Below are 72089 nucleotides of genomic sequence, written 5' to 3'. Positions count from 1 at the left end.
TCGCCCACTCTCTCTCTCGCTCCCTCTCTCTTACCCCAACTCTCTCTCTCGACCAACCTCTCTCTCTCTCTCGCTCCCTCTCTCTCTATGTCGCCGACCGTCTCTCTCGCCCCTCCCTCTCTCTATCTCGCCCCCCTCTCTCGCATTATTCTCTCTTTCGCCCCTCCCCCTCTCTCTCTCGCCCACCCTCTTTCTCTCTCGCCCCCATCTCACTCTCTCTCGCCTCTCCCTCTCTCTACCTCGCCCCCTCTCTCTATCTCGTTCCCTCCCTCTCTCTCGCCCACTCTCTCTCGCCCCCACTCTCTCGCGCCCTCTCTCTCTCGACCCCCATCACGCGCCCTTCTCTCTCTCACCCCCTCTCTCTCACGCAACCCTCTCTCGCCTCCTCTCCCTCTCTCACCCCTCTCTCTCGTCCCCTTTTTCTCTCTCTTGACCCCCTCTCACTCTCTCGTCCCCCCTCTTTGTCTCGCACCACCTCGCTCTCTCGCCTACTCTCCCTCTCTCACCCCTCTCTCTCGCCCCCTTATTCTCTCTCTCGACCCCCTCTCACTCTCTCGTCCCCCCTCTCTGTCTCGCACTACCTCGCTCTCTCGCCCCCTTTATCTCTCCCCCCTCTCTCCCTCGTCCCTCTCACTCTCTCGCCCCCTTTCTCTCTTCCTCACCCGTTTCTCTCTCTCGCCCCTCTCTCGCCCGTCCCTCTCTCTATCTCGCCCCCCTCTATCGCTCGCACCCCTCTCTCTCGCTCCGCCCACTCTTTCTCGCACACTCTCTCTCTCTCGCACCCCCTCACTCTCTGTCTCGCCCCCTCTCTCTCTCGCTCCCTCTCTCCCCCTCTCTCACCCCACTATCTCTCGCCCTCTCTCTCTAATCCCCCCTTTCTCTCGCCCTTCTCTCTCTCTAGCCCATCCTCTCTCGGATCCCACTCTCTCGCCCCCTCACTCGCACTCTCGGCCCCTCTCTCAATCTCTCACCCCCTCTCCTCGTCCCCTTTCCCTCTCCCTCATCCATCTCACTCTCTTGCCGCCTTTCTCTCTCCCTCACCCCTTTTTCTCTCTCACCCCTCTCTCTCTCGTCCCTCTCTCTCTCGCCCATCCTCTCTCGACCCCCCCTCTCTCGCGCCCTCTCTCTTGCCCCCTCACTCTCTCGCCCCCTTTCTCACTCCCTCAACATTTTATCTCTCTCGCAAACTCTCCCTCTCAAACCCCTTCTCTCTCACCCCCATCCACTCGCATACTCTCTCTCGCCCCCTCTCTCTATCTCGCCCACCTTCTCTCTCTCTGGCACCCCCTCACTCTCTCTCTCATACACCCTCTCTCACCCGTCCCTCTCTCTATCTCGCCCCCTCAATCGCTCGCACCACTCTCTCTTGCCCCTCCCTCAAATCTCTCTCGCCCACCCTCGCTCTCTCGCACCCCCTCACTCTCTGTCTCGCCCCCTCTCCCTCTCGCTCCCTCTCTCTCTCCCCCTCTCTCCCCCTCTTTCTCTCTCCACTCTCTCTCGCCCTCTCCCTCTCTAATCCCCCTCTCTTTCGCCCCCCCTCTCTCTTGCCCCACTCTATTTCTCGCCCCACCCATCACTCTCTCTCTCGCCCCATCTCTCTCTCGCCCCTCTCACTCTCTCGCCCCCTTTCTCTCTCCCTCACCACTTTCTCTCTCTCGCCCCTCTCTCTCGTCCCTCTCGCTCTCTCGCCCATCTTCTCTCTCGACCCTCTCTCTCTCTCGCCCCCTCTCGCTTGGCCCCTCACTCACTCGCCCCCTTTCTCACTCACAACCTTTCTCTCTCGAAACCTCTCTCTCTCACCCACCCTCTCTCTCGCTCACTCTCGCGCTCTCGCACCCCCTCACTCTCTGTCTCGTCCCACTCTCTCTCTTGCTCCCTCTCAGCGCCTCTCTCTCACCCCACTTTCTCTCGCCCTCTCGCTCTCTAATCCCCCTCTCTCTAGACCCCTCTCTCTCTCACCCCACTCTCTTTCTCGCCAAACACATCACTGTCTCTCCCGCCCCACTCACTCTCTCGCCCTTTTTCTCTCTCCCTCACCCCTTTCTCTCTCTCGCACCTCTCCTTCTTGTCGCTCTCTCTGTCTCGCCCATCCTCTCTCTGACCCCTCTCTCTCGCCCCCTCACTCGTACTCTCGGCCCCTCTCTCAATCTCTCACCCCCTCTCTCTCGCCCCCTTTCCCTCTCCCTCGTCCATCTCACTCTCTCGCCCCCTGTCTCTCTCCCTCACCCCTTTTTTCTCTCTCACCCCTCTCTCTCTCGACCCTGTCTCTCTCTCTCGCCCATCCTCTCTCGACCCCCTCTCTCTCGCGCCCTCTCTCTTGCCCCCTCACTCCCTCGCCCCTTTCTCACTTCCTCAACATTTTATCTCTCTCGCAACCTCTCCCTCTCAAACACCCTCTCTCTCTCACCCCCCTCCTCTCGCCCACACTCTCTCGCCCCCTCTCTCTATCTCGCCAAGCCTCTCTCTCTCACTCTGGCACCCCCTCGCTCTCTCTCTCACACACGCTCTCTCTCGCCCGTCCCTCTCTCTATCTCGCCCCCCTAAATTGCTCGCACCCCTCTCTCTCGCCCTTCCCTCTCTCTCACCATCCTATCTCTCTCTCGCACCCCCTCACTCTCTGTCTCGCCCCATCTCTCTCTCGGTCCCTCTCGCTCCCCCTCTCTCCCACTCTTTCTCACCCCACTCTCTCTCGCCCTCTCTCTCTATTCCCCCTCTCTCTCGCCCCCTCTCTCTCTTGCCACACTCTCTTCCTCGCCCCACCCATCACTCTCTCTCTCGCCCCGTCTCTCTCTCGCCCCTCTCACTCTCTCGCCCCCTTTCTCTCTCCCTCACCCCTTTCTTTCTCTCGGCCCTCTCGCTCTCGTCCCTCTCTCGCTCTCTCGCCCATATTCTCTCTCTCTCTCTCGCCCCCTCTCGCTTGGACCCTCACTCTCTCGCCCCCTTTCTCACTCCAACAACCTTTCTCTCTCGCAACCTCTCTCTCGAACCCGCTCTCTCTCTCGACCCCCTCTCTCTCGCCCACTCTCTCTCGCCCACTCTCTCTATCTCGCCAACCCTCACTCTCTCTCGCACCCCCTCGCTCTCTCTCTCACCCACCCTCTCTCTCGCCCGTCCCTCTCTCTATCTCGCCCCTTCTATCGCTCGCATCCCTCTCTCTCGCCCCTCCCTCTCTCTCTCGCTCACTATATCTCTTGCACCCCCTCACTCTCTGTCTCGCCCCATCTCTCTCGCTCCCTCTCTCTCGCCCTCTCTCCCGCTCTTTCTCACCCACTCTCTCTCGCCCTCTCTCTCTCTAACCCCCCTCTCTCTCACCCTCCTCTTTCATGCCCCTCTCTCTACCTCGCCCACCCTCACTCTCTCTCGCACCCCCTCGCTCTCGCCCACTCTTTCACACCCCCCCTCTATCTCGCCCACCCTCTCTCTCTCTCCCACCACTCGCTCTCTCTCACACACACTCTCTCTCGCCCTTCCCACTCTCTATCTCTCCCCCCTCTTTCGCTCGAACCCCTCTCTCCCGCCCCTCCCTCTCTCTCTCGCACCCCCTCACTCTCTGTCTCGCCCCCTCTCTCTCACTCCCTCTCTCTGTCCCCATCTCTACCCCCTCTTTCTCACCTCACTCTCTCTCGCCCTCTCTCTCTCTAATCCCCCTCTCTCGTCCCCTCTCTCTCTCGCCCCACTCTCTTTCTCGCCCCACCAATCACACTCTCTCTCGTCCCGTCTCTCTCGCCCCTCTCTCTTTCTCGCCCCCTCTCTACCTCGCCGCCCCTCTCTCTTGCCCCCGCACTCTCTCTCTCGGCTACTCTCTCTCTGTATCACCACTCTCTCTCTCTCACTCCCGTTCTCACTCTCTCGCCCCTTTCTCTCTCCCTCACCCCTTTTTCTCTCTCGCCCCTCTCTCTCTTGCCCCCTCTCTATTGCTCCATCTCTGTCTCACACCACCTTCTCTTGCTCACGGTTTTCTCCCTTCCCCTCCTCTCGCCCACCCTCTCTCTCGCACCCCTCTCTCTCCCTCGCCAACCCTCTCACCCCTCACTCTCTATCTCGCCCCTCTCTCTCGCTCTCCCCCTCTTTCTCGCCCCTCCCTCTCTCTCTCGCCCCTCCCTCTCTCTATCTCACCACCTCTCTCTATCACGCCCCCCTCTCTCTCACGCCCCCTCTCGTCCCTCTCTCTCTTGCCCCCTCTCTCTCGCCCCCTCTCCCTCTCTCACCACTCTCTCTCTCTCGCCCCCTTTCTCTCTCTCGCCCTCTCTCTCTCAGTCTCTCGACCCCTCTCTCTGTCTCACACGCCCTCGCTCTTTCGCCCCCTCTCTCTCCCCTCTCTCTCTCACCCCACTCTCTCTCTAGCCCTCTATCTCTCTAATCCCCCCTCTCTCGCCCCCTCACTCTCTCTCTCGCCCCTCCCTCTCTTTCTCCCCACCCACCCCCTCTCTCCCTTCTCTCCCTCTCTCGCTCTTGCCCCTCACTCTCTCTCTCGCCCCCTCTCTCACCCCATCTCTCTCTCTCGCCCCCTTGCTCTCTCGCCCCCTCTCTCTCTCCTTCTCTCTCTCACCCCACTCTCTCTCTCACCCTCTCTCTCGCCCCCTCACTCTCTCTCTCGCCACCCTCTCTGTCTCTCGCCCCACTCTCTTTCTCTCGCCCCGCTCTCTCTCTATCGCCCCTTCTCTCTCCCCTTCTCTCTCTCGCCCCTTCTCTCTCTCGCACCCCTTGTCTGCTGCCACCACTCTCCCACACCCCCATCCCTCCCCCTCTCTTGCTTGCGCTCTCCCTCTTTCTCTGTCTTTTCCTCTCGGTCTCGCTCTCCCTCCCACCCTCTTTCTCTTACGCTCCCGTCTCTCCTTCTTGCCCTTGCCCCCCTCTCTCTTTCCCTCCCCATCACTTTTTCTCTCGCGCGCCCTCTCTCTCTGTCGCCCTTTCTCTCACTCGCCCACTCTCTCTCGCCCTCTCTGTCTCCCGCGCCTCTCTCTCTCGCCCTCTCTCTGTCGCCACCTCTCTCTCTCTCGCGCCCCACTGTCTCTCTCTCTTGACCCCATCTCTCTCTCTCTCTCGCAACCCCCTCTCTTTCTCGCCACGCTCTCTCTCTCTCGCACCTCTCTCTCTCGCCCCCCTCTCTCTCAACCCTCTCTCTCTCTCTCGCCACGTTTCTCTCTCTCTCACCCCTTTCTCTCTCTCGCTCCCCTCTCTCTCTCACCTCCTCTCTCTCTCTCTCATCCCCTCTCTCTCCTTCGCCCCCTCTCTCCCTCGCCCACTCACTCGCTCTCGCCCACGGTCTCTCGCCTCTCCCTCTCTGTCTCTCACCCACCCTCTCTCTCTCGCACCCCTCTGTCTCTCTCGCCCACCCTCTCTCTTGCCCCTTCCCCTGTCTATCTCGCCCCTCTCTCTCGCCCTTCCCCCTCTCTCTCTCGCCCCTATCTCTCTATCGCCCTCTCTCTCGCACGCCCCTCTCTCTCTCACCCCACTCTCTCTCATCCCCTCTCTCTCGCCCCCATACTCTCTCTCGCCCCTCTCTCTCTCGCCCCCTCGCCCCATCTTTCTCGCTCTCGCCCCCTCACTGTTTCTCTCGCCACCCTCTCTCTCTCGCCCCGCTCTCTCTCTCATCCTCATCTCTCTCTCTCGTCCCTTCTCTCTCTCTCCCGCTTTGTCTCTCTCTCACCCCTCTCTCTCTCACCCCTTTCTCTCTCTCGCCCCCTCGCCCCATCTTTCTCGCTCTCGCCCCCTCACTGTTTCTCTCGCCACCCTCTCTCTCTCGCCCCGCTCTCTCTCTCATCCTCATCTCTCTCTCTCGTCCCTTCTCTCTCTCTCCCGCTTTGTCTCTCTCTCACCCCTCTCTCTCTCACCCCTTTCTCTCTCTCGCCCCCTCCCTCTCTCTCACCCTCTCTCTCTCGTCCCCTCTCTCTCCTTCGCCCCCTCTCTCTCGCCCACTCACTCTCTCTCGCCCACTCTCTCTCGCCCCCCTCTCTCTCGCGCCCTCTCTCTCGCGCGCCCTCTCTCGCCCGTCCCTCTCTCTCTCTCGCCCACTCTCTCTCTCTCGCACCCCTCAGTCTCTCTCACCCACCCTTTCTCTATCTCGCCCCCTCTGTCTCGCACCCCCTCTCTCTCTCGTCCACCCTGTCTCTCTTTCGCACCTCTCTCTCTCTATCTCACCCCCCTCTCCTTCGCGCCCTCTCTCTCGCCCACTCACTCTCTCTCGCCCACTCTCTCTCACCCCCTCTCTCTCGTCCCCCTCTCTCTTGCCCCTCCCTCTCTCACTCGTCCAACCTCTCTCTCTCCTACACGTCAGTCTCTCTCGCCCACCCTCTCTCTCGCCCCTCCCTCTATCTATGTCGCCCCCTATGTCTCGCCCCTCCCTCTCTCTCGCCCCTCCCTCTCTCTATCTAGCCGCACTCTTTATCTCGCCCCCACTCTCTCTCGCCCACTCTCTCTCGCCCCCCCCTCTCTCTTTTCCCTCTCTCTCGCCCGCCCTCCCTCTCCCGTGCCATCTCTCTATCTCGCCTTCCACTCTCTTTCTCGCCCGGTCTTTCTCTCGCCCCCCCCCAACTTCTCCCACCACTCTCCCACCGCTCCCATCCTTTCCCCTCTCTTGCTCTCGCTCTGTCTCTTTCTCTGTCATTTCCTCTCGGGCTCGCTCTCCCTCTCATCCTCTCTCTCTCACGCACCTCTCTCTCCTTCTTGCCCTACCCTCCTCTCTCTCTCCCTCCCCCCATCACTCTATCGCTCTCTTCCCGTCTCTCTCTCTCTCTCATTCACTCTCCCTCACCTCTCTCCCATCTCGCCCTTCTCGGTCTATCAACCCTCCCTCTCTCTCTCTTGCACCCTCCCTCTCTTTCTTCCTCCCTCTCTCTTTCTGTCTGTACTCTCTCGCCACTTCTATCTCTCTCGCTCCCTCTATCTCTCCTCCCTCTCTTTTCATGCTCTTACTCATCCCTCCCTCTCTCTTCCTTCTCCCCTCTCTCGCTCACCTCCATTCCTTCTCTTTCTCTCTCTCATCACCTCTCCCTCTCTCGGTCTCTCTTTCTCTCGCACTTTCTCTTTTCTCTCAACTCTCTCGCCCCCTCTTTCTCTCTCAACCCCCACTCTCTATCTCTGACATGCTCTCTCTCGGTCCCTCTCGCTATCTCTCACCTGGTCTCTCTTTCTCTTGCCCCTTCTGTCTCTCTCGCTTTCCTTCTCTCTCGCCCCCGCTTTCTCCCTCTCGTACCCCCTCCATCTCTCACTCCTCTTTCTCTCCCCCTCCTTGCCCCTCCTTCTCTCTCTTGCCCTCACGCTCTCTCTGTCACCCCTCTCTCTCTCTCTTGCCTCCTTTATCTCACCCCTTCTATCACTGTCACACACTCCTCTCTCTCTCTCACCTCCCTCTCTCTTGAAAAACTTCTCTGTCTCACCCCCTCTCAGCACCTCCCTCTCTCTTGTTCCCTCTCTCTTTTGCTCTTCATCTCTCTCTGTTTCTCCATCTCTCTCACCCCCCTTGCCCCCTCTCTCGCCACCCACTCTCTCATCCCTCTCTCTCATACCCCCTCGCTCTCGCACCCTCTGTCTTTCTCGACTCTTTCTCTTCACCCTCTCTCTCGACCACCTCTCTCTCTCCCTCTTTCGACCCTCTCTGTCTCATTCCACTCTTTGACCCACTCTCTCTTGTCCCCAGCTCTCACCCAGTGTCTCTCTCTCACTCCTCAATGTCTCTCCCTCTGCCCTCTCTCTCTCCTGGCCTCTCTCTCTCGCCCCCTTTCTCTCTCTCCTTGCCCCTCTCTCTATCCTGGCCCTACGTTCTCCTGGCTCGTCTCTCTCTCGGTCTTTCGTGCTCTCTCTCTCGCGCTCTCTGGCACCCTCTCGTGCTCTCTCGCTCCCTATCGCTCCCTCACTCAGTCTCGTTCACTCCTTCAGTCTCGCTACCTCCCTCCGTCTGTCTCCCTCTTTCCCTCCGTCTCCTTCCCTCCATCACCCTCCATCCCTCCGTCTCGCTCCCTCCCTCCCTCGCTCCGACTCCCTTCCCTCTCACCGAATCCCCTCCCTCCGTCTCCCCTCTCTCGGTCTGTCCTCCCTCCCTCCCTCCGTCCACCACCCTCCCTTCCTCCCTCCGTCTCTGTCTCTCGCCCCTATCGCTCATTATCTTCTTCTGTCTCTCTCTCTCTTCCTTGCCCATCTCTCTCTCCGCCTTCTCTCACTCTCCATTCCCTTCCTCTGTGTCTCTGTCTCTCCCCACCACCCTCCGTTTCTCTTTGACTGAATCTATCTCCCCCCTCCATCTCTCCCTCTCTGTCTGATACAGTCTGTCTCTCTCTGGTTCTTTCCTTTCCCTCTGAGGTGGTGAGAAAGAGAGTGTGTGCAGAGAGAGAGGGAGAGAAATGAGGAGAAAGAGAAGGGGCGAGGAATAGGGGAGGCCAGGCTGCAGTGGGGGGGACAGAGGGAGTAAAAACCCAGCTCCTGACCTCAGGGCGCGGTCCCCTCCCCTACTCTTCCCTGAGGACCAGGTCTTGGGGCTGAGTCTGTCTCTGTCCAGCTCAGCCTCTCCAACACAAAGACACACAACAACATCGTTCACTCTGCTGCTCGGCACGTTTAATGAACATTTTTATTGTTTACAAATGGAAGTGCTGGATACAGTCAGTGGGATGTTGCCTTTTCTCATTGAAATGTTTCCCTGTTACCCCCCTGTGGGATAAGGATGGACAAAGCAGCGCTACTCTCAGTCTGTTACCATAGCGACAGGCTGCTACATCGCTGAACTGAAATGAGAAAATCCCGGATGGATTGATTAATGAGGGAATTTGATTGATGGATGGTTTTGGGTGAAGGGATATTTCAGCACATTCTTCAGCTGCTCCCTGAACTTAGTCTGGGTGACAGCATAAATTGCGGTGTTTGTGCAGCAACTGAGGAGCTGCAGCATGAAGCCCAATTCCTGCACAAAGTCATCGAGATACACAGACTGATAACCAATATCCCACATCCGTCTCCATATAGAATGCAGCATGAACGTTGACCATAACAGGATGAAATTCGCCGAGATCACAAACAGTAAAATGATGGATTTTTTTCGGTTTCTCATTTCTGTGTCAGACTGAGCGTCCCCATTGGTGTGAGCGCGGAGTCTCCTGCGGGCTCTGCTGGTCACTAAAATGTGTCTGACGGTGAGAACATTGAGCAGCAGAATCAGGAGAAATGGGACACACGGGGTTAGAATGTGGTGGAGGGACTCGATTGTGCCCCAGACACTGGACAATATAACAGCGAGTGTTACATCACAAAACCAGGGGAGGTTCACCAGCCAATACCGAGGCGTGAGCATAAAATACCAGGAAATGTTCTTTAAACAGCTCAGCACAGTCACTGCTCCCAGAACCACAGCCGCCGTTTTCTCACTGCAATATTTACTTTTCAGCTTCTGGCAACAAATGGCCACAAACCGATCAAAGGTGAAAGTGACGGTGAACCAGACAGAGCAGTCAGTGGTTGCATAAAGCAGGACGGCGTGGATATTACACACGGGGATGGAGTACACCAGGAAATTAAACTGTTCATGATAAACAATGGGAATGTGTCTCAGGATCAGGTCGAGGATAATGACCAGGAGATCCGCCGCTGCCATGGCCCCCAGGTAACGTCTGACACATGGAGACAATCCACAATCTTTATAAAGCAGGACGTAGATGGTCACTACGTTAACTGTGAGGAAGGAAAACAAACTCATTATCCATCAGCCTGGAGGCAAAGTGACCCGTTTGACTGGGGACCCAGTGAGATTTTCAAATGTGTCTCTGTATTCACAAATGTGTCCCTGTAAAATAATTGGAGCTGAATAACAACTGGGAAGGTCGGAATTACTGACAAAATTGTGACATAAACCACAAGAAACTCTCCCTCCACAAACACACAGAGACACATCCATAAGGACAGATGGTTTCTAGAACATTCCCACACACTGGATCACGCGAGAGCAGACACAGGTCACTCCTTCCCAGTTCCTAATATGGAGGGTGGAAACGTTCCTGTCCTGAAGGATTCTCTCCCAGTTTCCTGAAGACAAACGGCGTTTGGGAATCTCTGTCTTTTGGTCTAAATTGTGGTCGATCCTGTGTCGTGAAGAAATGTAAACACAGGGAAAACGCATTCACCCCTGTAACTGCCTGAGGGGCCTCCGGAAAAGTGCGTCCTTCTCCCTGGAACGGGATCTCTTCCATCGGGATTTTGTCGTTTGTTCAATTCACTGACGTCCGGCCGTTCACAAACAATGTCAGGGACAGAACGTTCCGGGGAATGTCAGTTATAGAATTTTTGGGATGGAACGTTCCGGGGAATGTCAGTTATAGAATGTTGGCGACAGAACCTTCCGGGGAACTCCTTGACCTGTCCATCACCTTTTCGTCCTATTCACTCCACCCTCCTCTCTGACCTGTCATCTCTGCCCTAGCCCTATCTACCGATCACATTCCCAGCTCCCTTCCCCCCAGCCTCAGCCCCAGCCCTTGTCCCCTCCCATTTATCTCTCAGCCCCCCGGCCCACAATCCTCATTCCTGAAAAAGGGATTATGCCCGAAACGTTCATTCCCCTCCTCCTCGGATGCTGCCTGACCTGCTCTGCTTTTCCAGCACCATACTCCCAGTCAGGAAACAGTCTGACACCGTCATACTCACGGCACCAGGCCTGATGGGTCATGTTTCATGTAACCCCATCAGCATCCCTGGGTATATCCTGTCCCATCAACAGGACAGACCCACCAGCAGTGGTGACACCCTTGGCTACAGTCAGGAAAGGAGTTACCCTGCAATTCCCCAACATTGATTCCAGAACCCAGGAAGGCTCATGGTAACAGTTCACAGATGGTCAAGGAAATCGCCTGAGGATGGATATCTCCTGCCCCTCACCTGCCCCTCGGTGATAACTCAGTTCCCCTTGATGTTGAAACAAATCAGAGGAAGCACTGAGGGTGATAAGGACAGAGACCGTCTTCCGGGTGTGGGACTTCAATGTCCATCACCAAGAGTGTCCCCATAGGTCCCCCCACTGACTGAGCAGGGAGAGACCTCACATAAACAGCAGCCAGAGTGGGGCAAGTGATGGGGGAACCAACAAGAGGGAAACATTCTTACCAATTCCCTTCTCCCAGATGGATCTGACCCTAACAGTATCTGAAGGAGCAGCCAGCACACAGTCCTGGTGGATGGAACGTCTCAGCCTCATATTGAAGACCCTGCCCCCTCTGTTATGTGGCACTCCCTCCTGTGAAGTAGGACATGCTTCTAAAGGAGAAAATCAGGACTGCAGATGCTGGAGATCAGAGCTGAAAATGTGTTGCTGGAAAAGCGCAACAGGTCAGGCAGCATCCAAGGAGCAGGAGAATCGACGTTTCGAGCATGAGCCCTTCTTCAGGAATGCTCATGTCCGAAATGTCGATTCACCTGCTCCTTGGATGCTGCTTGACCTGCTGCGCTTTTCCAGCAACACATTTTCAGCTCATGCTTCTAAAGGACCGAGCACATGGAAACTGGGCATCCATGAGGCACTGTGGGCTAGCAACAGCTGCAGCATCAATGGCCTTCCCTCCATCGTAAAGTCAGAAGTGGGCTGTTACTGATGGTTGCAAAACGTTCTGCACCATTTCCAACTACGCCTGTACTGAAGCAGGCTATTCAGCCCATCAAGAGTTTTATACACGACAACATCCACCTGGTCCGGGACCTGATCCATTTCTGTTGACGGGCTGCTCCGCCGAGCGCCTTCCTGCGTCTCGACTAGTTCGTCGCCTGGATCCATCTTTTATACGCCGCCGCAGAATGTCTGGTTAAAGTTAACGGGTCCCCGACGGCTCCCCTTCTCTTCGGGAGAGGAGTACGGCAAGGCTGCCCCATGTCCGGCCAGCTGCATTCCCTGTGCGTGTAGCCTTTCCTGCGTCTCTTGCGGAGGAGTTTGTCAGGACTCGTTCTGCGCGGCGCTGGCACGGGGTTGGTCCACTCGGCCTATGCCGACGATGTGCTCCTCAGTTTCAGAGACCCGGCTGACCTGGGGAGGATGTGCGAGTGCAAGGCCATGTACTCGGCAGCGTCTTCCGCCAGGATCTTCTGGGCCAAATGTTCCCGACTATGGTCGGTCCGTGGCGGGTGGACTCTCAGCCGGAGGAGTTGTGGGGGTTCAGCTGAAGTACACCCATCTCCTCCTGGGGGTCTATCTCAGGCCGGTTGAGGAATCCTGGCTGGCCAACTGGCAGGAGCTGGAGGCCAAAGTCTCAGCTCGCCTAGGCCGCTGGACAGGACTGCTCCGAGTGCTATCTTACAGGAATCGAGTGCTGGTCATAAACCAGCTAGTGCCCCCCATGGAACATGGTCGAATCGCGTCGCGCCTGCCCTCCGGCAGGATTAGCAGCTGTCGTCAGGGAGCCGTTGCTCAGGAATCCGCACGTCCGTACTCGCGGGTTCGAGTGGCTATCGGAGGGAGGGCCGTGGCAGCGAGGGTGACCAGGGTCGAGGACGTGGTGGGTGCCGGGGGCCTGGGCTGGACGCTGCCAAAGGACATAGTGAGCAATGCAGTGGGAGATGTCCAGTAAGTGGCCACTGCCACCCGACGCCTTAAATCGGCGGTGTTCGGACCCGACTTAGTGCACCAGTTGGAGGATGCTCAGGTGTGCGGTGGGATCTCGTCCTCGCTCACCACAGCCCGGACGGAATTTCACATTGGCCCCAAGGTCCCATACTTCCAGCGGGAGCCTGTCTCCCACAACCTGAGCCGCCTCTGGAATTTTAATTTTGTCCCTTTTAAGGACGTAAAAAGGCCGGTCCTGTATCGACTGCTGCTGGAACACCTCCCCTCCGTAATCCACTGACCGGAAACGCCTTGGCGTGCCCATTTGTCACCGGGCATGGGGATCCCCAGTGGAGTGTTCTTTACGTGGGAGTCCTCCTCCTTTCTCTCGGGGATCACCACAGATTGCGATGGACCACGGACTCCCAGCCCAACTGCTTGTTCTGTGGTGCTGTGGAGTCCGTGGACCACGTGTATATATTGGGTGTGGGCGTTTGCACTCCCTTTATGATTTTCTCAAAGACCTCCTCCTCTGCTTTTGGTTACACTTCAGTCCCACGCTCCTGATCTTAGGGCACCCGGTACGGAGGGGGGAGAACAGGTCTGAAGACCATCTCGTGGGTCTGCTCCTGGGCCTGGCCAAACTGGCCATAAACCGGTCCAGACAGCGAGCCGTGAAGGGGGTCGTTAGGGCCGACTGCCTGACCCTCTTCCGCGGTTACGTTAGGGCCCGGGTGTCTCTGGAGAAAGAGCACGCGGTGTCCACAAACACCCTGGAGTTGTTCAGGGAGAGGTGGGCGCCGCAGGGAGTGGAGTGCATTATTTCCCCCTCCAACTCTATTTTGATTTAATCCCTGCCCTCCCCTTCACTGTTTGATCACACAGCATTGCCCTTTGATGTGAAGGGCACTGCTTGTCACTGGCCACTTCGGTGTTTCTTTTCTTCCTGGTGGTGAAAACTGAATAAAGATTCGTGCGCCTTTTGTTTTTCACTGTGCCTCACACATGCACACACACACCATGGATGCTGGGGAAAAATAAGCACAAAAAAAAAATAAACTTAAATGTGAGACATCATGTTCACTAAAAAAAACAATAGTTTTAAACAGGCACAGAATGTGGCCATTCAGCCATTGGAGGCTGTTACTCAGCGATTGGGGCAGATCTTTTAATCTCTCATACCTGTTACACACGAAATGGAGGGAAGATACAGCCTTTCAAATCTGCCACACAGGAATACGGGGAGGGCGGGTTACTGAGCAAGGAGCAGGATTAAATTAGGGAGAAATCAGTCTCTATCAGTTTAACACAAATTAACGACTGCAGTGACACAGTGACCAGTGCTGGGACCTCAACTATTTGCAAACTATACAAATGGTTTCCAGAAATGGAACAAACAAGTTCGAACTGAATTTAAACAGACACTAAGATCGAGAGGAACTGAAGTTATCAAGGGAGACAGAGAATCTGTAAATGGATAAATAATAGACAACAACTTGGTAAATCGAATATAATGTGGGGAACTGTGAACCTGTGATTTTGTTTTCAGGGAGAATAACAGGCTGCGTATTCCAGAAATGGAGAGGGATTCCAGGACCTGTTGATACCATCTATACTGGAGGGTTCACTCTGACCTGTTTAGACATGGGAAGTGTGGCCCCATCTCTCAGATGGTCTGCTCCCTGATGTCCCCAGTGGCCCATTGCTCTCAGTACACACCGGATATTTTGATGTGGTTGGTTGGTGGTGGGACTCGGTGAGGGGGAGGATGTTTTGACCACTGTACCAAAGGGACAGCCTTTATCTGAAGGTCGATCATTCCTTTCTCCGTGGAGACCCGAGAACAATGTGAATGGCTGCCTGTTTCTGAATGAAGAGGCTGTGGCTGCTGCCAGGACAGTGGGTATTCACCAACATGTGGTACTGTGCCTGCGCACACTGTAACCTTAATGGAGTGAGACACGGAGAGTCCAATCTCAGGAATGGGAACTAAAGGCATTGCCAGATCAGCTGAAAGGGTCAGATATAGCACATCCTCAATCCACCTCACAGAACCAGCCCAGACACCACAAACCCAAAGGAGATATCTGTTCACCGTGGAACACTGTGTAGACCAGGCCAGTGTACTGCTCAGTACAAACCAACAATCTGTCCAGAGTGGAACACTGCACAGATCAGATCAGGACATTTATCGGCAGCAGCACAGAGATCCTGGTGAATGTGCTCTTGCAGAGGGGGCCATTCTCTTCCCAGAGGGAGCCGTACCACCAGTCCCACCGAGCATGGTCTGAGCTCACCACCCAGCTCAGTGCAATATCTGGGGTCTGAAGAAATATCCAGCAACACAGGACAAGCATCAATAACCTTCCCCGCTCAGTCTGGATAAGGGTCACCGTATTCTCTCTCCTCTCTCACACTCACTGTATATCTGTTACAGCACCGACCCCCCCGAACAAGGCTCATGCTCCACCACTCTCACTACTGCATGCAGTACCTCCCCCCCACTCCCATCCCTTCCATTACACTAATAACACTGCATGGATACAACACTGTGGACTGACTCCATCCGGACACATCACCATTAACTTTTCCCCCACCTACAACAGCACTAACAGCAGGGCCACCCACTCCCACCCTCCCGCCCTCCCTTTCTCCCATTGTAGGAGAAACAGCCTGGAATAGGACAGAAACGACCAAGCCGGGTGGTGGATTGCCCGATATCCGTTCCCTCCCCGCCATGTGGTGAGGACCCTGGTACGAGCTGGAGAGGACCGGGACGCCTCGTGTGGAGATTCTGAAACGTCCACGTCCCACCGACCGAGTAAGGAGCAATGTTCAGTGAAGGGCAATTCTCACTTTAGACCCACTGGCAGATCCGTTTCCCCCTGGCACAACTTAGAAGCCGTGCCCCTGATACAATCTTCCTTTTGAGCCGAGCTGGTATAAATGGAATCCCCACGGTCTCGGTGGGCAGGAGGGTGGGCTCACAACACATCGTCTCCATCACATCCCAGGAATGGAGTACGAAGACTCCCTCCCACACCTCCTCCTGTTAACAGCTCAGATACTGAAACTAATCTGTGATAGTAACTGCTCTCCCCACTTGTCCTGACATCTTCAATAATCTGTGCTGATATATATCCAGCGCCCTCTGCTCCTGAACCCCCATTATAACGGTGCAGCCTGTTTTAAACTGTCTTTGATTGTCTTTCCTAGCAAAATGCATCACCTCACACAGCTCGGCACTGATCCCCATCTGCCATACACCTGAACAATATACCGACGTCACACTGTCCTCCATAGAATTTACAATTCTTTCAGGTTCGGTGCCATCTACAAACATTGAGATTGTTATATCGTCACAGTCCCCATGAAACAACTGAAATTGTGCCCCACACTCACGTGTGTGAACAAGTGAAATACTGATATATTCCCACGGATGGAGTTGACTAATGACATGCTGTCAATTGACAAACCATAGAGCAAGAGAAATCCGGATGGGTTCCACTTATCCATATTCATCAGGGTATAATGTGATGAAGTTGAAAGCGTGTACTGTACCTTTAAGAGAGGGTGAATGCTGTTCTGAACTGAGAGCTTACAAGCGCCTGTGATATGAGAGGATGGCAGATCCAGAAACAGTATATTGCTATAGAGCTGGAGTCGGGTAATAAGCGGTTAAGAGATAGAGGGTCTCTTTCAGTTCACTTTCAGTGTTAAAAAATACATTTTTCTTTTTATTTAAACAGTAAAATTTGGGAATTCTCTGTCACTCATATTTTAACGGGGCGAATTGAGCATTTATTTATGTTTAGTTTAAATTACCGGATGAGCTTCACGCCGTGTCCTAACAATTGCTGTGTGTGTATCTGTGTGGGGCAGGGCTAGCATTCTCTATGGTGCTTAAAGTGATGCAAAGCCACCCTCTGCTGGCCTCCACACGCCACTGCACAGGCATTGGCAGAGGGAGAAAATCAACAGTGATTCATTCAGAGAGGGGGAGGGAGTGAGCAGCTGCTCACAGCAGCATCCAAACCGTTGTCTTATCTATTTACTGATCTAAATGTCCTTTAAACGTTTTAACGGTCCCTGCTTTCACCACTTCCACTGGAAGTTCATTTCACACACAAGCCAGCTTCTGTCTAAAATAATTACCTTTCCTGACTTTTGCAAATCTTTTTCCCTCACACCTTAAAATATCCCTCAGTTTTGAATCTCCAACTCTAGGGAAAAGACGTCACCCCTTCAGCTTATCTGTACCCCTCATTATTTTATAAACCTCTGTAAAGTTACCCCTTAATCTCATACTCTCCAGAAAAAAAAGTCCCAGCCTATCCAGCCTCCCTTTGTAGCTCAATCGCTCCATTCCCAGCAACATCCAGGTTAATCTCTTCTGAACCCTCGCCAGCTTAATAATATCAAGGTCAATAATATCAAAGTGAATAGTCAAGATATTTTCTAAGGGTAGGGGAGCCCAAAACTAGAGGGCAAAGGTTTAAGGTGAGAGAGAAAACATTTAAAAGTGACCGAAGGGGCAGTTTTTTCACCCAGAGTGTGGTGTGCCTATGGAATGAGCGGGCAGAGTGACCAGACTGGACACAGTATTCCAGAAGGGGCCTCAATAATGTCCTGCACAACCTCAGCATGACGTCCCAATTCCGATACTCAAAGGTCTGACCAATGAAGACAAGTGTGCTAAACACCTTCTTAACCACACTATTTATATCAGATGCAAATTTTGAAGAATTATGCTGACGGCCTAGATCTCTCTTCTACAACACTGCCAAAGGCGCTACTTTTAATTTTATAGGCCCTGCTCTTGTTTGATTTACCAAATCCAATATCTCGCATTAATCCAAACTAAACTCCATCTGCCACTCCTCAGCCTAGTGAGTGTTATTACCTCTTCCTCACCTTCCCCGTTATATTTTAAATTTCCTTCCCCCTCTCCAGGAGGTCTGTACACTTTGGCCTTGATTTTCACAAAGACCCTGAGCTAGGTTTGCCTTGTGTGGTTAGGGGGAGGAGGGACAGATTGAAGACACAGTCAGTGGGGAGGAGAGGCTGGACAGTAATCAGCGGCCTGGAATCATTTCATGGTTTTAGGAAGAGGGCAGTCGCACCTGAGAGTTCGGTAATACCGCTCTGTGCTTTGGAGCCAGAAATCATGCTCTTCCTCCGTCTCTGGTGTTCAATAATAAATATCTATTCGAGACCCTTTAATGGGCAGAGAATGTCTGCAGGATTTCTTTCCCTAATATTGCACACTACAGATAATAGCAATTAAAGATAGTCATAGTAAATTTCAATGGCACAGCACGTGCACTCAACATCCTGCAGTTGAGGCAAATATTCTGTACCTGTTTCACAAAAAAAAATTGGGTAATTCAGTAATGATAACCTGATTATAATCAATCCACACCGAGCTGAAAGCTGGCACTTGAAATATGACCCAAAACCTGGTATGGTAGTGTGGTGGGTAGTGTCCCAGAGCTCTGTATTTGAGTCCAATTCCTGAACTTGTGTGGTAGTGTTCCTAACTCTGGACTTGAAGACTGTTGCAGAGGTATGTCACAGCATGTATTACCAGGCTGATAAGCAAACACACAGGAGAATAATGATACAGCTTTATGGGTATTGCCGAGTGGTGCTGGTGTCCCTACCTCCGGGCACCAAAGTCGAGGTGTAAATCCCACAGAAGTGTCTCATAACACATCTGAACAAACTGATTAAAACGGATTTAGAAAACACAGCCATTCGTGTTGATTGGAGTCGCATTTCGTAACAGGACAAGTTTATAAAATCAGAATGGTCATGGATAGGGTGAGCAGTCAGGGTTTTTCTCCAGGTTAGGGGCGTTCAAATCTAGAGGGCGTTGGTTGAAAGAAAGAGGGTAAAAGTTTTAATGAGGCCTAAAAGGCACCATTTCATGCAGAAGGTGGTGTGTGTATGGAATGAGCTGCCAGAAGAAGTGGTGAAGGCTGTTACAACTACAACATGTAAAAGGCATCTGGATGCTGACAGACCTGCCGAGCTTTTCCAGCAATTTCTGTACTTTTGAATACATTGAACATTTTATTTTTTAATGACGCAGGGACATATAAATATATCTTCAAATCGACCGAGACACAGTAGAAATGATGCACCTACATGGAACAGGAATGTGAAGGAGACATAGTCTGGACAATGTACAAGGAGACCTCACATAATCCAGTTTGGGAGAAGATGACATTATTGTGTGATTCAACTCAGAGAGGGAGGAACTGTCATCTGCCCGAGAAGGAACGGCCGATTGCCCTCTCCCTCCTTCATTGTTCCTCATCACAGCAATGATGTGCGAGCTGACGCAAAAGCTGTGCAGTCATCGTTAACATTCTTATTTTTACAGAATCCCTGCAGTGTGAAATGGGGCCATTCGGCCCAACAAGTCCATACCAACCATCCAAAGAGGAAACTTCCCAGGCCCGTTCCCTTACATTTAACTCTGACTAATGCATCTAACCTAGAAATCCCTGAATGCTGTGGACAATGTAGCATGACTAATAAACCTAACCTACACAACTTTGGACCATGGGAGGAAACTGAAGCGGCCATTAGAAGCACACGCAGATGTGGGGAGAATGTGCAAACTCCACCCATGTCTGGAATCGAACCAAAGTCCCTGGTGCTGTGACGCAGCAGTGCTAACCACTGAGCCACGATGCTACCCCTTGGGTGACCCCTGACCCGAATTCATTGGAATCTCCTCACTGCCGAAAGCAAAGGGAATTCAGCCGAATCGAACTTTTCCAGGATGAAATCCCATTGCGAGCAGCTTGTGTGAGTAGAATATTTTCAGAAGCAGAATAACATTTTGGACAATCTCTCACTTTTTCTCACTAATGTCTGGACAAAGTTCTTCCAAGCTGAAATTACAGGGTTTTGTTTTTCAGGAGTGTGTGTGTGTGTGTGTGTGTGTGTGTGTGTGTGTGTGTGTGTGTGTGTGTGTGTGTGTGTGTGTGTGTGTGTGTGTGTGTGTGTGTGTGTGTGTGTGTGTGTGTGTGTGTGTGTGTGTGTGTGTGTGTGTGTGTGTGTGCCCCAGTGTTTTTAGAAGGGGAAATATCGATTCATTATTTGCAATACCCAAACAGTTTGCCATTCATCATTCCATCATATTTTAAGTAACATTGCTCTGGATCATAAACCTGTCGTTTTAGCAGATTAAGGAAACTAGTCTGACTTGTTCCTAAAACTGACCCTGACCCAGTCTGAGACCGATATCATCGGCCATATCAGAAACCTGGTTACATTTAACATTTGTTGTGAGCAGTGGAGCAGTGGGACTAGAAAAAGAAACAGTGACTCAAAAGGTCGGAGACCTATAGACCGATGAGCCTGATGTCAGTGGCGGGTAAGTTCTTAGAGGCGATTCTGTGCGATAGGATTTACATATATTTGGGAAGGTAAGGGCTGATTAGGGGTAGTCAGCATGGCTTTCTGCATGGCAAATCCTGGCTTATTAATTTGTGTGAGTTTTAGGAAGAAGTGACAAAGAAGATTCATGAAGTCAGTTTGGTACACATTGTTTATATGGACCTCAGCAAGGTGTTCATAACATTTCTATTGGTAGACAGATTAGTAAGGTTTCATCACATGGGATACAGAGGTTGCTATTCATAATTGGCTTGAAGGAAGAGGGGTAATTTTCAGACTGGAGGCTTGTCAGCAGCAGTGTGTTGCTGAGTTCACTGCATTCATCATTTAGAGAAAGTATTTGGATGTGAATATTGGGGCCATAGTTTGTAAGCTTACAGATGAAATCAGAAAGGTGGTGTAGTAGATTATCTCAGAGTACAACGAGACCACAATTAGAACATAGAACATAGAACAATACAGCACAGTACAGGCCCTTCGGCCCACGATGTTGTGCCGAACATTTGTCCTAGCTTAAGCACCCATCCATGTACCTATCCAATTGTCACTTAAAGATCGCCAATGATTCTGACTCTGCCACTCCCACAGGCAGCGCATTCCATGCCCCAACCACTCTCGGGGTAAAGAACCTACCCCTGACCTCTCCCCTATACCTTCCACCCTTCACCTTAAATTTATGTCCCCTTGTAACACTCTGTTGTACCCGGGGAAAAAGTTTCTGATTGTCTACTCTATCTATTCCCCTGGTCATCTTATACACCTCTATCAAGTCACCCCTCATCCTTCGCCGTTCCAATGAGAAAAGGCCTAGCACGCTCAACCTATTCTCGTAGGACCTATTCACCATTCCAGGCAACATCCTGATAAATCTTCTCTGCACCCTCTCCAAAACTTCCACATCTTTCCTAAAGTGAGGCGACCAGAAATGCACACAGTACTCCAAGTGTGGCCTAACCAAAATCCGGTACATCTGTAACATCACTTCACGACTCTTGAATTCAATCCCTCTGCTAATGAACGCTAATATACCATAGGCCTTCTTACAAGCTCTATCCACCTGAGTGGCAACTTTCAAAGATCTATGAACATAGACCCCAATATCCCTCTGCTCCTCCACCTTACTAAGAACCCTACCTTTAACCCTGCATTCCGCATTCTTATTTGTCCTTCCAAAATGGACAACCTCACACTTGGCAGGGTTGAACTCCATCTGCCACTCCTCAGCCCAGCTCTGCATCATATCTAAGTCCCTTTGCAGCCGACAACAGCCCCCCTCACTATCCACAGCTCCACCAATCTTCGTATCATCTGCAAATTTACTGACCCACCCTTCGACTCCCTCTTCCAAGTCATTAATAAAAATTACAAACAGCAGAGGACCCAGAACTGATCCCTGCAGAACTCCACTTGTAACTGGGCTCCAGGCTGAATACTTACCGTCTACCACCACTCTCTGACTTCGACCGGTTAGCCAGTTTTCTATCCAATTAGATGGGACAAAGTGGTAAAGAGTGACAGATGAAGTTTAATTTAGATAAATACTAGATTTTGCAGTTTGGGAAGGCAAAATAGGGCAGAAATTATACACTTAATGGTAAGGTCCTGGGGAGTGTTGTGGAACAAAGGGACCTAGGGCTACAGGTGCATTGTTTCTTGAAAGTGGAGTCGCAGGTAGACAGAGTAGAGGTGAACGCATTTGGCACATTTGCCTTAATCAGTCAACGCATTGAGTATATGAGTTGTGGTGGCATGTTGCATCTTTACAAGATGTTGGTGAGGCCACGCAGAAAAGATTTACACGGATGTCCCAGGACTCGAGGTTTGAGCTTTCAGGAGAGGCTGGTTATGTTGTGGTGTTTCCCCGTGGAGTGTGAGGGGCTGAGGGGTGACATCATAGAAGTTTATAAAATCATCAGGGATATGGATATTCTGAACATCCATGTTCTGCTCTCCTGGATAGGGGAGTCCAGAACAAGAGGGCATAGGTTAAAGGCGAGAGGGCGATAGATTTAGAAGGGTCCTGAAAGTAAATGTTTCACACAGAGAGGGGTGTGTGTACAGAAAGTGCTGTCAGAGGACGTGGTGAAGGCGGTTACAATCGCACATTTAAAAAGTATCTGAAAGAGGAGAGCTATTAGCTAAATGCTGGCAAATGGGACAAGATCAGATTTGATATCTGATCAGAGTGAACAGATTGGACTAACGGGTCTGTTTTCATTCTGCATGACTCTCTGAGTCTATAATAGGGATGACGAATAATTCTGAAGTCACAATTCAAGTCAGAATTCTCTTCACTGGAAGTTTATCGTGTCTCTATGTTCACATGGATTGAAAGATGCGTAAGTTAAATATTTGACAGAGAAGTGAGTCACGGATAATGGAAGACAGACAGGAAAGTGGGGCTGAGACCCCAGCTTGCTCAGCCACAATCTTAGTTCCAGGTGCAGAAGGGTCAAAGTGTCTAATGACCAACTCCTGCTCCGCAGAGTCATGATCCTGCGTTCAATTCAGGCCCACAAACTTGCTAGGCAGAGCAGTTGGTGGCTTTTTACTCCTATAACCCGTTGCATAGCAACAGAGGAGATCATTCAGCCCCTCAAGGCTGTCACACACGCTTTGAGTTGATTTGGGAAATGCAATTGGAAAATCCAGGCTGGGTATGAAAGAGGCGCCTCATCTCTCTTTACAGAGCTCCCTATCTCTGTAACTTGTGCTTCATGTATTGGTCATGTTGTAGACCCAGATTCACTGTGAATACAGCCCTCATACCTCACCCAAAGATGGCTCACAAAATCCTCTAGTCTCCCTGGCTGCAATATTCAGTAACAGAACATTCATGAAAATAGCACCCACTAAGTTTCAAAAACAGAATGTGAGAACATCAGAAACAGGGGGATGTCGTTTACTCCCCAAGCCTGCCTTGCCCTTCACGAAAATCATGACTGATCTGCTCTTGCTCTCAAATCCTCTTTTATACTCAATTCTTCATAGCCCTAAACTCACTGACAGGTCAATATCCATCTACCTCCTCTTCAAATACTTTCAGTCATCTAGCTCCCCGAACACCCTTGAGAAGAGAAATCCTGACATTCAATACCACCTGTTTGAAGAAAACACTTGCTGCTCCTATATCATGGCCTATTGATGTGAACAAAAGAAGTTGACACAGGGGTTCAGGTAAAAATGACTTACCCTGATATCACGGCAGTGGTTGCCTTCTGTTGACATGAAGGAGCTTAACAAAACTTGATTTAATCTGAATCAGAGTAAACTCTCCAGTGTTTGGAGTCAAACATGGCACAAAGGAAGATGTTTATCATCTCAGTCCTGGATCACCTCTGTGGGAGATCCTCAGGATAGCTTCCTCTTCACAAACATCTTCAGCTGCTTCATCAATGTCTCCCCGACCTCACCCTCCCCACCATAGGATCAGAAGTGGGGATGGTCACTGAAGATTCCACAATGTTCAGAACATTTTGTCCCTCCGTCAGCTACTGAACTGGTCTGTGTCCATGTGCAGACTCCATTGAGGCATGTGTTGTTAAAGGGTCCGTAACATTCATGTAACAGCACTGCCTGACACTGCACCTTGCCACAGTAAAGCAAGAGTTCATTCAGTACCTCACGCTGGTTTCACAGGTATATGAGGAAGCCTTTCAGCCCATTGACATTATTGGAGAAAAACAGGGATAGCACATTCAGTGCCTCTCGCATATTACTCAGGAAGTGAAGGAGTCAAGTGTGATGGACCACACCAGAGCCCTTGAAAATATTTGAAGGCTGAAACCTAGACTCTAATTTTTATTTTATTTTAAATGAAATGTAAATTATCTGTTCCAGATGCAATGTGATTGGTCAAACTGCTCGATGTGAAGCAAAATATAATTTATTTAAACACACACAAAAAATGAAACCAAAGAAAGAGGAATTTAGAATAACTTAATTCTATTGGGCAGGTTAACTGAATAATGGATCTAGGAACGATTACTAATGAACCGTTCCAATTTCGGAAACTCCCATAAACACAACCCCTGGCAAAATGAAATATTCAGACACAGCTTGTTACAAACATTTCTCCAATCCAGGAATTAAAAGCAATATCAAAATAAAATTCAGACAGAGTTGCAGCCAGGATACATCCAGGGAAGCTTCCAACTCTGTGGATACCCCATTATCGAGAAACCCAGAGATCCTAATCTGTGACAGCTGGCTACACACATTCAGGCTGCATTAAAATAAACACAAGGCCTCCCTCGCTGTTTACTCAAGTGTTCTGAAATAGCCAGCTTGGTAAAAATCGTTCAATCTCTCTTAAAAGAAACCAGGACTAAATAAGCTCTTAAAGCTACAGCTTCATCACACTTGTCAGCACATCGCGCTGTCAAACAGGAACCAGGGGTAACCCAATCAGGCCCTTGGCTCTGTCCATTCGGACGAGGAACAAGCCATTAAGTCCCTTGGGTCACTTTGACAGGAACATGAGGAGGCCATTCAGTCCATTGAGCCCTTTAGGCAGGAACAGTACGAGGCCATTGCACCTCAATATACTTACACAGGGACAGAATGAGGTAATTGATGCTGATTCCTGATGATTGGCTTATGCCAGAAACATCGATTCTCCTGCTCCTCAGATGCTCCATGACCTGCTGTGCTTTTCCGAAATACATTCCCGACTCTGGTCTCCAGCATCGGCAGTCCTCACTGTTTCCTAATTGATGCTCTAACATGATGAACAGGTGGAGCAGAGGCTGCACAGACAGACTGCTCCATGTAGTTCGTCGTGGTTCCATTGCTCATGATACACACGTGGGACTTTAACGTGGTTTTCTAGTGGTGAAGAAGGATGCCATATATCTTGTGCGAAGCCTCAAGAAGGCACATTTCATTTCCGAGAATACAGCCTGCTGTTCTCTATGTAGGGCAGAAGCTGGTGGGAATGGCTACCTGTTTCAGATCGAAGATATTGTGGCTGCTGTTGGGGATTGTGAACAATATGACATTCAGTTACGGTTCACATGCCGGCTGCACAATAACATGGGGAGAGTTAATTAAGGCATATAAACTATTAGGAAAGCCACGTTAGACTGATGAATGGACTCTCTATGCTCAGATAATGCTGATCTTGTTCATGTTGATCTTGTCGAGTGCACGTCCTGTGCGGTGTAACCTGTATGCCTTACTCTGCCCAGTCTAATTTCACCCTGTGATCTGTCTGTCCATGCTTATTATGATCTGTCTCCACTACTCATAAATAAAGTTTTTCCCTGCACTGAGGTACACGTGACAATAAATCACACCAATCAATTCTGGGGAAAGTATAGAATTTCTCTTCCTATCAATGTCTCTTTTGGAAATAAGTGATCGCTGCCACTCCTCGTGTTTCAGCATCACCATTTCTTTGTCTCCCACAGCTCTCCAGATTAAACATTCAGCTTCTTCACTCTCTCCTCATGTTACCATCATCCGTGTCTGTGGTAAGGAGATCATTCCTTACAATGGAGATCAAATCTGTAGAGAGTGCCCCAAATGCTCTCTCAGCAAGGCTGTTCAACAGCAAGAAGATGTCTTTACTTACGAACTCGAATCATCTTATAATGAAGGACAGCATACCATTGACTGTACCCATTACTTATGCAGGGTTTGATTCGGAGCAGTCAGCATAGACTTGTGAGTGGGATATCATGCCTCCCAAATTTGTTAGAGTTCTTTGATGAATTGACCAAGAAGGTTGACGAGGGCAGGGTTGTCTCCATGGATTTCGGTAAGCCATTCAGCATAGCATCGCAGGTTGCTCTGGAAGGTCACATTATATGGAATGCTGGTGGAACTGGCCAATTGGATACACAGTTGGCTTGATGGTAGGAAGCAGTGAGTTTTGTGGAAGGATGCTTGTAAGAGTGGAGGCTGAGTCTATTGCTGTTTGTTATCCATGATTTGGTTGAGAATGTACAAGGCATGATTAGTCCGTTTGCAGATGACACTAAAATAAGTGGTAGCGTGAACAATGAGGAATTTTTATCAGAAATTGCACCAGGACCTTAATCAGGTGTGAAGTGGGCCGAGAAATGGCAAATGGAATGGAATGTAGATGTGTGAGGTCTTGCATTTTGGAAAGTCAAATCAAGGTAGGAGTTTAATGATGAATGGGAGGGCCTTAAGAGGTGTAGTGGTCAGAGAGACTTTGGCGTTCAGGTGCACGATTTTCTGAGAGTGGAGTCACAGGTAGTCAGCGCAGTGAAAAAGGCATTTGGCACACTGGCCTTCATCAATCAGGACATTGAGTATAGAGGTTGGGAATTTATGTTTCAGTACACAGGACTTTGCTAAGGCTGCACTAAGAGAGATCCTTGTTTGATGTTAGACTGAAACCAAGATAAACTAAATGATCAAATGTTACATTGGGAACAGGAACACAGAAAGCTTCTGGTTCATTTACGTGATTTGCAGGAAGAATAGAAAAAGCAGAATGTTTCTGTACATGTTAATATGCAGAATAACAGACAGACCGAAGTGTGTTACAGCCTGGAATCGAATTGCGGGGTTCAGATTGGTTTATATACAGAATACCAGATAGCTCGGAGTGAGTATGTCCTGGAATCTATTGGAAGGGTTCAGGCTGGTTTATACCCCAGAGTGAGTTACAGCCTGGAATCTAATACAGAATAGCAGATACCACAGACTGAGTTACAGCCTGGAATCTACTCGAGGGTTTCAGGGTGGTTTATATACAGAATAACAGATAGCCCGGAGTCAGTTACAGCCTGAAATCTAATCGAGGGGTTCAGGGTGGTTTATGTACAGAGTAATAGATACCACAGACTGGGTGACAGCTTGGAATCTAATCGAGGGGTTCAGGGTGGTTTGTATACAGAATAACAGGTTCAGTGTGGTTTGCATACAGAATAACAGCTGCCCTACAGTGCGTTACAGCCAGGAAACTAATCGAGGTGTTCAGGGTGAGGTATATACAGAGTAACAGATAGCCCGGAAAAAGTTACAGCCTGGAATCTAATTGAGGGTTTCAGGAAGGTTAATATGCAGAATAACAGATAGCCCGGAGTGTGTTACAGCCTGGAATCTAATCGCGGGGTTCAGACTGGTTTATATACAGTATACCAAATAGCCCGGAGTGAGTAAACTCCTGGAATCAAATGGAAGGTTTCAGGCTGGTTTATATACAGAATAACAGATAACTCGGAGTGAGTTACACACTGGAATCTAATCGAGGGTTTCAGAATGGTTTATATACAGAATAACAGATAGCCTGGAGTGATGTACAGCCTGGAATATAATCGAGGGGTTCAGGGTGGTTTATATACAGAATAACAGATAGCCATAAGACCATAAGACATAGGAGCGGAAGTAATGCCATTCGGCACATCGAGTCCGATCCGCCATTCAGTCATGGCTGATGGGCATTTCAACTCCACTTATCCGCATTCTCCCCGTAGCCCTTAATTCCTTGTGACATCAAGAATTTACTAATTTCTGCCTTGAAGACATTTAGCGTCCCAGCCTCCACTGCACTCTGTGGCAATGAATTCCTCAGGCCCACCACTCTCGAGCTGAAGAAATGTCTCCGCATTTCTGTTCTGAATTTACGCCCTCTAATTCTAAGGCTGTGTCCACGGGTCCTAGTCTCCTCGCCTAACGGAAACAATTTCCTAGCGTCCACCCTCTCCAAGCCATGTATTACCTTGTAAGTTTCTATTAGATCTCCCCTTCTAAACTCCAATGAATACAATCCCAGGATCCTCAGCCGTTCCTCATATGTAGACCTACTATTCCAGGGATCATCCGTGTGAATGTCTGAGCCCTGAGTGAGTTACAGCCTGGAATCTAATGGAAGGGTTCGGTGTGGGTTATATACAGAATAAGAGTTAGCCTGAGTGAGTTAAGGCCTGGAATCTAATCGTGGGGTTCAGGGTAGTTGAAAAACAGAATAACCGATGCTGAAGAATGAGATACAGCCTGGAATCTAATCAAGAGGTTCAGGGTGGTTTATATGCAGAATAACAGGTAGCCCAGTGTGAGTTACATCCTGGAATCAAATCGAGGGGTTCGGGGTCGTTAATATCCAGAATAACAGATAACCCGGAGTGAGTTACAGCCTGGAGTCTAATCGAGGGATCTTCTAAACTCCAATGAATACAATCCCAGGATCCTCAGCCGTTCCTCATATGTAGACCTACTATTCCAGGGATCATCCGTGTGAATGTCTGAGCCCTGAGTGAGTTACAGCCTGGAATCTAATGGAAGGGTTCGGTGTGGGTTATATACAGAATAAGAGTTAGCCTGAGTGAGTTAAGGCCTGGAATCTAATCGTGGGGTTCAGGGTAGTTGAAAAACAGAATAACCGATGCTGAAGAATGAGATACAGCCTGGAATCTAATCAAGAGGTTCAGGGTGGTTTATATGCAGAATAACAGGTAGCCCAGTGTGAGTTACATCCTGGAATCAAATCGAGGGGTTCGGGGTCGTTAATATCCAGAATAACAGATAACCCGGAGTGAGTTACAGCCTGGAGTCTAATCGAGGGATTCAGTGTGGTTTATATACAGAACAACAGATCGCCAGAGTGAGTTACAGCCTCAAATCGAGTCAATGGGTTCACAATTTGAACCCACAGAAGGTCAGTGTGGGATTTGAGAAACCCTTCACTTTGGGATGAGGCCGAGCCAGGCAGGATTCTGATCCAATTCTGCAAATCTACAATTCAGTGGCTGAGCTCTTTCAGGTTTTGTATATTATGTTCCTCTCATCTATTAGGAGCTTGGAAAGTAAGGCAGACTTTACTAGAATGTCACATTCTCTCTCCGCACTCACAGTAAACAGATTCTGGGATTGCATTTTAATCACCTTCAAAGAACTGTCTCAATTTCCTATCTCTGGTAGCATCAATGAATGGAAGTGGCTTTTGACACATTGCCCCCTCTCCCTTGCTGAAAGTATTCCTGACACAAATCAGTCAGGAAGACATCTTAGATTTGTCCACAGCCACCATTTTATATCAGCACAGCGATGACATTGAGTTCCTAAAGAAGGAAAAGCAAGAGAGACTGGCAACATCAATACAGATTGAAAATATTTAACATTGAACACGCACACAGAATCACTCACGAACAGACATACACAGACACAGAATCAGTCACATGCAGAGATACAGACACCTTCCAGGAGTTGTCTCCATTTCTTATCTTGAAAGGGAATTCATGTTTTGAAGATGCATTCATGCAGGACAGTAAACAGCTTTTGAGACTTTCCCTATTTTGACAGAAATTCAGCCCCAATCTGAAACTTGGAGATATGCAAAAGAACAAACATCTACCAGCAGCTTTCTGTGTTTAGCTTATCTTGTCTTCAGTCTAACATCCAACAAGGATCACTTCATAGATCCATTAACAGATACCCAGGAGTGAGTTACAGCCTGGAATCTAATCGAGGGGTTCAGGGTGGTATATGTACAGAATAACAGATACCCAGGAGTAAGTTACAGATTGGAATGTAATCGAACGGTTCAGGGTGGTTTATGTACAGAATAACAGATACCCCAGAGAGAGTTACAGACTGGAATCTTATCAACGGATTCTGGGTGGTTCATTTACAGAATATCAGATATCCAGGAGTGAGGGGCAGACTGGAATCTAATCGAGGGGTTAAGGGTTTATACGCAGCATATCAGATACTCAGAAACAAGGGAAAGACCGGAATGTAATCGCGGGGTTCGGGGTGGTTTATATACGGCATACCAAATACCCAGGAGTGAGTTACAGACTGGAATGTAATCGAGTGTTTTAGGGTTTATATACAGAATAACAGATACCCAGGAGTGAGGAACAGACTGGAATCTAATTGAGGGTTTTATGATTTATATACAGAATAACAGATACGCAGTTGTGAGGGACAGACTAAAATCTAATCGAGGGGTATAAGGTGGTTTACATACAGCATACCAGATACGCAGGTGTGAGTTTCAGGTTTGAAACTAATCGAGGGATTTGGGGAGGTTTATATTCAGAATAACTGATAACCGGGTGTGAGTCACAAAATCGCGGAGTCCTACAGTCATAGAGATGTACAGCATGGAAACAGACCCTTTGGTCCAACTCGTCCATGCCGAACAGATATCCTAAGCTACTCTAGTCTCTTTTGCCAGCACTTGGCCCATATCCTTCCAAACCTTCCCATTCACATACCCATGGAGCTGCACTTTAAATGTTGCAATTGTACCAGTCTACAAAACTTCCTATGATAGCTCATTCCATTTATGTACCACCCTCTGAGTGAACAAGTTGCCCCTTAGGTCTCTTTCATATCTTTCCCCTCTCACATTAACCCTATGCCCTCTAGATCAGGACTCCCCCACCCCTCAAGGAAAAGACTTTCTCTATTTCTTCTATCCATGCCCCTCATGATTTGATAAACCTCGATAAGTTCGCCCCTCAGCCTCTGATGCTCTAGGGAAAACAGCCCCAGCCTATTCAGCCTCTCCCTTAGCTCAAATGCTCTAACCCTAGCAACCTCCTTGTAAATCTTTTCTGAACCCTTTCAAGTTTCACAACATCCATCTGATAGGACGGAGACAAGAATTGCACGCAATATTCCAACAATGGCCTAACCAATGTCCAGTCCAGCCACAACATGACTTCTCAATGCCTGTACTCAAAACTCTGACCAATGAAGGAATGCATACCAAACGCTGCCTTCATTATCTTATGCACCTGCCACTCTGCTTTCAAGGAGCTACGAACCTGCACTTCAAAGTCTCTGTGTTCAGCAACTCTCCATCGGACCTGACCATTAAGTGTATAAGTCCTGCTCAAATTTGCTTTCCCAAAATGCAGCACCTTGTGTTTATCTAAATTAAACTCCATCAAGTGGAATAGAATTGAAGGTATTGGGGTGTTTTTGAAACACGCGAGTCACACATACATGGAAGTGAGTTACACGTTGGAATCTAATCGAGAGGGTTCCAGGTGATTCAAATAAGTCCGACAGTGGGGAAACAAGCCCTTCAACCCAACAAGACCACACTGACCCTCAGAAAAATAACCCATCCAGACCCATTTCCCCACATTTAACCCTGAATAATGCACCTCACCTACATATCCCTGAACACTGTGGGCAATTTTAAGAGGAATTGGATTGGAGGTTAATATATTGAACAACAGATACCCAGTTGTGTGATACAGACTGCAATCTAATCAAAGGATTGGGATTGCTAATGTATAGAGTTCCTTAAAAATATAAGTCAGTTACAGATTGGAATTTTACCAAGGGGATTCGGGTGATTATGTGTAGAATAACACATGCCCAGGAGTGAGCCGCAGACTGCAGTCAAATTGACGGGATTGGGTGATTTACAGAAAAACCAGCGGGATACGAGAGGGGGGAAAGCAGAGGAGAAAGTACCCACTATGGACCAACTCGACAATGAGATGAGACAGACAGGATTCGAATGCTGAATATGGAGGTTTCCATGTGTTCTGAAAGATGGGAGAGAAACAGGAAGATATCACACTTGCTATGATGTTGCAGGCAAATTTCTGAAGGACAGCGAATCCCTAAGCAGAGTCGCAGAGTTATACTCAGTTTAAACTCTCTCCATCACACACACCCACACATAGAAACTGAATTTAATGTGGAGAAATGTCCATGTGCAGCACAGATTTCCAAACTAACTCAGTGACAGACGAAAATCCCCGTTCGCTTCCCAGTTCCCACTTCCAAACCCAGGGAGGTTTTGTCCCTGACCAAGGGCAGGTTTCTAACTGGATATTATTATATGGCAACATGAAGGTACTGAGTGTAACAGTTTGCTACATACCATCATGTCATCTACTTTGCTGTCAGTGTTTTGTGAATTACATTGAAAATATTGGCAGGTGCAAGAGAATTATCTGGACATGATTTACAGTAAGGATAGATAAAGCTGAATGTTTCTGTGTAAAATGATGAGACATTCTGAACGGGTAAGAATCAGAGGTTACGGCTGATCATGTACAAAAACATCAGAAAGTGAACATATTGGTAGTGCCAGCAGATAGGAGGACCAGTGATACATTGATCATTACTGAGATTAGATTGTATTGGGAATATGGGATTAACGTGACAGGAAGTAGAATAAATCTATAGAAATAGGGTTAATTAGGCATTGAAGAAATTCTACAAATCCTTTCATGGCAAAAAAAAAACTACGGAGAGAATATGGTCCCGTAAAGTTCAGTTAGGCTACATATGTATGGAACTGCAGAAGATTGGAGGGATACAAAACAAATATTTCTCCTCAGTATTTAATGTGGAGGAGTTTACAAGACCGGGAGAATGAAGAAATACCTTTAAAAGTGTTTATATTACAAGGAGGTGTTGGACATTTTAAAACACATAAAGGTGAACAAATCCCTGGGACATGATCAGATGTATCCCAGATGTTTGTGGGAAACTAGGAAAGAAATTGCTCAGCATTTTGCTGATATATTTGTAACATTGATTTCCACAGGTGAGGTGTCAAATGACTGGAGGGCTGGTAACATAGTGTCATTATTTAAGGAAGTAAGGAAAATCCAGGTAACTATAGATCGGTCAGCCTGACGTCAATGGCGATTAAATTGTTGGAGGGGATTTCGAGGAAAAGGATCGATATGCATTTGGAAAGACAAGGACTGAAGAGGGCTTGTGCATTGAGATCACGTCTCACTGAGTCGGTGGAATTGTTTGAGGAAGTAATGAAGATGATTGATGAAGGCAGGACAGTAGATGTTGTGTTTATGTAATTCAGTAAGTAAACCAATATGTTCTACATGGGAGACCGGTTAACAAGGTTAGACTGCCTGGAATCCAGGGAGAGCTCGGTATTTTGATCCAAAATTTTCTTGAATATTGGAGACAGGACGTGACGGTGGGCATTTGTTCATTAAACATAGAGACCTGTGCCCAGTGGCGTGCCGCAAAGATCAATAGTGGGTCCATTGCCTTTTGTCACTTATACAAATCATTTGCATTTGAGTATATGAAGTATGGTCAGTACGTTTGTAGATAATTCCAAATTTGGTGGTGTAGTCGACAGTGAAGAACGATCTCTCAGACTATAATGGGACTTTGCTTAGGTGAACCGAGGAGTGACAGATGGAGGGGTTGAATTTTGGCAAGACATGTAGGTAGGATCCTGTCGAAAGGTGCCAATCAAGGAGAACTCTATAGAAAGTATCGAATCCCTACAGTGAGAAAACAGCCTATTCGGCCCATCGAGGCCACACCGAACTTCTAACAGTATCCCACTGGACAAACCCCTACCCTTTCACACTGGGTCTGCATTTCCCATGGCTAATCGACCTCGCCTACACGTCCCTGGGTACTATAGGCAACTTAAGATGGCCAATCTACCCTTATCTGTATATCTTTATACTGTCGGAGGAAAACATAATATCCGGAGGAAACTCATGCAGACATGGGGAGAATGTGCAAACTCCACACAGGCAGTCATTCAAGGATGGAGGTCGCTGCGCTCTGAAGCAGCAAGGCTAGTCACTGAGCTACTGTGTCACCTTGTGGTTCAGGTTCTCCATTCCTTGAAAGCACCGTCACAGGGAGACAGCGCAGTGAAGAAGGCACTTGGTGATCTTCCATTTATTGGTGCGTCCTTTGAGTCTAAGCATTTGCATGACATTTTGCATCTGTACAGGACATTGGTTTGGCCACGTTTGTAATATTGCCTTTAATTCTGGTCACCCTACTGTTGGAAAGAAGTTGTCAAACTTGAAAAGGTACAGAAGAGATTTTTTAAAATGTTGCAGGTGTTGGAGGGTGAGAGTTATAGGGAGTGCTTGAATAGTCTGGGGCTATTTTCAAGTGTTGAGGCTGAGGGGTGACGTTAAAGAGGTTTATAAAATCATGAGGGGCATAGATAAGGTAAACAGACAACGTCTTTTACCTAGGATAGGCGAGTCCAAAATCAGAAGACAAAGGTTTAAGATGAGAGGGGAAAGATTTAAAATGAGACATGAGGGACAACATTTTCACTCAGAGACTGCTGTGTGTATGGATTGAACAGCCAACAGAGGTGGTGGAGACAGGTACAGTTACACCATTTGAAAGGCACTTGGACGGATACATGCATGGGAAGTGGTTAGAGGGAGATGGGCCAAGTGTTGGTAAGGGGAACGAGATTTATTTAGGATATTTGATCAGTATGGACGACCAGACCGAATTTTGCAGTGCTGTGAATCTCTGAGACTCTGTTGCCTCTTGAGTGTATAATACAGGAACAGAAGGAGGCTATTCAGTTTCTGAATTCTGTCAGTCAGCTTGCTTGCTCAATTGCTGGGAGTAAAATACAAAAATACATCATTCAGATTGTCATGGTGATTTACAGAAATAGGAGAAAGTCTTTTAGTCAAGAGAAGCTGTAACGAATGTGAAGAGGCTATTCAGGCCATCAACTCCATTCCACAGGAGCAGCAGGTGAGCACAGAGCTATTGGAGCCTGTCAGTCAGTAGTAGGAGGAGGTCATCTACATCACAAACCTTGGATCAGGAGGCAGTCACTCAACTGCTCAAGATTGGGACACAGGAACAAATGCTTGAGACTGGGGCACAGGGAAAGGAGGGAGTCACTCAGAACTCGAGACTGGGACACAGGAACAGGACGCAGTTGCTCAAATTGCTTGAGACTGTGACACAGGAACAGGAGGGAGTCACTCAGAGCTCGAAACTGGGGCACAACGAAATCTGGAGGGTAGTGAGGCCCCAGCATCCTGTTTTTCAAGGGCAGCAGGAGGTGACTCACACCCCACCTGTACGGGACACCGGGAGAGAAGGGGAGTTTGCTTGGAACAAACAGAAATATATGAATAAGTTGCATTAGTGGTCCATTCAATCATAATCCATCATTCACAAAGACCACGGCTGATCTGATTGTGATTCCCTCATTCCATTTTACGGAGACTCCCCTTCCAGCAGCCTCTGCTCCATTTATTAGTCATGTTGCAGATTCAGATGCTGCAACAACACTCACCATGAGTCATCCAGAAGGATGGCTCTAACAGGATGAGTCAGGATTTGAATGGTCCAATCACAAGAATGAAAACACAAAATAAAGTTATTGTCAGATGTTTTGTACTCTCACATTCACAATCCAACTCACATAACCAGCCCATCCGTTACATATTCAGGATGGAGCACTGTGTAGATCCAGCTAGTGTACAGCTGTATGCAACCCAGCAATGTCCAGAGTGAAACACTATGCAGCCCATACCAATGATTGATCTATAATCCTGGACTAAATGTGGGGAGCTGTGCAGTCCGCAGGCATTTATAAACCCAGGCTGTGGCATTGTTCGGTATCACTGTGTTAGATCACTTCCCAGTATGGGGAATAATATAACCAATGCTGAAAATGACAGGATGTGCAGTTCCCATCCATTTACAGCTCCATATCTCCACTGTGCCGTGACAAGGGATGCTGCGAATGTGAAATTCACTGCAAGGAAGAGATGTAAATGGAAACAATTTAAATACCAATAGCTCTGATTAATGCGCATATCACTCTAGTATTTAAAGATGAAATAACTGAGATAATATCCAATGAGGCTTTGTTAACGGTGCAAAGAAGTAGGAGGGGGTGGTGTTGTTATAGTGGTTGCACCATAAGCCTCCAAATGGGAATTAGAGGAACAAATATGCAGGGAGACTGTTGAGACTTGCAGGAGCAATAGGGTTGTCATTATAGATGATTTTAATTTTCCTAACATAGACTGGGACTTCCAGATGGTTAAGAACTTAGAACTGTATTAATTTTAAAATAGTTATGGTAGCGACAAAATTGGTTCACGGATTCAAGTTCTAAGTTCTAAGTTGGGGCAAGGTGTATTTTGTTGGAATTAGACAGGGGATTGCAGGGAATAATTAGAGTAGCTTGTTTCCAAGTAAAAGTATCCCGGGCAAGTGGGAGAGCTTCAAAAGTGAGATAGCTCGAGTTCAAGGTCTATATGTTCATGTGAGGGTAAAGGGAAAGTGAGGCTGGAAGAAAGAACCCTGGATGACAAGAGATATTGAGGCTATGACCAGAAAAAATAGAAGGCGTAGCTCAGGTACAGGCAGCTGGGACGAAGGGAATCCCTGGAGGTACACAGGGGATACAGGAGTTTACTGAAGAAGGAAATCAGCAAGGCGAAAAGGGGGTATAAGATAGCCTTGGCTGAGCAGATTGGTGTGAATCCAAATTCAGTATAGGAAAGAAAAAGAAAAAACAGAGAGAGAATAGGACGTCTTAAAAAACAAAATGGGTACGTATGTGTAAAACCTCAAGAGATGGTTGAGTTCGTCAACTCCCACTCTGTGTTTACCATGAAGAAAGACATGAAGACCTGTAACTTTTGGGACGTTAATTGTCTTATCTTGGTACAGTCCATATCAGAGTAGAGGTGCTGATGGACATATTAGAATGCATAAAGTCAGATAAATCTCTTGGTCCTGACCAGATATATCTGAGATTACTGCAAGAGGCGAGAGAAAACAGATCAGGGGCCAAAGACCCGGAAGACTGGGCGGTAACAAATGTGCCTTTATTCAAGAAGGGCTGCAAAGAAAAGCCCGAGAAATATAGACTAGTAAGCTTCATATCTGTTTTCGGTACACCGCTTGATAAGGTTCTGAGATATAAGATATGCATGCATTTAGAAAGACAAAGTTTGACTTAGAGTCGTCAGTGTAGCTTTGTGCGTGCCAGATCATGCCTTACAATTTTTGTTAGAGTTTTCGAGGAAGTGACCAGGAAGGTTGACAAAGGCAGGGTGGTGTACATAGTCAATATGGATTTCAGTCAGGCCTTTGATAAGGTTCCGCATGGTAGACCGCTCTGGAAGGTTAGGTTGCATGAACTCCAATGTAAACTGGCAAATTGGCGACACAATTGGCTTGACGTTATGAGGAAAATGGCTATGGTGGAGGTATGCTTGTCGGACTGGAGGCCTTTAACTAGTGGAGTGTCTCAGTGGTCGGTCCTGGGCCCTTTGGGTTTGTTATCTATATCAATGTTTTGGACCAGAGTGCGCAACGCAAGATTAGTAACTTTGCAGATGACTCTAAATTAGGAGGCATCATTTACAGTGAGGAACATTATCAGAAATTGCAGCAGTACCTTGGTCAGCTAAGTAAGTGGGCTGAGAAAGAGCAAATGATGTTTAATAGAGAAAAGTGTGACGTCTTGCATTTTGGAAAGACAAATCCGGTTGGGGGTTTAATGATGAATGAGAGGGTCGTAAGGAGTGTTGTGGAACAAAAGGACGTTGGAGATCAGGTGCACGGTTATCTGAAATTTGAGTCACAGATACACAGGACAGTGAAGAAGGCTGTTGGCACACTGTCCTTCAGCAACACATTGAGTATAGAGGTTGGGACGTTATTTTGCAGTTGTACCGGATGTTGGTAAGGCTGCAGTTGGAGTATTGTGTTCAGCTTTGTTCACCTTGCTCTAGAAAGGATATTATTGAACGAGGAAGAGTGTAGAAGAAATTTACAAAGATGTTTCCTGGGCTAAAGGCTCTAAGTTACAGGCAGAGGTTGGACAAGTTCGAACTTATTTCTTTACAGCGTAGGAAACTGAAGGGTTCTTATGGAAGTGTAACTCTTATAAAATCATGAGAGGCGTGCATGGGGTGAATACTTCAAAGTTTTTTCCCAGGGTTGGGCAATCGAGGACTAGAGGATATCCATTAATGTTTCGAAAGGAAAAAATATATTAAAAAGGAACCTGAGGGGCAACTTTTTTTACACAGAGTGTGGTAAGAATATGGACTGAGCTGCCTGTGGAAGTGATTGAGGTGGGTACAGTAACAACATTGAAAAGGCATTTGGACAAATACACAGATAGGAAAGGATTAGAGGAACACAGAGCACGGGCAGGAAATGGGGTGAGTGTGGATGGACACTTTGGTTGGCATGGACCAGCTGGGCCAAATGGTCAGTCATACTGGCAGTCTCGTGCAGTATGACTGTAAATGAATGTGTTGTGGAGTGGACGCAGAGTGGGGGAGACTGAGAAAAAATGTCATGGAAGGATATGTTCACAGGTTTCAAAATGCTGAAATGAAGACAGATCGATAGTATCATGCAACACGGGTCAGTATGATGAAGAATTATGAGTGAAAGGGATATTGCTGTGAGTTCAGGCGATGGAGAGTTTTGGATGAGCATTTGTTCTGCAGCTTTGTAACTGTGAGTGAGGATACCAGTGTCTTCGCCTCACTGGGGTGAATCTAACAAAAAACTGTCTCAGTGACATTTTCATTGAGTGTGACAGAGGGGTTGTCTGCACGAGACTGAACAAGTTTCCTGGTGCTATCTTACCAAACTCATCTCATTAAATACCCACCCCACTCCATGGTGTCCCTCTCATACAATGCCAGCCCGATTCTTCCACTCATCATGACTGGAGGTACTCACCATCGCCCGGATGTCCCTGAATATTTCGTGATCCCTGATACTGGGGCCATCTTTAAAAGGCGAATGGGCACACGGTTGAGCTTTCTCAGTTTGGAGCTGCCCTGCACAGTTTACCACGAGCATGGCAGATAAGGGGCAATTACACCACGGTTTCTTGACAGGGGCATGGAGGTCCAGGTGGATGGGCTAGTACAGAGGGAGACCATTCTCTTCCCAGAGGGATCACACCACCAGACTCACCGAGCATGTTCTGAGCTCACCACCCACCTCAGACTCCTGGGTCTGATGAAATGTCCAGCAAAACAGGACAAGCATCAATAACCTTCCCCACTCTGTCAAAATAAGGGTCACTGTATTCTCTCTGCTCCCTCACACTCACTATATATCTGTTATAGAACCGGCAGCCGAACAAGGCTCATGCTCTACCACTCTCACTACTGCACGGGCATGGTGGCACAGTGGTTAGCACTGCTGCCTCACAGCGCCAGAGACCCCGGTTCAATTCCCGCCTCAGGCGACTGACGATATGGAGTTTGCACATCTTCCCCATGACTGCGTGTTTTTCCTCCGGGTGCTCCGGTTTCCTCCCACAGTCCAACATTGTGCAGGTTAGGTGAATGGGCCATGCTAAATTGCCCGCAGTGTTAGGTGCAGGGGGCAATGGGTCTGGGTGGGTGCGCTTCCGCGGGTCGATGTGGACTTGTTGCGCTGAAGGGCCTGTTTCCACACTGTAAGTAATTTAATAACTGCATACAGCACCTTCCCTCTGTTTCTCTCTTGCATTTCTAATGCCCCCCACACAGTTATAGAATATTCTGGAGAATGCCAATTATGCAATGTTCCAGATAAAGTTCCAACTTATTCCCAGTTTCAGTAAAGCGGCAGTGCCCCAGTGTGTAACACGTAAGAGGATGGAGTAGAGATGTACGTTTTTCAAATCACACGTAATTAAAATCCATCATGAGGCCATTCAGTACTTAAAACATGCTCCAACATTCAATACGTTTAGAGTGATCTGATGATTTTCTCAGCTTCATGTTACAGTAACTTTCAGTCATTCAACCCCCAGCTTCCTGTTACCGAGCAGACGATTCTCAGACACTTTTTACCCCGGGTTTCTTCCAGCATGTGTTCCGAAGGCATTTCCCATGGGGACGGACTCTCCGAACAATATGTTTCATCTGCTTTATAAATTCATACAATAGTCAGCATACTTTCCACAGACCAATCAAAAACATACACTTATTTAATGGTTATCGATATCCAATCACAATTAGTCTTTCTGGTTATTTCACTTGCCTCACCTTATTGTATCAGCCAAAGGCATCTTCCAAACAGCTGTCTGAATAAAAAATACAATTTCTAGCTGAGAACGTTTTCATCCTCAGCCGTTATCATGGTTATCTCAAATATACCTTTTTCCTTGTCATGAATGTTTCTCTTGCCCTTTGTCTGTGACTGATTCTGTGTGGAACAGTTACACAGTCTCCCACTCAGTTGGCTGGTTGGTTGGTTTGTGATGCAGAGGGAGGCCACCAGCGCAGGTTCAATTTCCCACACTGGCAGAGATTACCATGAAGGGGATGCTCTCTCAACCTTACCCCATCACCCGAGGTGTGGTGAACTTCAGTGTAAACCACCATGAGTAGTTCAACTAATGAGAGTTCTTTGGGACTCTATTCAATCAATGTTAACATTTTAATTTTTTTCACATACTTTTGACTGAAATATAGTTTTTTTATTATTATATTAAACCAATAACAAAACTACTCAAATAACTGAACAAAATTATAACCCATATGCATGTGCATACAAAACAAGTTAAAGTCTCTTAATGGACAGAAGAAAAACAAAAATAGTCAAGAAATCATAAATAAATAATATGGCTCAGAATAACAAAACGATAGCGCTTGTTCTTCGAGAGCATTAACTGATACACATTCATACGTTCACAATTCTTCATATTAGATTCATTAGACAATATCGTCATGGCCATATAAAAACCCATTTTAGAGTGGCAGACAAGACTGCATCGTGGTAATCCAAAAATGGTTGCCATATCTTAAATAAATCTCTGCTTTTTAGTGCACCATACTGGTGAGAAAGTCCAAAGGGATATTCTCCATGACGACCTTACGACGACCCAACAGACCCGGGGGATTTTCAGACATCCAACACAACAGAATATTTTTCCTGGCACATGAAGTATGGGAGAGGTACTAAACGAGTATCATGCATCAGTATTTAACGTGGAAAAGGATATGGAAGATTTAGCATGTAGACAAATAGATGGTGACACCTTGCAAACTGTCCATATTACAGAGCAGGAAGTGCTGGATGTCGTAAAACGGAGAAAGGTGGAGAACTCCCCAGGACCGAATCAGGTGTACCCGAGAACTCTGTGGGAAGCTAGAGAAGTGATTGCTGGGCCTCTTGCTGAGATATATGTAATATGGATAGTCACTGGTGAGGTGCTGGAAGACTGGATGTTGGCTAACGTGGTGCCACTGTTTACGAAGGGTGGTAAGGACAAGCCAGGGAACTATAGACTAGTGAGCCTGACGTTGGTGGTGGGCTAGTTGTTGGAGGGAATCCTGAGGGACAGGATGTGCATGTATTTGGAAATGCAAGGAATGATTAGGGATAGTCAACATGGCGTTGTGCGTGGGAAATCATGTCTGACAAACTTGATGGAGTTTTTTCGACGAAGTATCAAAGAGGATTGACGAGGGCAGAGGTCTAGATGTGATCTACATGGACTTCAGTCAGGGTTTCGACAAGGTTCCCCATGGGAGGCTGATTAGCAAGGTTATGTCTCATGGAATACAGGGCGAAGTAGCCATTTGGATACAGAACTGGCTCAAAGGTAGAAGACAGAGGGTGGAGGTGGGGGGTTGTTTTTCAGACTGGAGGCCTGTGACCAGTGCAGTGCCACAAGGATCGGTGCTGGATTCACTCCTTTTGTCATCGACATGAATGATTTGGATGTGAGTATAAGAGGTACAGTTAGTAAGTTTGCAGATGACACAAAAATTGGAGGTGTAGTGGACAGCGAAGGGGGCCCCTCAGATTGCAACAGGATCTTGATCAGATGGGCCAATGGGCTGAGAAGTGGCAGATGGCTTTTAATTCAGATAAATGCGAGGTACTGTATTTTGGGAAAGCAAATCTTAGCAGGACTTATACACTTAATGGTAAGGTTCGAGGGAGTGTTGCTGAACAAAGAGACCATGGAGTGCAGGTTCAGAGCTCCTTGAAAGTGGAGTCGCAGGTAGATAGGATATTGAAGAAGGCGTTTGGTATGCTTTCCTTTATTGGTCAGAGTATTGCAGGAGTTGAAAGATCATATTGCAGCTGTACAGGATATTGGTTAGACCACTGTGGAATATTGTTTGCAATTCTGGTCTCCTTCCTATCCGAAAGATGTTGTGAAACTTGAAAGGGTTCAGAAAATATTTACAAGGATGTTGCCAGGGTTGGAGGATTTGAGCGATAGAGAGAGGCTGAATAGGCTGGGGCTGTTTTCACTGGAGCATTGGATGCTGAGGGGTGACATTATAGAGGTTTTCAAAATTATAAGCGGCATGGACAGGGTAATTGAGTAAAGTATTTGCCCTGGTGTCAGGGAGACAGAAGTGGAGGGCATAGTTTTAGGGTGAGAAGGGAAAGATATAAAAGAGACCAACGGGGCAACTACTTCACACAAAAGGAGGCATGTGTATGGAATGAACTGCCAGGTGAAGTGGGGAGGCTGGTAAAAGTGCAACATTTAAGAGACATATGGATGGGTATATGAATAGGAAGGGTTTGGTGTGTTATGGGCCAGGTGCTGGCAGGTGGGACTAGATTGGTTTGGGATATGTGGTCAGCATGGATGAGTTGGATCGAAGGGTCTGTTTTCATACTGTACATCTCTATGACTCTATGACTTATGTTAATCTTTATTTTTTGGCTCAACATACTGGTGAGAAAGTCCAAAGGGATATTCTCCATGACTAGCTTACAAAACCCAACAGGACCTGGGGGTTTCAGACATCCAACACAGCAGGATATTTTTTCTCAGCACAGAAAGTAAGGATATAATGTCTTTCCCATGTGCATCTGCGTAAGATACTCTGGGCAGGCACAGGAAAAGAGAAACCGGGTCCATTTCCAATTCGGTCCCCAAGACCCACTCTAACAAACCTAACACAGTGATCCAATATATACAAAGCCTGCAGCAGGACCACATGCAATGAGTAATTGTGCCTGTAGTCATTCTGCATTTAGGACCTGCTGCAGATAATCCCACATTGAATATTGAGAGAAAATCTGATGTCAGATAGACCCTATGAAGAATTTTCAACTGCATGGAATGGATCCCATTCCAGATCACAATCCTTCTAGCATTTTCACAAATATCCTCCCATGTCTCCAAAGAGATCTAAACCCCGCCCCCCAACTCTCTCGCACAGACGTCACGAAGCTGCACAGTCTTGTCTGAGGGGACACTTTCCAAAAAATGCTAAAGGGTACTGACAAAGAGTGTATCCTTAGCAATAAGCACCCGCTTCTCTGTATCGGATCTGTAAAAGTCTGTTAAAAGTGTGCGTCTTTTTAAAATCAAATCTCTAATCTGGAAAACAAAACAGAAGAAGTCTGTACTAGATAGTCCATACTTACGAGTTATTTGATCAAATGATATCATTGTTTTTCCCTCAAGTAACACGTGATGGCTCAGTGGTTTACATACTGACTCACCGCACCAGGGTCACGGGTTTGGTTCCAGTCTTGGGTGATTGGCTGTGTGGAGTTAGTATGTTCTCAACTGTGTCTGCGTAGGTTTCCTCCCACAGTTACAAAGATGTGCAGGTTTGATGAATTTGCTATTGCTTAATCGCCCATAGTGTTCCAGGATCTGTAAGTTCAGGCATTAGTCAGGATAAATATAAGATGGTAGGGGAATTGGTCTGGGTGGGTTACTCCTCAGAGGGTTGAGGTGGACTTGCTGGGCCCAAGGGCTTGTATCCACACTGTAGGAATTATATTAATTCTAGATCACCCAAGCAAGGTACCCCCCTTGCTGCCCACAGTTTAAACCTGGAATCCATTATCCCCGGTTGACAGCGCGGTATACCAATTAAAGGGGTAAGAAACATGGTTTTGGCTGTATTGCCCTCGATCTGACACATTGTCCTTCAAGTTTTAACAGTATTGATAATCATTAGTTTTTGACAATACTCCATAAATGTTGTCATTTTGTCGAAGAACAACAGACTAATAAGGGTTCACTTTGACTGAGAGGGCTCAATGTCTAGCCGTATTGACGCCGATTCATCAGCGGCCCAGGCACTAACATAGGACGATAGAAGAACTTAATTGATTGCTTTTAATCGGGGAGATCTACTCCCCACAATGTGTGGGGCAGTTGCAATTTTGTTAGCTTGATAAAGAATCGCTTATGGTGTCAAATAAAAGAGCTAAACCAGCCATTATGTTTCCTAAATATCTGTCTGGGAAACATCAAAGAAAACATTCGCACGGGGTGCAGGAAATGAGGAAGGACATTCATTTTCATAACAGCTATCCGACCTAGCCAGGATATTGGAAATGCCTCTCTTCTTTGAAAGTCTTATTTAATTTTGTCAAACAAATGGACAGAGTTCACGTTAAATAAATGGTCAAAGACAGATGTAATGAATATACTGAAATTGGGAAAGCACCCCAGTGACCATTTAAAAGGAAACCAGGATTTGCCTCAGTATCAGGTATTTCCCTAAGACCTCCCATAGGCATGGCCTCCAACTTTGTAAAATTAATCTTATCACCCGGAAAGGCTACAAGCAAATTAATGCATTGCATCACATGAATTACCGAAATTGCGGGATGGACAAAAAACATAAGATCCTCATCTGCATACAATGTAATCTTACGTGACTTCTATCCCACTTCTGGGGCCGATGTGTTGGCATCCCTACGGATGGCCTCCACCAGTGGCTCAATCACCAATGTCAACAACAAGGTTTCAGCCTTGTCGGCTACCTGGAGAAATATTAATATTACTAATTGGCACACCATTAGTGAGAACCACAGCCAGGGGATTACCGTAAAGGACTCTCACCCACTTGATAAAAACTTTGTGTAGACCAAACTGTTCTAACGTACAGAAGAGATCCGGCCACTCAACCCAATCAAATGCCTTCTCTCATCTAAAGAGATCAATAATCCCTGGACAGATTGTTGTTGACACTCTTGGATCATATTGAGTAAATTCTTAACGTTGTAGGAAGATCTGCGGCACTTTATAAAGCATGTTTGGTCCTCTTTGGCAACGGAAGGCAGCAATGTTTCCAGCCTTAATCCACGTGTCTCAGACAGGATTTTGAAACTAAGTGAGATTGGCGTGTAATAAGCACAATCCTCCAGGGTCTTCCTTTCTTCAGCATCAGTGAGATATGAACCTCTCTTAAGGATGGATGGAGGGATTCGTGACTGTATGAGTGATGGAACACGTTAAACATCAGCCCTTACAATAGATTTATAAATCTCATACAGGCTGCATTAATCCTTTTGGAATCGAAGGTAAGGATCCCAGTACCTTCCCTAATTGAGATAATGGCTTGAGAGGGTCGTTTTCCTGGCAAGATAGGCTAAATACTTGCCTGGTTTATCACCATGTGCAAACAGCCTTTGTTTTGCAAAAGTAAGTTTCTTCTTGGCTGTCTGTTTGAGCGTGGAATTCACTGTAGACCGACGCATTGTGATCCTCTGCAGCTTAGCCACTGAGGGACAATCACAGTATGCCCTCTCGGCTGCCCTCAGCTGTGCCTCAAACCAGCATTCCTGCTCCCCCTTCTGCTGCATCCTAAGGAATAATTATTCCCTTGGCATAAGCCAGCAATTTCCCATAGAATGGATGGTTTACTGGTTGAATCTCAATTAATGGCTAAGAAAGATCTGAATTCATTGCAGAAATACTCAGTGAACTAACTAGCCTTAAAATAAAGGGATACATTCGCCAGTGTCTCGAATCTGTTATATTGCCCTTAATCTTTATCAATAAGTATACTGCTTCATGTTCAGACTGGTAATATTCCCAATTGTGCAGGATGCCACCGAATCTAAGATTGTTGCAGGGATGGGGAAGATATCAACCCTCATGTAGCATTTCTGCGCGTTAAAGAAGAAAATAAAATCCCTACTAGCGAGGTAGATCTGCCTCCAGACCTCCACCAGCTCTAGTTTTGCACACAAATGCACAAATTGCTTACATTATAACGAGGTTATTGAGGGACCTTTGGACATTCTGTCCATTGTGGGGTACGTAAGACAGTTGAAGTCGTCTACAATAATGTGCCACGAGGCAAGATAACTTAATTTGAAAAATACATCTACCATGGTTTTAAGAGGGTGCGCCAGGAGGCAATAAACATTCAAAATACTGTATTCTTTCCCATAGTTCAAGGATTACGGGATTATGATCCTCCTGTGATTGTCTAATATAATCTAGTAATTTAACTGGAAGATTCTACCTATCCAGTAAGGCTTCTCCCCTACTCCCACTATTAAAAAACGAGAAATAAACCCGATCAAACCCGCCCTGCTGTGATGTCAAATGTTCCTTGTCATCAAGGTGCATCTCCTGCAATACGACAATATCCACCCTCTCCTTTCGAAGACTAGAAAGTACATTTTTGCTCTTGAGAGGACGATGGCTCCGCTTATTGTTCCAGGTACACCATTTAAGCACATCATTATCCATCACACGTTGTAGCAACATCTGAGTTCGAGAGAGGAAGAACTCGAATTACACATCACTGATCATGAATGAAAAAAGACTCATAGAGCTTAAAAACAACACGAACGAAGACTACTACTACTAACAAGCTCTCAAAACTTTCCAAAACTAAACTCATAAAAAAACAAAAAATGCAACAAAATCCAAAGTGCCAATGACACTCAATAGGGAATTTACCCCACGCCCGCCCAGTGGGGACGGTTACATATCCCAAAACTTTATCTTCTGCCTGCTACCAATATGACATCCAGGGCAATTAACAACAGAAATCGGGCTTCAACTGCCCTTTGTTCGGTATTGAATCATCACAACTACCTTTGTAACCCACTCCAGCTTGAGCAGCACCCCAGACACAAGCAAGGAAAGAATAAAAGAGTAGTAATAGTAATGAAGATGTTAAAAGTGAATACTCTACCCATCCCCGACTACAATTTAACACTGGTTAATAGCAGAAAATTTCTTTGAGAGAAACATAATTATCTAAACATCCATCTTACTTTAAAATGTCCACAAAGTTTTTGCTTTCTCTGGAGAGTCAGACGTGTGTATGGATGCATTGAAAGCAATATGCAGCACCGCTGGGTACAGTAAGGAGTACTGAATCCAGAGTTCCCTTACTCTTTTCTTGCTGCAATCAAAAGATTTTCCTTCCTGAATCACCATCGTTAAAAAGTCCTGAAAGAACATAATACTGGAGCCCTCGTGAATAAAAGCAATCGGATCTTTCCGCTGGGTTCTGGAAGATTCCATCAGTCTTTGATTATTCCCATAACGCTGTAACCACACAAGGACAGGTCGAAGGCGTTGGTCTGTGTCTGACGTGCGCACCGTAACCCGATGAACTGTCTCAGTCTTCACCTGTCCCTTTTCAGTTTTGAAGTGAAGGAATCACAGCAGCCAGTTCTCAATAAACTCACCTTCCATCCGGTCCAGCAAACTGACAATGTGATCATTCTTCATCCTCCCCCTGTTGTCGAGGTCGTTGTAATGTTCAGTTAAGATATGGACCTGGTTTTCAAAGGCAAGGATCCTCTCCTGGGAGGAAAAGATCGCGGTGTCTGTCGCTGCAGTTCGGCCCTTGACATCATCTGTTCTGTTTCCAAGGCTGTCTAGCTTTTTTTTAGATTACTTACAGTGTGGAAACAGGTCCTTCGGCCCAACAAGTCCACACCGACCCGCCGAAGCGCAACCCGCCCCAGACCCATTCCCCTACATTTATCCCTAACACTACAGGCAATTTAGCTTGGACAATTCACCTAACCTGCTGCTCATGTTTTTGGAGCACGGTTGAGAGCGTCTCGAGCCACTGCTGAAACCTTCTTCAATCATAGCTTCAATCATTTCACGTAACCTGGTGAACTCAGTGACCAAGACCTGGTGAGTAACTGGGTCTATCAAACGAGCAGAGTAGGTTGCAGCTACAGCCTCAGGCATGCTCGATACTTCTGACGGGTCCCCCGCGTGTTGGGACTTACTCGATCCTTTCCCGTGTTTTGTCATTTCCATTTGACAAAACGGGATTAGTAAAGATTCTGTTGCGCTTTTAGTGTTGAATTTTAAGTAAATACTACGATGAGATGGGTTACAGAACCTCTGTTCCCCTGCTGTAATGGAGAGTCCAGAAAAGCAGACCTTCTGGATCGCTGCCATCTTGAATTCCCCTTAACATTTTATCTATATTATCATTTCATTTTGCATTATATTCCTGGATGTTCTGGACTCGTGTAATTTGATACCATTGATGGAAATGTGTTGCTGGAAAAGCGCAGCAGGTCAGGCAGCATCTAGGGAACAGGAGAATCGACGTTTCGGGCATTAGCCCTTCTTCAGGAATGAGGACAGTTTGTCCAGCAGGCTAAGATAAAAGATAGGGAGGAGGGACTTGGGGGAGGGGCGTCGGAAATGTGATAGGTGGAAAGAGGTCAAGGTGAGGGTGATAGGTCAGACTGGGGTGGGGGCGGAGAGGTCGGGAAGAAGATTGCAGGTTAGGAAGGCGGTGCTGAATTTTATGGATTTGACAGAGACAGGCTGGGGGGAGGGGAAATGAGGAAACTGGTGAAATCCGAGTTCATCCCTTGTGGTTGGAGGGTTCCTAGCCGGAAGATGAGGCGTTCTTCCTCCAACCGTCGTTTTGCTGTGGTCTGACGATGGAGGAGTCCAAAGACCTGCATATCCTTGGTGGAGTGGGAGGGGGAATTGAAATGTTGAGCTACAGGGTGGTTGGGTTGGTTGGTCCGGGTGTCCCAGAGGTGTTCTCTGAAACACTCCGCAAGTAGGCGGCCTGTCTCCCCAATATAGAGGAGGCCACATCGGGTGCAGAGGATGCAATAGATGATATGTGTGGAGGTACAGGTGAATCGGTGGCGGATATGGAAGTTTCCTTTGGGGCCTTGGAGGGAGGTGAGGGGGGAGGTATGGGCGCAAGTCTTGCACCTCCTGCGGTTGCAAGGGAAGGTGCCGGGAGTGGAGGTTGGGTTGGTGGGGGGTGTGGATCTGACGAGGGAGTCACGGAGGGAGTGGTCTTTACGGAATGCTGATAGGGGAGGGGAGGGAAATATATCCTTGGTGGTGGGGCCCGTTTGGAGGTGGCGGAAATGACGGCGGATGATGCGCTGTACATGGAGATTGGTGGGGTGGTAGGTGAGGACCAGTGGGGTTCTGTCCTGGTGGCGGTTGGAGGGGCGGGGTTCGAGGGCGGAGGAGCGGGAAGTGGAGGAGATGCGGTGGAGGGCATCGTCGACCACGTCGGGGGGGAAATTGCGGTCTTTGATGAAGGAGGGCATCTGGGTTGTGCGTTTTTGGAATTGGTGCTCCTGGGAGCAGATGCGGCGTAGTCGAAGGAATTGGGAGAATGGGATGGCGTTTTTACAGGGGGCAGGATGGGAGGAGGTGTAGTCCAGGTAGCTGTGGGAGTCGGTCGGTTTGTAGTAGATGTCCGTGTTGATTCAGTCGCCTGAGATAGAAATAGAAAGGTCGAGGAAGGGGAGGGAGGAATCTGAGACTGTCCAGGTGAATTTGAGGTCGGGGTGGAAGGTGTTGGTGAAGTGGATGAACTGTTCAACCTCCTCGTGGGAGCACGAGGCGGCGCCGATACAGTCATCGATGTAGCTGAGGAAAAGGTGGGGTGTGGGGCCAGTGTAGTTGCGGAAGATGGATTGTTCCACATATCCTCCGAAGAGGCAGGCATAGCTGGGGCCCATGCGAGTGCCCATGGCTACTCCTTTCGTTTGGTGGAAGTGGGAGGATTGGAAAGAGAAGTTGTTCAGGGTGAGGACCAGTTCCGTCAGTCGAAGGAGGGTGTCAGTGGAAGGGTACTGGTCGGTACGGCGGGAAAGAAAGAAGCGGAGGGCTTTGAGTCCTTCGTGATGGGAGATGGAGGTGTACAGGGACTGGATGTCCATGGTGAAAATAAGGCGTTGGGAACTGGGGAAGTGAAAATCATGGAGCAGGTGGAGGGCATGGGTGGTGTCCCGAACGTAGGTGGGGAGTTCTTGGACTAAGGGGGACAGGACGGTGTCAAGGTATGCGGAGATGAGTTCGGTGGGGCAGGAGCAGGCGGAGACAATGGGTCGGCCGGGGCAGTCAGGTTTGTGGATTTTGGGCAGGAGGTAGAAGCGGGAGGTGCGGGATTGTGTGACTATGAGGTTGGAGGCGGTGGATGGGAGATCCCCCGAGGTGATGAGGTTATGGACGGTCTGGGAGATGATGGTTTGGTGGTGGGGGGTGTGGTCATGGTCAAGGGGGCAGTAGGAGGAGGTATCCGCGAGCTGGCGTTTGGCCTCAGCGGTGTAGAGGTCGGTGCGCCAAACTACTACCGCGCCTCCCTTGTCTGCTGGTTTGATAGTGAGGTTGGGGTTGCAACGGAGTGAGTGGAGGGCTGCGCGTTCCGAGGGTGAGAGGTTGGAGTGGGTGAGAGGGGTGGGGGAGTTCAGGTGGCGGTTAATATCGCGGCGGCAGTTGGCTATGAAGAGGTCGAGGGCAGGACAATGATACCATTGTCTACATTTTCCCTATACGCTGAAAATTGCTGCCGAATCCTCGATAATCCTTGACTGTTGTTATTCATGAACCTTCTGTTGGTGCCTCAAAAATATTCAATATCTCTGCCTCCACTGATCCGTGAGGAAGGGTGTTCCAAAGACTCTCAGCACTTTGAGAAAACAAATGTAAACCTTATGATCTGAGTGTGAGATTAGTTTTTTTGTGTCTCCTTATCTGAGAAAGGATAAAATTACATTGAAAGCAGTTCAGCGATGTTTCATTTCACGTATTCCTGGGGTGAAGGGCTTATATTATGAAGGTTTTGACAGGTTACCCTTGGAATGAGAATGAAACATACAAGACCTTGAGGAGAGTGGATTAGGCATATACCCGCTTGGTTTTTGTCGAGTCCAAATTTGTTGTCATTGTCACAGAACCTCTACAGTGTGGAGGCAGAACATTCCGTCCATTAAGTCCGCACTGATCCACAAAACCGCATCCCACCTGGACGTGGCCCCCTACCTTATCCATGTAAACCTGCATTTCCCATAACTAACCCACCTAACCTGCGCATCCCTGAGCACTATGGGCAATCCACTTTAGAATGCACATATTTGGACTTTGGTAGGAAACTGGGGAACTGAGAGAAACCCACACAGGCACGGGGAGAATGTTCAAACTCCACATAGAGGGTCGCCCTAGATTGACATTGAACCCAGCCCCTTGGTGATGTGAGGAAGCAGTGCCACCCACAGATCCACCATACTCCTCAGTTAGTTCTTTTAGTAACTTCTGGCTGACTAAAGAAATCTGCCTGACTTGTTCTTATCACTGAACCTAACCCAGTCTGAGATCTTCATCATCGGCCATATCACCAACCTGGTTATATTTAAAATTTGTTGTGAGCAGTGGAGGAGTGGGACTAGAAAAAGAAAGAGTGACACCCTCCATCCTCGGTCACAACTGGAGTGAGAAGAAATTTATAAAGTGGGAATTCATTCAGTGGGAATCCTCTTTCCCAGAACTTTGGGATGGTTGAATCTTTGTATTACATAGAGGCTGGCTTCGGCTGATAGGCAGGTGAATCAGGGATAATGCTGTATGGAGAGAAAAGTGCAGCTGGGACGACAATGAGATGAGCCATGACATACTTTACTGGTGAAGTCATGTCAAAGGGCCGAATGGCCCCTGGTGTCCCTCTGTTCTATGTTATGATGTTCCAATCAGCCCTTCGGACTTGCTATACAGGGGCAGATCGAGGCCAGTCCGATGGTTCGGCGTAGTTTTGGAAATGTACTTGGAAAATGCAGGCTGGGCCAGGAAGTGACTCTCACCCCCAATCCCTGTTTCCGGGATTCCCCTCTCTGTAACTTCTGCTCCAAATGTAAGTCATGTCCCAGACCCAGATTCGCTATGAATACAGCCCCCATACCCACCCAGAGTTAACTCAATCAAATGCTCTGCTCATCCGAATGTAGCATTACACAACACAACTTCCGGGAAAATAACCAGTTACTTTCCAAAAGCATAACATGTGAAATTAATAAATAAGAACAAGAGTACGCTTTTGGCCCCTCAAGCTTGCACTGTCATTTAATACGAACATGGCTGATCTATTCCAGGGCTCGCCTCCACTTTCTTGCCAACTCTTTGTATCCCTCCACACCTCTCTGGGTTAGGGAATTCCCGACATTCACTACCTTCTGAGAGAAGACATCACTTTGCAACTCAGACTGAAATCGATGTTCCATATTCGGTATCTGTGTCCTCGAGTTCGAGACTCAACCCAGGAATGGTAACAACTTCTCAACATCTACCCCGTCAACCACTCTCTGTGTCTTGTATTTTTCAGCAGTATCACTCCTCATTCATTTAAACCCAATGAATAATCACCTCACCATTTTAGAGAGTCTCAATAACACAAACCTTTCATCCCAGGACCTGTCTTTTGAAACAACCTAGTTACTTACTGCATCAGCATGCTGACTTAATGTTTCACTGGAAGACTACATTCCCTTGGTACTGTTCCTTTACTGGAAGTCATCTCCATTAAATATTAGCCTGTCTTTTGGTTCTCAGTGTCATCCACAAACTCGGTTGTATGTTGCACTCAACTCCCTCCTTCAGGCTATCATTATAGATTTAAATAACTGATGCCATCGGACTCATAGCTGTGGCAATCCAGCAAATTCATGAATCCTGACTCTCCGATTTCTATGTGCTAACCAGTCGTCATCCCATGATAATACGTTATCCACCATCCTACGAGCTTCTGTCTTGTGTAAGAACTTTTATTTTGTAATACCTTGTGGAAAATGTCTGGAAAGCCTGATGTCTACCAGATCGCCTTTATCAAATCCGCTTGTTACATTCGCAGACATCTCCAGAAATACTTTGCATAATTTTACACGGAAAAGTATAATTTCCCTTTCTTAAAACCACTCTGACCCTGCGTGAAGTTTTTCTAAATGTCCATGCTGGCCAAGTTTTCCAAATTAAGCTCGTCCCACCTGCTTTCATTTGGCCCATATGCCTCTAACTGTTTCCCATTCATGTTTGTCCAAATGGGTTTTAAATGTTGTAGCTGTACTGGCATCTACCACTCTTCCTCTGACAGTTCATTCCATACGCAACCACCCTCTCTGTAAAAACGTTGCCCCTTCGTTCCTTTTAAATCTTCCCTCTTTCACCTTATACCTATGCCTTCTATGGCTGAACTCCCCCATGCCGTTGGAAAGATCTTGGCTATTTACCCTATCCATATCTCTCATGATTTTGGAAACTTTTATAATGTCACCACCCAACCTCCTACACTCCATCTGATACTAATTACAAGAACAAGCATTTAAAGATAAGCACTGCAAATTTGAAACAATATTAAACATGACAGGTAAACAATACTCAGCCCAAACTTCGTATGGTGATATGTTTTTCTCCATTTTGCAATACTAAGGCAGCATGAAACGTTTACTACTGTCAATAAGAAGTCATTTACCTGGATTCCTTTGTCTAAAGGGTGCGATGATCTCGACGGTGAAAACATATCTATGGCCAGATCAATATAATGCCACATAGTCAACATTCTCCCTCCTGGCCTCCTTATGACCTTGTGTGCCTGTGTCTTCTTTATCTTGCAGTCAACAGAGAGAACCTCTTTCCCCCATTCACACCTTAATTTAAACACATTTTACATCATCCACTCGTTCGCCAGTGCTAAAAGACCGTTTATCTTTGCCACACCCTCTTTTCCCTGTCACCCATCCCCCACCTCTGACAAGGGATTAAAAATTCCAGTTTCCAATCCCTTTCTGTTCTGAAGAAATGTCACACTGGGCTTGGAGTGCTAACGCTTTTTTTCTCTCTCTGCAGATGCTGACAGACCTGCTGAGTTTCTCCAGAAATGAATGGGCACAGAACAAATTTTCACTAAAACAAATAACTATGGATACTGGAAATAAAAATACAAATATTTATGTAGAAACTGGAAGATTTGTAAAGGGTCACTGGATCTGAAAGTTTAACTCTGCATTCACCCCAGAAGATGCTGCAACATTTTCAGTAATTTCTTCAGCAATTTCTGTTTTTGGATAATTTCCAAAGAAGGATGTCAAAGATGCTCAAACATCCTGTCCAACATGGAGCGCCTTACACTGGGAACTGAACAATAATGCATGGTGCACAAGTTCCTTGACTGTGAAACTGCATAAGACTGACATCACTGACACTACAGAGCTTTTAATCATGGTCAGGGAGAAAAACAGATGGAAACACATTCACTTCAAATACAGAAGTTGACATTGTCGAAAAGAAACGATTTAGATTATGACCTTAAATGGATTGAGTTAAAGTAACAAATTGGAGGCGTGACACCAGGGAGATGTCCTCAGCAGAATGAGAATATGAAAATGGAAATGTTACCGAATCAGAAACCGAATTAGGTCACTGAATACAGGGCTGATGCCGAGATCGGAATCACGTGCACCTAAACCTGTTGACAAACCATTAAAGCTATCACACTTGACTGGTTGCATTCCAAACAGCAGAATTAACTTCTGATGGAGATGGGGAAATGATCCCAAGACTAACAAATCGGATCTAAGCTTTATCGTCCTGCTAAATCCAAGCATAAATGTCGGTGGACTACTAAACAATTTACTGGAGGAAAGGACTCCACAAATATCCTCATCTTAAATATCAGAACAACTCAGTAAATCAGTGAAACAAAAGTCAAGGATGTGATGTCTGCACTATCCTCAGCCAGAGGTGTTGCGTGGATGATCCAACTCGCAATCATCATGATGCCCACAGACTCACAGGTGGCAGTCTTCAAGCAATTCGATTTGCTGTACGTGACATAAAGAAACAGCTGGACACAGTAGATACGACAGAGGCAATGGGCCCTGACCCCATTCCTGCAATAGGACTGAAGACTTGTGCTGCACAATAAGCTGTGTTCCTGGGGAAGCTGTTTCATTCCAACTCCAACTCTGACATCTCCCTGCCAATGTGGAAAATTATTCAGCTATGTCCTGTTCCCGAAGAGGAGAGTAATTACAATCTGACCAATTACCACCTCGAAGTCCCATCACGACCGTCAAATTGGTGGGAATTCTTTTTGACAGAGCTGTCAAGTAGCACAGAAATAATCAGGTCAGTGTGGTTTCCGATAGGTCCCCATGTGGAGATGATGTTGTTGAGGAAATATCATTGGATTACTAATCCAGACCAGGATAATGCCCTGGCAGCTGGTGGAATTTAAAAATAATTAATAAAATATCGAGACCTAAAATCTGGTGTCAGTAATAGTGATCTTGTGTCCAAAGTTAATTGTACACATCGATCTCCTTCCCCAATGTACTTTCAGGAAGTGAATCTCCCGTGCTTTCCTGGTCTGGTCTAAAAGTGACTCCAGACACACAGACATGGGATAAACTTTTTCAATGGAAAAACAAAACACTATATAGGACAAACAGGAAGACAGCTAACAATCCGCATACATGAACATCAACTAGCCACGAAACGACACGACCAGCTATCCTTAATAGCCACACACGCAGACAACAAGCAACATGAATTCGACTGGGACAACACTACTAGCATAGGGCAAGCCAGACAGAGAACAGCCAGGGAATTCCTAGAGGCATGGCATTCATCCGCAAACTCCATCAACAAACACATCGACCTGGACCCAATGTACCAACCACTACAGCGGACAGCTGAAACTGACAACCGGAAGCGGCAGGGACAGACCACTATAAACACCGGAGAAACATCAAAGATGCGCTTCGCAGGAGGCTCCCAAGCACTGATGATGTCGCCTAGCCTTGCCAGGGGACGAAACGTTTGCAACAAAAACTTCCAGCTCGGCGAACAGAACCGCAACAACGAGCACCCGAGGTACAAATCTTCGCACAAACTTTTTCAATGGTCTCTGAATCGGCCAAGTAAGACACTCAATTGTATCAAACTACTCTGAGGTCTTAAAGGATAAAATCGGACAAAAAACCTGGCACCAGCCTCGTTATCAGGAAAGAGAATGGGAAACACAGTCCAATCAACTCTGCAGAGGCCTCCTTCTTAACATCTGAGAGCTTGTGACAACATTTACAGAGCTTTCCCACAGACTGCACAGAAACATCGAGAAAGGAGGAGGTCATTCAATACATTGAGCTTTCCCCATGCTAGTTCATGGCCGAACATCTCCTCAATGCAGTTTTCCCCATACATTGTTCATATCCCACAATACCTTTGAACATTGTGAAATATAAACCGAGAACAGATGTAGTGCTTTCGGCCCATCAGGTTTGCTCCTCTATTCAATATGCATGCAGTTCTTTGATAACGCTTGTTTATTAAATACGATTTGACTGTTTCCTATAAAGTGAACTATCATCCCTGCTTCCAATCTGTCTCACACTGTCAGAGTTTGATATATTTCAATGATGTCTCCACTCATTTTCCTAATCCCTATGAAATACAGGCCCAGTCACCCCAAACCTCTGGTCCCACAACAAGCCTGTCATCCCAGAGATCAGTCTGGTCATCCTCCACTGCTCTCCCTCAATGTCAGGTTTGTCCTTTACTAGGCGAGGAGACCAAAACTGCAAACAATACTGCACAATGTCCGAGATGGTGTCCCACTAAGCCCCTGTACAGCTGCAGTAAATGACCCTTACTCCTGTATTCAAATCCCCCTGAAATGAGGATGAATACACCATTTATCTGGCTACCTGCTTTCTGCTCCTGCAATATTACTTTCACTGACTGGTGCACAGGGATATACAGATCGTTTTCAATGTTACAGCTCCTCACTCGCTAGGTCTCTCTGCACTGGTCAGCGTGCCAGTGCCACTCCCAGTATTGACTTCTGGCTTCAGAACTCACTGCCTTACATGGATTGGCAGGCTGCGCAGAAATAGAACAAAAATGCAGCTTAAGTTCCTTTATAGAGCAGCATTTTTCAACCACTCCCTTTGCAAATGATAGGCTGCCAATCTATTGTTTCCACCAAAGTGCATAACGTCTCATCTCTCCCATTGCTCTCCATCTACCACGTATTTGCCCAGTCTCTCCACTTGTCTCAATCCCCTTGAAGTCCTTGTTACATCCTCCTCATCCACTCACAAGCTGACATCGTTTAGTGCTGTCAGCAGACTTGGGAATATTGCATTTGAGCCGCACAACCAAAGATATGATGTGTATTGGGAATAGCTGGATGCCAAATCTCGATCCTTGTTATATCCTCTAAGCCTTCCATTTTAAAAAAAAGGTTTTATTCTTACTCACTGTTTCCTGCCAGCTCTCCCATCCTAAAAAAAGTACCATATATTAGCCCCAGTCCCACAGGATTCGAATTTGCACAAATGGCTAGGGGCTTTATCAAAAGTCTTTCTGAGATTCCACGAGTATTGCATTGATACCTTCTCCATACTTTTTCTAAAAGCCACTTTCTCAAATATGATTCCCATTTCAAAAATCTCTGTTGACTTTGTCTGTGCCCATTAATTTCAGTCCAATATTTTTCTCTAAAACTGTTTAGTTGGTACTTTAGTTGCTATTCCCTTTTTCTTACCAGACTAAAGTTCTCTAGTATTTCTTGGAAGTTTTCTTTGTTTTTTTTTTTACTTCTATGAAGGCATAACTGAAGTATTTATTTCGTCGTTCTGCTATTTCCCTGTCCTCAATTATTTGGTTTCAGACTGTAAGAAAGCTGCAACATTTTCTCTTAATTTTGCAATTGACATATTTTCAGAAGATATTACAAGTTCACTCTTATATACTTTGATAAGATATTCTTCAGAAACCCATCAATTCCTATCTTAAGCCACTCAATGATTGACCTCCCACATACATACAATAACAGAAGCACAGTCTCTGTTCCATCAAAAATACAGCACGGTCTACATTAGGCCCACTTTCCGACACGAGACCCGTATCTGTGAATCTTATGGCATTTCAACTGCACAATCATGTATTTTCTAAAGGTTTTGAGGTTACCATGACAACTCAATCCTCAAGAAGTGCATTCCAGACCCCAATACACTCTGGGTGAAAAACAGTCCTCAACTCCTCACTAAACCTCAAACTCTTCACTTTAAAAGTGTGGCCCTTGGACTAAAACGAACAACTGCTGTCTATCCACCCTGTACATGTCCCTCGTAATCTTGTCCTTCTGCTTCACGGACCCCTCAGTCTTCTCTGCTCCAAAGTAAGCAATCCGAGCTTATCCAGTCTCTCTCCATAGCTGATATACTCCATTCCAGGGAGCATCCTGGTGAATCTCCTCTGCACACCCTCCAGTACAATCGCATCCTTACTGTAATGTGGCTCCCAGAACTCCACACAGTATTCCCTCTTGGCCTAAACAAAGTTCCGCATAGCTCTTACAATCTATGCTTCGATGTATAACGGCTGTGTTTATGCTCCCCTATGCTTTCCCAAATTGTGCAATAACCTGTCCAGTCACATTCAGAGATGTGTGGAGAAGTACACTCTGAGCTTCCTAGTGTGCTGTCATTCATTGAGTCCTCCTCTGTCTGGTTCCTTCTTACAAAGTGCATCACCTCATATTTATCAGGGTTACATTCCATCTGCCATTGATCCACCCATCTGACCATTCCATCCGCATCTTCCTGAAACATAAGGCCTTCTTCTTCACTGTCAACCACCCGGCCAATCTTCGTATCAATCCCAAACTTACTTATGACATCCCCCACCCCTCGTCCATATTCACAGCTGCATCATTTTTGATAAGGTTTAAAATGAGAAAACATCAGATTATACTCCATCAGTTTTATTTGGAGGCACGAGCTTTCAAAGCGCAGTTTCTTCACCAGGTGGTTGTGTGCTTTGATTAAGCGCATCGAAAGCTAATGCCGCCGAATAAACCTTTTGGAGTATAACATGGTGTTATGCAACTTTTAGCTTTGTCCACCCCAGTCCAACACGAACACCTCCAATTCAGAAATAATAAGAGACACAGCACTGATCCCTATGGTACACCATTGGACACTAGCCTCCAATCACAAAAACAACCTTCTATCCCCACCCGCTGTCTCCTACCACTAAAATTGATTTGGATGCAACTTGACAAGTCACTAATGAGACCTACCTGTTCCCTGGTTATTCAATTCCGCTGGAGACACTTGTAGAATATCTGGAGATTCTCCCTAATCTTGTCTGCCAGTAGGTTTCCATGCCCCTGTGTTAGTCAGTCCCCTCCAAGTGAAGAATTTCCTCCTTACTGCAGTCTTAACTAGCCTGTCCCAGATCCTGCCATTATTTGCCTTGAATGTGGAATAGACAGTGAGGGAAGCGTTCTGTTATTTTCCAACTTGTCAGATGTTTTGTGAATTTTCTAAATTCCACTGAGACCCACCTCTCATTCTTTGAAACTCTAGAGAACACAGGCCGAGTTTCCTCATCAGGCAATCTCACCATCTGAGGGATTAATCTGGAGAATGTCTATTGCACTTACTCTGTGGTCAGTGTATTCTTTCTGAGATTCGGCACCAAAACTGTACACAATACTCCAGGTACAGTCCCACCAACACGCTGTGAAACTGCTTCAACATGTCTTTACATCAATGTTCTGACTCCCTTAAATGAAGGCAAATCAAACTTTAACTTTCCACTAACATATATTCCTCCAAATACCCTTCACATTCATTGCATTTACGAACTCACTGAGTTCGCATAGAAACACTTCCAAAAATCCAATATACATCACTTCTACTGGTTCCCCATTATCTATGCTGTAAGAAACAACGTCAAACAATTCCGAAGTTTATTAAGTATGACTTCTCTATCAGAAATGCATGCTGATTCTCTCCATTGTTGCTGTTAATTTTTAAATATCAAAAATGTCGTCCGGTGTAATAGATTCGAACAGTTCCCCCTACAGATGTCAAGTTAATTGATCTGCAGTTCTCCGCACTATGTCTTTTTTCCCTTTGTAGCTGTTTGGATCCCTTCCATTCATCGATCGTGCTTGGATCACGTTTATCCACAATAGTTTCTGGACTCTGCAGAATGTGCAGGGAAATAAAACACAGCCATCGACAGTGCAATTAATACTTCTGTTGATTATTTATTTCTGAAATTTTCATTGAAAGTACATCTATTTCGTTAGACTTAGCAATGTTCAATCCAGCTACATGTTCAAGTACTATCTTGTTACTGATAATAATTGACTTTATGTCTTTAGCTCCAGAAGGCGGATATGATCACTTGGTATTGCTGGGTGATTTTCTGGATCTTCCTCCATGAATACAGATGCAATGTAACTGGTTGTTTTCTTGGCAATTTCCCTGTTCTCCACAATTAATTCTCCTCTCCCGATTGCAAATTTCCACATTTGACCATGCTTTTATTTTGTTTCCTTTGAAATATAGATCATAGACTGATGCAGTCTTTGTGTTCCTGTTTGTTAGCATGCATGTTTCCTTTTTGATTTCCATATCTGATTCATGGTCTTCCTTTCCTGGATCGTTCACTTCTGAGAATTCTCAGCTTTCAACAATATCTGGAATTCTTCTGAAGTCAATTCCTATGATTAATATATTTTATAATTTGTTATGTTAACCATCATTGAGTCACTTTCTCACTCTTTCGTGTTTGTACCTGAAATAAATGACGTATTTTTCAGACTTTGCAGCATTTCGAAGAACTCCTGGTCCTGACCAGTTATATTCAGGAATACCGCAGGAGGATAGGAGGATAGAGAAGAAATTGCGGGAGCACTGCTTAGATCTTTTCTATCATTACTGGCCAACGAGTGAGGTCCTGGAGGACTGGAGGGTAGCGTATGCTGAGCCAATATTCAAGAAATGCTACAAGATAAACCTGGGAAATAAAGACCAGTAGACCTAAAATATAGTGGCTACGTTACTTGAAAAGATTCAGAGAGATTGGATATATCTGTATTTGGAAAGAATGGGTATGATTCGGAGTAAGATTAGAATGGTTCTGGAAAAACATAGCAGGTTATGCAGCATCCGAGGAGCAGGAAAATCGATTTTTCCGGCAAAAGCCTTTCATCAAATTCAGCACGGCTTTGTGCATGGGAGATCATGACTCGGAAATGTGTTGGAGTTCTTTGATGAAGTGACTAGCAACGTTGACGAGGGAAGGGTGGTATACGAAGTATATATGGATTCCAGTAAGGCCTTCAGTGAGGTTCCACATGGTGCACTGCTCTGTAAGGTTAGATCACATGGAATTGAAGGGGGGCTAGCAAATTAGGTACAGAATTTCTTGATGGTAGGAAGCAGAGGGCAATACTGGAAGAATGCTAGTCAGTCTGGAGGCTCGTGACTAGTGGAATCCGGCTGGTGTTGATGCTGGGACCATTGCATATTACATATATCTATGATTTAGATGAGAATGTACAGGCATGATTTTTAATTTTGAAGACGACACTAAAATAGGCAACATCATGCAGAGTGAGGAAGGTTATCATAAATTTCAGAAATTACGGCAGTACATTGATCAGCTGGGGAAGTGGGCTGAGAAATGGGAAATGGATTTTAATATAGATCAGAATAAGTTCTTGCATTTTAGAAAGTCAAATCAAGGTTGGAGTTTCCTGGTGAATGGTTGGGTCCTAAGGAGTGTAGTGGAACAGAGGGATCTTGGAATTGAGGTGCATGGTTCTGGAAGTTGATCCAGAGGTAGACAGTGCAGTGAAGTAGGCTTTTGGCACACTGACCTTAATCAGTGTATTACACTGAGTATCGAAATTATGGAGTTATGTTGCAGTTATACAGGACGCTGCTGAGGCCATATTGGTAGCGTTCTGTTCAGTTTTGTTCTCTTTGCTATAGGACGGATGTTAATAAACTGGAAATAATGCAGAAAACATTTATAAGATGTTGCCAAGGACTCAATGGACTGAGTTATAGGGAGAGTTTGGACAAGCTAGGGCTTTTTACTTTTGTGTGTGTGTGACTGAGGGGGGATCATAATGAAGTCTGTAAGATCTATAGGTTAGGTGGGCTTGGATCGGCGCAACATCGAGGGCCAAAGGGCCTGTACTGCGCTGTATTCTTCTATGTTCTATGTTCTAGATCATGACAGGCATGGATAGAGTGAATGTGCCCAGTCTTTTTTTCCCCATGTTTGGGCATTACAAACTAGAGAGCATCAGTTTAAAGTCAGAGGAGAAAGAATAAAAGGGAACCTGAGGAACAACCTTTTTACACACAGGGGCTGGTACCCATATGAAATGAGCTGCCAGGGGAAGTCATTGAGGCGGATACATTAACAATCTTTAAAAGGCATTTGGACAAATACACGGATAGGAAAGGATTGGAAGGATACGGGGCAATGGCAGGGAAATGGGGTTAGCGTGGATGGACATTTTGATTGGAATGGACCAGTTTGAGCTGAAGGGCCTGTCGCTGTGCTATCGGACTCTATGACTCTAACAACCATTGCCTATCTCCCACTGAATGTTATATTGTACTTTCCAAATTCACTGGACATATCTTGATAATCTAGCCTCCAGTCTTCCATGATGTTTAACTAGAAAGTTCAAGCATTCTATATTGTATGCAGACGCCATGTAAAATGCACCTTATTAATATTATTATTCTTTAAAAGCTGCTTCAGTACAAGGTTATTAATTCGTCATTCTGATCACACATCATCAAATCCGAAAAAACTTGCTCTCTAGTTTGCTTCACAACATACTCTTCAACCCACCTCATATACACTTACGGAATGTATTTTTCACAGCATGAGCTGTCATTTAGTTAATGCAGTTTAGATGCAATTTGAGACCACCCAATAAGATTGCAGTGTCCACAATACTTGCCGATCTAATTTCCAGAGCATATGATGCTGAGATTTTCTGCTAGCGTTTTGGTTTTGATATAAAAACACCAATATTTGCTTTTCCTTGCTATCTGTAAGCTCTACCTAAACTGATTCTGTGGAATCTGATGGAAAGTCTGTGTCATTATTAGTGACAGAGGTGGACAAGACATTCGGGAAGCCTCACCTCGATGCTGAGATGATCTGAAGAAATGTCCTGCAATACAGGATAAGCATCGATATCCTCCCAGCTCTGTTAGGATAAGAGTTACTCTCTGCTCGCTCACACTCACTGTATCTCCGTTATAGTACCTACTACTGAACAAGTTTCACGCTCTATTTCCAGACAAGGCTTAGACATTACCACTCTCACTATTGAATTCAGTAACTTCCTTCCTCACTTTCTCTGTCACCTACGCAATACCCCCCACACTAACAATACTATATGGATTCAAAACTGTCGACTGACCCATTCCAGATACCTCACAATTCCCCCCAACTACACCAGCACTAACAGCTGGGTCACCCACTCCCACTCTCCCTTTCTCCCATTCTAGGAGGAAGAGCCTGGAATAGGACATAAAAACACAGCGGCACACACACACAGAGGAACACACACGTACAGACGCGCACACACAAACACACACAGACAGACACACAGAGTAACAGAAACTAGTGTTATTAAGACGCAAATCGATATGCTTCGGATTTGTGAGGGGATCAAGGATTCTAGGGAGAAGGCAGAAGAAATTATTGAACGGAATTTTAGAATCGATGGGTCGAATGGCCTCATTCTGCTCCTTGCTTTAATGTTCTTGTGGTGTTATGCTATCAGGTATTCTCTTTCTGAGACAGCAGCAGAATCTGGGTTTGCTACATATTTGACTGGAAAGGGTCAGCGTGAATGTGGGACAGGTTTGAAGTTCGGAATGCTTTATGTTTGTTCCTAATTATTGTGTCTTTTTATGTCTGAAAAGAAATGGTGATTTGGTGTTAGGTTAACACGGTTTAATATAACGGGTCCCTCAATGAAATAACGACGTCCCTTTCACTTTATTGTTGTGCTATCTGTGGTGTCCTCATCCTCAGGGAGCAGTGAAGACTCGATTATTGAAGATATTCAACGCTGAGCTTGACAGATCTTTGCTGGACAGGACAGCCAATGTTTATTGAGAACAGACAGGAAACGGATAGACAGACACAATCGGATTAGTGATGAGCATTCTGAATAGTGCAGCCAAAAGGCCAACTGCTGCCCCTACCCCATGCGCTGCGCCCTCAATCCACCCTCGAGGCAGTTACAAGGTAGGGACCACCCCTTTCTGTCAGGCAGGATCGTTACAAAGAGATGGGAGAAGACCATCTGCCCCTCGAAGGAGTTACACAGGAATAGATAATGAAGTAATTCAGCTCGTTGAGTACATTACACAGCCCAGGAGGAAACCTTTCAACCCACCTTAGGTGCTGCACAGGAACGAGGAAGCTGTCGCTAACAGTAAATAGAGAGTAGAGATAAATGTTTATTTTCAGGTTGCAAAGCTGTAACTAGTGTAGTGTTCTAGAGTTCATTGTGGGATCATCAATGACAAATAATCTGTATCAAAGTTCTGGAGGAAGGGAACTGAATGGCGCGAAGCTAAATTAGCGCATCACCAAGATGATCATTCAAGATGTTGTCAAATGGAGTTACTGAGTCTGCAATATGATACAGACAGGGAAGGTTAGTGAGCAAACCTTCAGCAGAAAGAACATAAGGTGAGTTGTCTCCTGTGGCAGGAAGGATAAAACAATGGCGAACAATTTAAATGGAGAGAGATTGCAGAACTCTGTGATACAGGCCGTTTCCATGTTCCTGGGACATGAATCATGTGAAGTCAGCCTGCAGATGCAGCATAGTGAATTAGAAGGTAAGTGGAATGATGTTGTTTCTGGCAAAGGTTATCACGTTTAACGAGGAATGTTTTACTGCATCTGAAAGGGGCATTGCTGAGACCACATCGGATACACTGTGTGCAGTTTTGATCACCAAAACTTAAAAAAAAATATAATTCTTTCAGAAGATTTTCATAGATGTTTCCCTTCACACATTCCTGGAAGGAAGGCCTTTTGTTGTGGAGGATTATCAGTTTTAACTGAGATGTGAAATCTTCTTGAACCATACATGACATTCAGAAAGGTGTTTCATCTGGATGCATGCTTCCTCTTGTTAGGGAGTTTAATACTAGAGAACAATTTTAAGAATAAGATGTATTCAAATCAACACACGTATCATATAGACATCGACCGATATTTACAAATTACACAGACGCATATAAACATGTCATCAGATGATAAAGCAGAGACTTTTTTTTTCTAATGAAAGGCACTGTGTACAACAACAGTGATGATGCATCTTCATATCGTCCATTATCATCCGTTCAGAGAATGCTCCAGAAGAGCACACATGGCCCAGTTTGATGTTTAGTTGACATTATTGTATGGTGCAACACAGAGGGGGAGAAAAATATTCCCTGCTTGAGAAGCAGCAGCTGATTTATCCCTCTCTCTTACTTTGTCCACCGGATAGCAAAATGTGAGACCATAAAATCCCTGAGTTATCTTCACCACTTGTGAAGGATTCCTAGTGAGGACTCATTGGAATCTCTCCACTCTTGGAAGCAAAGGGAGTTCAACCAAATCCAACTGTTCCACAAATAAATCCCATTACCAGCAGCTTGTGTGAGCAGAATAATTTCAAAGGCAGAAGAACATTTGGTACACTCTATCTTTTACCATTTGTTGTGAGTTCAACTTCCTGCATTTCACATTTTTCTCAAAAATGACCCAGTCTGAGTCCTCTCCAATTGGCCATATCACCAAACAGGCTACATTTAAAATTTGTTCTCACCAGTGGAGGAGTGGGACTGGAAAAGGACACAGTGACCCTCCAACCTTTATCGGAACACGAATGAGAAATTATTATTGGACGTTCAAGTGGGAATTCCCTTTACCAAACGTTTGTGGTGCCTGGCTGTTTGCATTTGTTCAAAGTTGTGCTGTATTCAAACATTTGACAGACAAGTGCATGTAGGAAAATTATATGCAGACAGAAAAGTGCTGCTGAAACCACAATCAGAGCAGTTACGATCTTAGTGCCTTGTGGAGCAGACACAACGTGTCTAAAGACCCATTCCTGCTCCTCAGTCCTATGTTCCTATGTTCAATTCAGCCCCTCAAACCTCCTGCACTGGTGTTGACGGGGGCATCTTGCTCCAAATACCTGGTCCACAGTAACACAGGATCTCATTCATTCCCTCCAGGCTGTCACACATAGTTTGGGGTTGGAAAATGTTACTTCAAAACCCAGGCTGGATTCGAAAGACAACTCTGGTCTCATCACATAGTGTCTCCTTTCTGCAACTTGTGCTACATTTGTTGATCATGGTATAGACCCAGATTCACTGTGAATTCAGCCCCCAGACCTCACTAAGTGATGACTCATAAAGTACTTTGCTCTCTCTGATTGGAACGTTCAATAACAGAACGTGCAGGAAAATTACAACCATTAACTTTGTAATTCCAGAATATGAGAACATAAGGAACAGGATCAGGTAGTTAGGATAATCAATCCATTGTATACGATCATGGCCGATCTACTGTTCGTATTAACTCATCTTTAATGTCAATTCTTCACACCCTCTCAGCTCTCTGGCCGATCAAAAATCCATCGACCTCCTTTTTAAATACTTTCAGTGATGCAGCTCCGTTAGCTCTCGAGACAAGATAATTCCTGACATTCACTACCCTCTGTGAGAGGAAAATACTCCCCATACAGGCACCGTCACCTATTGAAATGAACAAGAGGGGAACACAGGGGCTCAGCAAAGGGTGAATAGCCTTGATATCAAGGCAGTATTTGACTTAGAATGTCATCGGAAGCGCCATCTTATTTGAACTTAATGGGAATCAGTTGTCCCCTCCCCACTGGCTGGGGTCTTTCAGAGCACAAAGGAATATGCCTGTGGGTGGGGGCCGAAAATATTCTCAGTCCCGGGCCATCTCTTCAGGAGATCCGCAAGGTAGCTTCTTCAGCACAAACATCTTCAGCTGCTTCATCAATGTTTTTCCCCATCATAATACCGGAGGTGGGAATGGTCACTGAGGGTTACACAATGTTCAGAACATTTTGTCTCCCATCAGCTCCTGTCTGTGTCCATGTTCAGTAACACCCGGCCAGCATTCAGGCTTGTGCTGTTAAAGTGTCGGTAACATTCATGTAACAGTGCTGTCAGACACATTTAAAAGAGGAGTTCATTCAACATCTCAAGCTGGTTACATACAGAAATGTGGAAGGCATTCAGCCCATCGAAACTACTGAAAAAGAAGAGGAACAGCCCATTCAATACTCTTTTCTGGATCAATGGTGCTGGAAGAGCACAGCGATTCAGGCAGCATCGAGGAGCTTCAGCAAAATCGACGTTTCGGGCAAAAGCCCTTCATCAGGAATAAAGGCAGAGAGCCTGAAGCGTGGAGAGATAAGCTAGGGGAGGGTGGGGGTGGGGAGAGAGTAGCATAGAGTACAATGGGTGAGTGGGGGAGGAGATGAAGGTGATAGTTCAGGGAGGAGAGGGTGGAGTGGATAGATGGAAAAGGAGCTAGGCAGGTCGGACAAGTCCGGAAAAGTCAAGGGGACTGGAAGTTTGAAACTATGATGAGGTGGGGGAAGGGGAAATGAGGAAGCTGTTGAAGTCCACATTGATGCCCTGGGGTTGAAGTGTTCCAAGGCGGAAGGTGAGGCGTTCTTCCTCCAGACGTCTGGCGGTGAGGGAGCGGCGGTGAAGGAGGCCCAGGACATCCATGTCCTCGGCAGAGTGGGAGGGGGAGTTGAAATGTTGGGCCACGGGGCGGTTTGGTTGATTGGTGCGGGTATCTCGGAGATGTTCCCTAAAGCGCTCTGCTAGGAGGCGCCCAGTCTCCCCAATGTAGAGGAGACCGCATCGGGAGCAACGGATACAATAAATGATATTAGTTGATGTGCAGGTAAAATTTTGATGGATATGGAAGGCTCCTTTAGGGCCTTGGATAGAGGTGAGGAAGGAGGTGTGGGCACAGGTTTTACAGTTCCTGCGGTGGCAGGGGAAAGTGCCAGGATGTGAGGGTAGGTCGTAGGGGGGCGTGGACCTGACCTGGTAGTCACGGAGGGAACGGTCTTTGCGGAAGGCGGAAAGGGGTGGGGAGGGAAATATATCCCTGGTGGTGGGGTCTTTTTGGAGGTGGCAGAAATGTCGGCGGATGATTTGGTTTATGCGGAGGTTTATAGGGTAGAAGGTGAGCACCAGGGGCGTTCTGTCCTTGTTACGGTGGGAGGGGTGGGGTCTGAGGGCGGAGGTGCGGGATGTGGACGAGATGCGTTGGAGGGCATCTTTAACCACGTGGGAAGGGAAATTGCGGTCTCTAAAAAAGGAGGCCATCTGGTGTGTTCTGTGGTGGAACTGGTCCTCCTGGGAGCAGATACGGCGGAGGCGGAGGAATTGGGAATACGGGATGGCATTTTTGCAATAGGTAGGGTGCGAAGAGGTGTAATCCAGGTAGCTGTGGGAGTCGGTGGGTTTGTAAAAAATGTCAGTGTCAAGTCGGTCGTCACTAATGGAGATGGAGAGGTCTAGGAAGGGGAGGGAGGTGTCAGAGATGGTCCAGGTAAATTTAAGGTCAGGTTGGAAGGTGTTGGTGAAGTTGATGAATTGCTCAACCTCCTCGCGGGAGCATGAGGTGGCGCCAATGCAGTCATCAATGTAGCGGAGGAAGAGGTGGGGAGTGGTGCCGGTGTAATTACGGAAGATCAACTGTTCTACGTAGCCAACAAAGAGACATGCATAGCTGGGGCCCATACGTATGCCCATGGCTACCCGTTTGGTCTGGAGGAAGTGGGAGGATTCAAAAGAGAAATTGTTAAGGGTGAGGACCAGTTCGGCCAAACGAATGAGAGTGTCGGTGGAATAGTGTTGGGGACGTCTGGAGAGGAAACAACGGAGGGCCTGGAGGCCCTGGTCATGGCGGATGGAGGTGTAGAGGGATTGGATATCAATGGTGAAGATGAGGCGTTGGGGGCCGAGGAAACGGAAGTCTTGGAGGAGGTGGAGGGCGTGGGTGGTGTCTCGAACGTATGTGGGGAGTTCCTGGACTAGGGGGGATAGGACAGTGTCGAGGTAGGTAGAGATACGTTCAGTGGGGCAGGAGCATGCTGAGACAATGGGTCGGCCAGGGTGGTCAGGCTTGTGGATCTTGGGAAGGAGGTAGAACTGGGCAGTGCGGGGTTCCCGGACTATGAGGTTGGAAACTGTGGGTGGGAGATCTCCTGAGGTGATGAGGTTCTGTATGGTCTGGGAGTTGATGGTTTGGTGATGGGAGGTGCGGTCATGGTCGAGTTGGCAGTATGAAGAGGTGCCCTCGAGTTGGCGTTTGGCTTCAGCGGTGTAGAGGTCAGTGCGCCAGACTACCACTGTGCCCCCTTTATCCGCTGGCTTGATGGTGAGGTTGGGATTGGAGCAGAGGGATTGGAGGGCTGCGCGTTGTGAGGGTGAGAGGTTGGAGTGGGGGAGGGGGGTAGACAGGTTGAGGTGGTTAATGTCCCGGCGGCAGTTGGAAATGAAGAGGTCGAGGGCAAGTAATAGGCCAGCGCGTGGTGTCCAGGTGGATGCAGTGTTTTGGAGGTGGGCGATAGGGTCCTCGGAAGGTGGGCGGGTGTCCTGATTGTGAAAGTAAGCTCAGAGGCGGAGGCGACGGAAGAAGTGTTCGATGTCACGGCGTGGATTAAATTCATTAAAGCGTGGACGGAGGGGGATGAATGTGAGTCCTTTGCTGAGGACTGTTCGTTCGTCCTCAGTGAGTGGGAGGTCCGGGGGGATGGTGAAAACTCGGCAGGGCTGGGAGCTGGGATCTGGTGTGGGTGTGGAGCTGGGGGTGGGGTCGGAGCCAGTACCTGGAGTGGGTGCGATGGTGGGGGGAATGGGGGTGGAGGCATGAGCAGGGGTAGTGCTCCCCTCGGGGTTCTGGGGGGTGGGGATAGTAACAGTGGGGTCTGTGGGGGGCGTGTCAGCAGAATGCAGGTGAGTGGCGCTGGTGGGGGCGGAAGTGGTGGCAGCCACGGCAGTAGGGGTGGCGGAAGTCACTGAGCATGTGGCATCGGCAATGATGTGAGGGCCGGAAGTGGCTGTGGGAGCGGCCATGATGGGGGCGGAAGTGACATCATCAATCAGCGTGGGGGTGGCATCTGCATAAGCCACGTGGCTAATGGCGTTTCCGAGGCCAGGGGAATCTTCTGGAATGTTTGAGGAGCGCTGGTTATGGAGTTGGGTGGATAACAGTTTGTTGTATTTACAGTTTTTGGTGTTTGAGGTGGAATTGAAATACTGTTAATACTCCTGCTTGTTCCTCAGGAAGAGAAGGGGTCTGGTCACTACATAGAGCTGTTAAACAGGATCAGGTAGAGTCCAATCAGACTCTTGAATCTGTTCCATGGGATCTGGAGGAGGCCATTCAGCCCCATGAGATTGTAATGCATGAACAGGAGGGTGTCATGGATGCTCCAATACGACAAACCAATGGAGCATATACTGCACTCATGGATGGCTCTACGAGGTTCCTCGTGTGTCTATTGCCGGTGGAACATCTGCTACTTTAAAGTGGTTTGCTGGCAGTGAGGAGGGAAGCTAGATGTTTTGTATCAAGTCTCAAAGAGGCATCTTCCATCTCTGAGTAGACAGACCCATGTTCTCAGTGGAGGTCAGAAGAAGATGGGAATAGTTAACTGTTTTAGAATGAAGGCATTTTGGCTGCTGTCAGGATTTTGGATAACGTGATGTTTATTGTAGGATCACACACCAAATGCACTATATTCAAAGTCTGACCCTCTGTCTCTCTCTCTCTCTTTCTCTCTCTATCGATATAGGGAGTGGGGGAGGGGTGAGGGGAACGCCCTCATAGGCGGGAAGATAACCCAAGTAATAAGAAGCCATGGATTTTATCACCGTATCAATGTCTGTTTAGAACATAATGAGAGACTGTCCATTCCCTTTAATGTTTCAATGCAATCATCTTTTATTCTCTCACAACGCTAAAGATTAATCTTCATTCACCCCTCATTTTACCACCATCCCAGGGATTAACCTAATGAAAAACCTTGGCACTCTCTCTGTGGCAGGGCGATTATTTCTTATAAAAGAAAGAAAATCTGTCCACAATTTCCCAAGACTGCCTCAACAACGCTCTCAGGTTTGATCACAATAATTCATTTTCCTCACTGAGACATCTCCGTTTCTTTCCTGTGGCGTAAAAAGCCTTTCCTTCTCGCTACACTGCGACTGACGTGGAATTTAAAAGCTCCTTACATCTATATGTGAGCATCAACAAAGCCAACACCAGAGGTTTTACGGGAGATGAACATTACACTCAGGGAAAGACTAAGAAAGAATGCACTTGAAATAAGGAATGGTCACCCATCTGAATGGAAATGAGCTGTAGGAAACAGCCAGAGAAAGGGAGCTATCTTTTCTTTTGTTCTTCCCTCATAGGTCAGAACAACATGTTATGCCTATCTTGAACTGAGTGGCTGATTAAGCTTTTCCACAGGTCAGTAAAGAGTAAAATACATTGCTGTGGGATTGCAGTCACACAGAGACCTGATCAGGGAAGGATGACCCATTGCCTTCACTAAAGGACATGAGGCAAGCAGATGGGCTTTTTATACTTAATGATGATGGTTTCACTTCAATGCAACTAATTTCCTTCATATTAACAGATTATTATTCTGTGGCTCTAGATCACGAGTCAATGAGTTGAGCACGGTGCATTATCTTCCCGTCAGACAGTTTCTGTGCAGTGAACAAGTTAAACATTTCAAGTGCAATTATTTTGTCTAGTTTAGAGTGGTGCTGGAAAAGCACAGCAGTTCAGGCAGCATCCGAGGACCAGTAAAATCGACGTTTCGGGCAAAAGATCTTCATGAATACAGCTATATTTCTGATGAAGGGCTTTTGCCAGAAACGTCGATTTTACTGCTCCTTGGATACTGCCAGATCTGCTGTGCTTTTCCAGCACCACTCTAATCTAGATTCCCACTTCAGACTGAGATGAAGATGGCCCTTTCTGTTTATGGTTGTGCAATCCATGGTGTTCTCATTCTTAATGTGCAGTGAGGACATGGTTACTGAAAACATTCAAGATTGGGTTCCAGATGATTTTGATGAACAATAAAACAGACAGGAAAGGAATGTTCAGCCACACTCACATAAACGATAAGCATTCAGAATGGTGCAGCAGGCTCGAAGGGCTGAATGGCCACCGGCTGCTCCTAACTCATGTGTTCCTCTCTCACTCAACCCAGCAAAGCTGTTACAGAGGGAGAGGAAGATCCATTCAGCTAGTCAGGATCAGTACATTGATACAGCAGAAGGCCATTCTGCCCTTCTCCAGAACCACAAAAATAAGATAAATCATTCAGCCCCTTGAGGACATTACACAGTACAGGATGAGGTCATGCAACCATTTGAGGCTACTTCAAATGAACACGGGATCCCTCTGAAACTATCATTAAATAGAAAGCAGTGAATAATTAACATTTGTTTTCAGGTTGGAAAGCTGTAAATTGATGGAATGCCTGTCGGGTCAGAGAGA

This window comes from Chiloscyllium plagiosum, unplaced genomic scaffold (genome assembly GCF_037043375.1).
Source record: "Chiloscyllium plagiosum isolate Xiang-an unplaced genomic scaffold, Cpla_swu_hap1 HiC_scaffold_46, whole genome shotgun sequence".
Lineage (NCBI taxonomy): Eukaryota > Metazoa > Chordata > Chondrichthyes > Orectolobiformes > Hemiscylliidae > Chiloscyllium > Chiloscyllium plagiosum.
The sequence above is the reverse complement of the archived record's forward strand: the minus strand, read 5'-3'. Positions refer to the sequence as shown.